This window comes from Eulemur rufifrons, chromosome 5, assembly GCF_041146395.1.
Source record: "Eulemur rufifrons isolate Redbay chromosome 5, OSU_ERuf_1, whole genome shotgun sequence".
Taxonomy (NCBI): Eukaryota; Metazoa; Chordata; class Mammalia; order Primates; family Lemuridae; genus Eulemur; species Eulemur rufifrons.
The window spans coordinates 43,180,112-43,252,200 of record NC_090987.1 but is presented as its reverse complement, the minus strand read 5'-3'; positions in this window follow the sequence as shown (position 1 = coordinate 43,252,200).

The window sequence follows — 72,089 nt, the reverse complement described above, 5'->3', positions numbered from 1 at the left end:
ACATATTTGAAGAATAGAGATATATTAAGATTAAAGTGAGTTATAAGAGACGGAATAACACTTCACATCCATTAGGATGTCTACTATCAAAAAGGAAAAACAAAAATAACAAGTGTTGATGAGAACATGAAGAAATTAGAACCCTTGTGCATTACTGCTTGAATAGAAAATGGTACAGCTGCTGTGGAAAACAGTATAGCAGTTCTACAAAAATTGAAAAATAGAATTACCATATAATTCAGCAATTCCAAATCTGAGTTTATACCCAAAAGAGTTAAAACAAAGACTCAAACAGATATTTGAACACCAATGTTCATAGCAGCATTATTTACAATAGCAAAAGGTAGAAGCAACCCATGTCCATTGATAAATGAATGGATAAATAAAATGTAGTATATACGTACAATGGAATACAGTATTATTCTGCCTTTAAAAAGTAGGAAATTCAGGCCAGGCGTAAGGGCTCATGCCTGTAATCCTAGCGCTCTGGGAGGCCGAGGAGAGGATCGCTTCAAGACCAGCCTGAGCAAGAGTGAGACCCCGTCTCTACTAAAAATAGAAAGAAATTAGCTGGACAACTAAAAATATATAGAAAAAATTAGCCTGGCATGGTGGCGCATGCCTGTAGTCCCAGCTACTTGGGAGGCTGAGGTAGTAGGATTGCTTGAGCCCAGGAGTTTGAGGTTGCTGTGAGCTAGCCTGACACCACGGCACTCACTCTAGCCCAGGCAACAGAGCAAGACTCTGTCTCAAAAAACATAAATAAATAAAATAAATAAATAAATAAATAAAAAGTAGGAAATTCTGACACATCCTAGAGGATGGATGAAGTTCGAAGACACTATGCTGAGTGAACTAAGACAGACACAAAAGGACAAATATTACAATATTCCACTTATATAAGGTACCTAGAGTACTCAAATTCATAGGGACAGGAAGTAGAATGGTGGTTACCAGGGCTTGGAGAGAGGAAAAAGGAGACTTACTGTTTTATGGGTACAGAGTTTCAGTTTTGCAAGATGAAGACATTCTGAAGATGGATGGTGGTGATGGTTGTACAATAGTGTAAAGGTACTTAATGCCACTGAACTGTACATTTAAAAATGGTTCAACTGGTTAATTTTGTCTTGTATATTTTACTACTATTTTTTAAAAAGTGATAGAATAGGAAGCTAATATGGCAATATTTCCAATGGAAAAAGACAAAAGCAAAACAGATGTCAGAGAACCAGGGGAAATTTCTACTAGAAAAAAAAAATAACTGGGAAGGAAACAGTATGTGGCAAACACTGTCAACGCCTGCTCATACCCACCAATACCTACCTCTACATGTTGAAGACTGTCTGTAGGAACACCAGTGTCTTCTTGTCTGAGAGTGTTTTTCTAGCCTCCCCTTGGCAGGGCAAACTGGAGGAGAGTTAATGCCCCAGGAAGTAGTGCTCAGCCACTGTCAGATGAGGACAAACACCCCAGCTTCCTTGCCTCTCCGTGAGGATAACTCTCAGGCACGTTCTACATGTGCCCAGACCCTCCCCGTGGGATTGAGCTGCCATCGCACACGACAGTGACTTGCTGGATAATATACTGTTGGATTCCTTCCCTTCTCTGTCTTCCTTCCTCATTCCCCTACCAGTGTTCCCTGGGATCACCACCCACATAAACTGCTTGTGCTCAAATCCTTGTCTTAGGGTCTCCTCCTGCATAATTTCAAACTAAGACACAATAAAAATTCAAGGCTCTCATCAAAATGCCCCCACAAACATTATAGATGGGGAACGTACCAGGAGGAAAAAATGTTCATTTTAATATCCAAAGGGTTGAGGTTTGGAGAAAAATTAAACAATAATGTGGCACCAAAGTGGACATACACAAGCTGAATCCTAATGGTTTGCCTACACTTTTAAGTAAACAACATATGAAACTTAGCAAGAGTGTTTTACCACATCCTTATTTAATAAATAGATAATTGGCTTATCCAAATGCTGAATTTCTAATTCTATTGATGGATCTTTAAAGAAAATCTCTTCTTTGTATGGATTCTTTTTAAATAGCTGTACAATGACATGACACCATTGCAGTTTGCTTTAAAAGTCTCCTTACTCTGTTTGCCAAAGGTAAAATCTATAGCTTGTTTAGAACTGAAAGCTTACTGAGTAATAGGAAGTACTAACAGTATGTTTATTGCTAGCCCTGTGTACCCTTTGTGTCAGAGGAAAAAAAAACCATACTGAGAAAATCTTCAGTTAAACGGTGTTTTAAAGGAAAACACCACACCACTATAATAAAAGCTCTAACAGGACTCCTATCTTCAGATTAGCAATCAATCCTTATTTCCTTTTTAGTCACTTCAGCATCAGTATTGGAGAAGGGGCTACACAGGTAATTATCTCCTCTGGTCTGCAATTGAAGTCCCAATATCCAACCACTTCTGATTTACCACTAAATCCATGAAGTCAGTGCCGATCCAGAGGAGAAGGTGAATACCAAACGTGTTGCTTTAAATGGAAGGCTGATGTTTTTTCACTTTTCCCCATCAACCTATTCTCTGCTCTCCCTTGCCCGATTCATCACTTCTGACAGTCCCTCTGTGTGGTATACGTAGAGAGGTTCCATATCCATTGGACAAGGGATTTAACCAACTATTGAAGAGCCAAAAGGGGAATGGAACCAGAACAACTGACTCACACATCACAGCTTGAACCACTAGACCAAGCTTCCGCCCTGGGAGGGAGATGAATCAGTCAACAGTGATTCATCTCACCAAAGAAAATGTGTTTTCCCTGGGATGGAGAAGTTCTTAAACATATCAATATAGAAATGTAAAAGTTAATGAGAAGAACAGGCTGTTTGAATTCAACAGCCACATAGACTTTTCAATTACGAAATATAAATATGTACTGTCACGTGGTAGGAAAAAGCAACAAAGTATGAACATTGTTCATGGAACTGTCTGAAAGAACTATGAAAGTTTTTCAAGATTTTAGTTGACAAATGAAACATTGTATATATTTATAGTATACAATGTGATATTTTGATATATACACATTACAGAATGATTAAATAAAGTTAAATAACATATCCATTACCCTACATTCTTTTTTATCTTACATTCTTTGACGATGTTAAAAACATCATCAAAAAAGTTTTAAAATGTGCAATTTAACATATTTAAATTGAATAAACCAAGCTCTAAAAACATTTAACATTAAAAATTTAAACTCATTTAAGTAGAAACTTTTAAAGAATAATGTTAACCTTTGACAAGTCACAAAAGAAGAGAGCTTTTATTATAAACAAATTTGCTACAAATAACTGGATGAATTGGTACATTAATAAATATGAATCTGTTGTTCATTGCATTCTTACTATGTGCCATCTCTAATTTTCATAACAATCCTCAAAACAAATATTATCTGCCATTTTATTGAAGAGGTATCCGGGGTTCAAGGAAGCTTAGTGACTTGTCCAAGATAAAGTAAGCTTCTGTTCTGAAATTCCAACGTAAGCTGTTCTGGTTCCAAAACAATACCGATAACACTCCACTACGTCATATTCCCTCTCTCTGCGATATCTGAAGCCTGCTGGCACCTTAAGCAATGGGGTGTATATTGTAGGCATTCAAAATAACATCAGTGAATTGTATGCTCTGTATTAGCAAGTAAAGAAAATTATTTCTCTCTCTCTCTCTCTCTCTCTCTCTCTCGTACATATATACACACACACACATACACACACACCCAGCTCCCACAGGCACACATAACTAGTGATTGGAATGTATGAGTTTTAATAGCAAACTTGTTACTAATCCTACCCAACTTATTCAAATACTGTATTACTGTACAGTAGACTCAAATAAGGTTGTTTCAGGTTATTTCCTTACATGATTAAGAAGCAACCAAGCACCATCAGATTGGTTTCACTGATCATCACCTAAGAGCACATTTATGAATAACATTAATCGGGTGTCAGGCAGATGTGGGGGGGGACGGGATATGGGTGTATACATACATAATGAGTGCGATGTGCACTGTCTGAGGGATGGACACGCTTGAAGCTCTGACTCGGGGAGGTGGGGGGGGCAAGGGCAATATACGTAACCTAAACTTATGTACCCCCATAATATGCTGAAATAATAAAAAAAAAAGAGAGAATAAAAAATAGAGAAATATCATTGAAATCATTTGTAGGAAGTGTCCAGAGTAGACAAATCTAAAGAGACAGAAAATAGATTGGAGGTTGCATAGAGTGATGGGGTTGATGGGTTGGTGATAGCTAAAATTACAAGTCTGTACAATTCAACAAGAAGACATAACAATTTTAAATATAAAAAAAAAGAAGCAACCAAGACTAAAAGAAGCGAACCTGAGATCACTACACACATCCCTAAATTGAAGCTGCCAATCTTATCTTTAGTCATGAAGGATCTAGGCACATTTATACCTCTAGGTGTGCAATGCTAAGTTTTAATTTGTATTATAAGGTATTTTTATGGTTACTGCTTTATTATAAAGGGTATCACAAAAGATACCAATGCAGAGATGCATACAAGGTATGGGGAAAGGGCAGAGAGCTTCCATATCCCCTGAAGGTGTGTCACCCTCCAGCAAATTCCACACGTTCAGCTGTCCAGAGCTCTCTGATTCTTGTCCTTTTGAGATTATATGGAGGCTTTATTACAAAGGCACAATTGGTTAAACCATTAGCCATTGGTGATCAAATTAACCTTTAGCCTCTCTCCCCATCGTAGAGGTTGTATTTTGGTTCCAACCTTCTAATCCCACCTTGATCTTGATCTTTCATGTGACCAGCCCCACCCTGAAGCTACCTAGGGGCTGCTGGCCATAAGTCAATCATTAGCGTACAAAAAGTATCACTTTCGAGATTCCAAGGATTTTAGGAGTTGTATGCTAGGAAACAGGGATGAAGACTAAATACATATTTCACAATATCACAGACCACCCTCTTGGTCTTTGTACCCAGATCCCTTACCTCAAAAGAATGTACAACTCAAAAGATACTGCCATATTACCAAAATCCCATGCAGTCATTAATAATTAGTCCAGCTCATCATATTGCATGAATATCTCCCAGGGTGAGGCTTCCATTCTATTTTGTCAGGTTCCTAAAGCAGGCATGGAGCTTTTATCACACTTCTGTGATGTAAGAAGTATTAGCCACTAACTTTTGTAAAGCCTTTTATATAAATAAGCCTGTCAGGCTTAAGATAGTCACCAAGATCCTCAGGACCATGTGATGGTGTGGCCAGTTTGAAAAGTTTGATGGAATAAATATGATTATATAATAAATCTCACATACTAGTATAGTAATAGTGATAAATATTAACATTTATTCCTCTCAACAACCCTATAGTGTCAGTACTATTATTACTACCCATGTGTTATAAATAGAGTATGTTTATGATATAGACACTGTGCCTTGGAAAGATTTAATAACTCAAATAACTAAGAAGTAGAGCTGATGATAGTCAAAGCTAGCAATGCCTGCACTTTTAACTCTCATGATTTACTGCCTCCCAATTTCCATAGACATCTACTAGATATTATCATACCATTCTAGCCCTCAAGGCCAAGCTTAATTTATTCAACATCAAAACTGCACATTAGGCACAAGTTATAGTGTACTGACTGCTGTACTTCTAAAGTACACGTAAAGAAGCATCAACTAGCTCTGACTCACTTCAAACCCACTTCAGAGTGTTGCACTGTGTTATGGCATGTTAGCAAATCACTGGGCCAGGAACTCCTACCACTGCCCATACCTGTGTTGCCAGAGGCAACTGTCAGGGCAAACACCTGCGCTCAGAGGTGTCTCTGGGAGTTGTCTGTGGTGCTAACTGAAAAAAACTGGCTCGAGTTTACTTTTCCTTATTTCCGCTCAGACTCTGACAGCTAACCAAACCCCAGTCTTCCCTGTTTGTCTATTCTGCTTACAAACAAGCCTTTATTTATCTTCATCCCCATTACAAGCTTAGTCTGTTCAGATCTCTGCCTACTGAACATGCGTCTTGCCTAAGCCCTAAGTCCTGTCTGTGCTGTCCCGATCCTTCCATAGCTTCCTTTTCGCTTGGATTCTCAACAAATCAGCCTACCACTGTCTGATCTAAGGTACTCTGCAAGAAGGGAAAAATACAAATGAGGTCTTTTAACAAATAGTAAGGATATTATGATTATCCTTGTCATATTCCTTAGGATGTGTATGTGGAAGGGGGTAGGAAGGGAGATTCCTCTGCTAACCACCAAGCCTGCAGGCAAGTGTTACTTGCAATTTGCTATAGGAAATGAAGCCAGGAGGTGAGAAGGAAGGAAGTGGCATGCAAGACACTGATGGAACTGACTTGGGTTGGGGTGGGGAGCAGGAGATACTAGGAAGGTTGCCAGAGAAGCTAAGCCTAAATCACACTACTTGTTTTCCAGTACATATTGGAAGCTGAGCTTTAGGCCCTAATGAAAATATATGAAAGGGGGAAAATAATAAGTGACTTTCACAAAAGAAAATAAAAATCTTTAATATTTTATCTTTGCTTACCATACCTATTTGTAGCTATATCACCTTTATAAATGTAAATTTCCAGGCCTAATTTATTAATAGAATGCTATCTCTCATTAACTCAAAGTGTGTGATATATAAATAACTTTCACAAACTAATTCAAACTAGCAAGTGTATGACACTAGTCTCAGCGATAGTGTGAAGTTTGCTTTAAAAATTGCTGCTGGCTGTCCAATAATTATACACTGTGACATTGCAGCAGCCTGGCCTCCATCTTAAATTAGAAAATGTTAAACCAGTAAAAAAAAAAAAAGTGATGTACTAGCATGATATCACCCTAGCAAATGCATAAATACATTTAAATTTATTTAACTAATTGCCCCCTTGATAGCCAGGTATTTATAGCTTTAAATTGTTTAATTTTTTTTTCTTACAGTATCACTGTGGGAGTCATCCTATGGTCATTCTTCTCACAACACAACAATTTATTGCAGTTACCAAGCTGGGTGTTTTGTTGCGGATGGGTTTACCCTAATGACTGCAGCTCTGCACCAATAATTAACATTTTAACAAAAGTTTGGTAGTACTAGTGAATAAATAATGAATAGCAATAACCCCTATTGCTAGCAGAAGCATAAAGATGCAAAAATTAGTGTAGGATATTTGAAGTTCTTAATATAAATTCCAGGAAGCTTGGGGAATTCTTTGAAGAAAATGAGAATTTAAGAGGAAAAGTATTTCATCTTCTGACTAAACCTCAAGGACAATAGGCAAACTCCTCAATGTTATATTATTTAGATGTCAAACCCAAGTCAGGAGACATATTGCCCTCATATTCTTTGTGTTTTCCTGAAGGAGGTCAAAGGTGTTGGTAGCGTCTCCCACCAACACCACCTCCCTTTCCATCTGGAATACATTTATGGAATTTTTCTGTGAAATTTCCATAATATCTAAAGTAATCTTTCATTTTTCAGATGAGGAGGGAAAGCCCAAACATACCAAATAACTTTTCCAAAGTACATAGGCAAAACTGGAGCCTAACATATCTGACTATAAATAGAATGTTTTCTCCATCATATCGAATTGTTTCATATAGAACTTATATTTTCAGACATCTTTTAGATAAGGATAAAGATTATTACATAGATCTGACAAAAAATATCTATCATAATTTTGGGTGAATCAATCACTAAATATTGCATTGAACTTGGACTAAGATACGTGGTTTTCTTTCTCATTTTCTACTGAAGAGGAACAGAAATTTTTATAATTCCATTCTTATTTGTATTATTTTTCACATATGCTCTACTCCTTAGAACCATCCAGAAACTGAAAGCCTGGAAAACTTTTACTTTTTCAGAAAACTAAATGATTTTTCAATTTCTATTATGTAAGTAAGAATAATCTATGATCCTTAGACCAATAACCCAATTCTGAGCACACAGACACCTATATCTCAGCAAATGAATTGTGTATGCATTAATATTCTATGACATCACAGCAAAAAAATTTTTCATCAATATTTGAGAGAAGGAAATTATTCAAATAAGAGTAGAAACTGGGGCAGAAATGAACATTGAGATGGTGTCCACTCAAGCAGATACCATGATCTGGCCAACACATCTTTGTAGTAAAACTGCATGATTCTCGGGCAATAAACTCTTATGATAAGGAAAGAATCCCCCTAGATGACAAGCAGGTAACTCTCTTACTTCCTGGAGAATTTCAGGATATCCATTCCAGACCCAGGAGCTACAGGCAGAAAAGAGACAGAACATACTAAGCTTCAGCAAGTTAGAGGCAAAGACAGAGAAGACCAACCATGGCCAAGAGAAGATAGTGTAGTCAAAGCAAGAAGAAATCCAAAGACCAAAAAAATTAGAGGCTACAATCAGGATTCCAGGGTAGGATAGCAGGGATCCAAGGATAATGACCCAGGCAGAAATCCTTTGCATAGCATACAAGACCCCTTGTAACCTGACCCTCATTTGTCTCTTCAACTGCATGCTTGAGTCATGTTGACACTGTCACAGTTCTGTGGCTCTGATGGGCATGCCCTTTGCCAACTGATCCACCAAGAAATGTTAACCCTCCTTCAGAATAGAGTTCAATATCACCTCTACAAAGAAAACTGCCAAGATTATTCCAAGACTTGGGCACTCCACCCTAATGTTCCCAATGCACTTTGCGCATACCACCATATAACACATCATATGTTTTAAATGCTGATATGCCATCTGCCCCATCAGCTAAAATCTTCATGACAGCAGACACTGCCTCTTAATTATTGATTTTCAAAACAGCTGAAACACAATGCCTGATATACTACAAACTGTCAAATATTTGAATAAGTGAACACCTCTATAAAAAAAACTTATGTTTTAAAATAGTCATTTCTATTCTCCCTTTTCCTTAAATATAGGAGCTATCATATTTATTCTTTTCCCCTAGCACTTAGCTCAAGTTCTGGCAAAGAACATGTGCTCAATAAATATTTAACAAATTAATAAATGAATGAAAACCTCTTCTCCTTCAACTGTTTATACAGACCAAAGAGTGACATAGACAGGAGTTCCAAAGTACGCTTTGAATATGGGAGTGACCATTGCCATGTAAGACATGGCAATTTACTATTAATAGCTGTGTCTTTTCAGTCAAGTGACAATCTCTCTATACCCTTGTTAGTATCATTAGCCTTAAACTGGGGATAATAGTACTTAGTATTCTTAACAGTAATAGTGCTGTTGAAGAATAGAAGAGTTTCTACCATCTAGGAAATAGTATCAGTATTTTTTGCTGCTTCTGCTGCTGCTGTTATGAGTGTTCTCAGCTGGCAAGGAAAATTTAAATATGAGAGAAAGTGAATGGTTGTACAGCAAGCAGAGTCAATGTTTCTTCTCTTTACAAAGCAAAACAAAGAATTGACCAAAAGAACAAGAGAAGCAATCAGAAGTTCCAGCCATAATACTTACTAGCCACCTTTGTTCAAGTCATTTACCATTCTGTACCTCAATATCATCTATTTATTTATTCAACAGATGTTTATTGAGCAGCTACTATGCAAAACACTAGAGGTACCATGGTGAACATTACAGACATAAAGCTTACAGAGTAGTGAACCCAATTCTCACTCTCAAATGAAAGTGTAAATTCAGACAGTAAAAATAAGAGTACCATTTCCTAAAGACTTTTGCAGATTACTTCCAAAAATCATGCCCACTTCTCTCTGATACTGGGACCTACTGCACTGAACCACAGTTGCTGATGTGAATACGGAATATTTTCCAAATGTGCTGCAACAGGAAGGGCAGAGAATTGCTAGACGAGATGTTCTGTGCAATTCATATCCCAGTTTTAGTAACACAACTAAATTCTACCATAAGTTGATTATTCTATCATTGCCCTGAAACCACAGCCTTCACATGCAACTACCAACTCATAAACACGTGTTATTGATCACAAGAAAGATAAAACTAAGAAAACAGATAGAATAATTAAAAAACCATCTTTTCTCCTGGCAAAACAATTCAAAGTATCTATCCTTTTCTGAGTGGATGAGTTTTCCCTTCTTCACAAATACATACGCAAAAAAAAAATTACAAAGAAAAGTAACCTAATGGTCCCTATCATAGAGGAGTCAGAGGTACAAAACACAGTGAAAATAACAAAAGCCTATGAAAACACAGTAATGGTTTAAGTGGAGCAAAAGATGTTTAGGAACTGGGAACCAATTATGTTAGTAAGTCGTATGCTAAGAAAAGCCAGAATTGTACTCAGTATAGTGGCTGGGGGGAAACCTATTCAGCTAAGTGATACTCATCAAAATAATCCCACGTGTATGAGAACTGGGCAGTAAGAACATTCACTTGAGAAAACAATAATGGCCGGGCGTGGTGGCTCACACCTGTAATCCTAGCACTCTGGGAGGCCGAGGAGCGAGGATTTCTCAAGGTCAGGAGTTCAAGACCAGCCTGAGCAAGAGCGAGACCCCATCTCTACTAAAAATAGAAAGAAATGATCTGGCCAACTAAAATATATATATAGAAAAAATTAGCCGGGCATGGTGGCACACGCCTGTAGTCCCAGCTACTCGGGAGGCTGAGGCAGGAGGATTGCTTAAGCCCAGGAGTTTGAGGTTGCTGTGAGCTAGGCTGACGCCACGGCACTCACTCTAGCCTGGGCAATAGAGTGAGACTCTGTCTCAAAAAAAAATAAATAAATAAATAAATAAATAAAGTAAATGCGTGTGTGTGTGTACGTGTATAGAGATAGATACACAGACATGGTTATGCTCTACTGTAAGTAAAGTAAGGAAGAGGCAAAATTATTCATATTATGTATTTACAATGTGTAACGACTCCAGCTGTGGAACACACTGGCTACTCTAAATTCTTAAACAGCTTATCAAGCTTCTGGAACTAACTAATCCCATAACATATCTCATCCCCATTCACTTTTGTCACCTTCAGAAACCAACTATTGTCAACCACCCAGTTGTCTCCATACGACTCTGTAGAGCCCAGTCTGAACCCACGTCCCACCTCCGCCTGCCGTTCCAGCCTTTCCCTTCACCTTCCTCCTCCATCCTGCTGCACTTGGAGGACACCTGCCTTCCTCACAGCCCTCTCCAGCAGCAGCTGCTCTTTGTCTCTCACCACTCATCCCTCAGAACTGAGTGACCATACTCCATGCTCTCCATTGCCACTCATGTCACACCCTCTGTCCCCTACAAACTGCCCCCCTATCACCAGCAACATCCCACATTAACACCTTATACTTCATGGGGAAAACAGGTGTAAGTAGACGAAATCTATACCTTTCCACCATCAATTCCACTAACTTACCTGTATTCCTACACAACCCACCTTCTCGACCAAGTGGAGCTCAATCCCTCCACTTGGACTCTGCATCCCACCTTGCCTTCTCAAGGACCCTGTTCATATAATTCTCTCCTGCATCAGTTTCCCCGCCTACTGCATCATTCCCGTTGGCGTACAAACATGCCTTCATATAAGCTGTTTAAGGATTTAGTGTGGCCAGTCTGTTCCACAGCTGGAGTTGTTACACATTGTGAATATATATTATGAATAATAGATATTATTCATATCAGGCTTTCATCTCCAACGTTGCACTGAAGTAGGAAGGTCATCAGTGACTTCTGTCCTGCCAAGACATCTCGGCAGCATTGGACGTTACTGGCTATCTCCTACTTTTTGAAACACTTTCTGCTCTAGGCTTCTGAACACCACACTTGCCCGTTTTCCCACTTTCCTCACTGGCCACTCCTTCTCCATCTCCTTTACAGGCCCCTCGCCTTCAAGCCACCTGCTAATTGTTGGAGTGCCCAGGGCCTGTGTGCACAGATTTCTCTACCTACAGCCTCTACCTGCGGGAGCCCATCCAATGCCATGGCTTTAAATGCCTCATCTGTAAATAGCATAACTCAAAATTTTTGTCCCTAGCCCTCACAATGGTGTTATCTCTATCTATATATTTAGCAGGAATCTCAACTGCAAATGGGTGAGAATAGAACTGCTGATTCCCACCTCTGTAACCAGCTCCCCACCCCCACCCCCAAACATTTTCCATCTCAGGATAGGGAATTGATGACCATCTAGGTGCTCAGGCCAAAAACCTAGACGTGATCTTGACTCTTCTTTCTACCCCAAATGCAATTCACCGATAAGCTCCCTCAATTTCTCATATCTCCTCTCTTTCTATCCTGGGCCTGGCCACCATTATTCCTTACCGGAGCCACTGAAACAGTCTCCCAACTGGTTTCTGTGTCTCTGTTCTTGCTCCCTGCAGCCCATTCACCATGTAACAGCCAGAGTGAACTTTCTAAAGCATATCTGTGATCCTATGATTCCCTACTGACTTCAGGTCACTTAAAGCAGGATAAAACCCAGCCTCTTTACAATGACCTACAAGGACCTTTATGATCTGGTCCTGCTTTCTTTACTTGTTTGTTTTTTTCTCCCCTTTTCTCGCTATGATTCAGACACACTTTTTCTTTCTGTTCCTCGAATCTGTCAAGTTCCTTCCAAGATCATGATCTTGGCATTTACTGTTCCTCCAGCTGGGATTGCTCTGCTCACACAAGTTAATAATAATGATGAGACCTCAAATTTATTGAGATCTAATATGTGCCAAGCCTTATTCTAAGAGCACTGCATGTATTAACTCATTCGTGCTAGTCTGGGTCCTTCAAGAAGTAGATGCCAAGATGGGATCAAACATGTGAGAAACTTACTGGGAGGAATATCTGTAAGAAAAAGTGGGAAGGGAGCAGGGGGAAGCTTGGAGAGCCAATCTGCTCCCAGATGAAGGGAAGAAGGGAGGAAGGGAACGATGAATACATCTTAAATTGTCACGCAATTCTTTAAAAAGTTCGCCAAGGCTCCTCAAGCCAAAGTAACCTTTGGGGAAGTCCAATGTCTCCCAGGAATCATTCTGCCTCAGTATCCCTGCCACGTTCAGTCATTGACTGGGAGCACCCCGTGGGAAGTGTTAGCTCAGTGAAAATGCAGTAATGGGCTTCAGAGCGCAGCAGCTGGGCCTGTCAATCAACGGCACTCCCGCAGTCAGAGATCTGAGAGGCGCGTTCTCTTGGGCAGTGCATCCTTCAGTTCTTCCCAAGAAGGATTTACGAGCCCCATTTATAGAGAAAATGAAGCACAGATTAGCTTCACCCATGTAGCAGGTAGCAGGATCCAGGTGGTCCGGCTCCAGAGACTTTATTTTTAATCATTACTCTCCTCATTACATACCAAAATGTCACCTCCTCAGGAAAAGAAGGTCCTCAAAAAAGCAGGCCTCGCCCTCCGCCAAATTATTGCTATATTTTATCTTCCTAGCACTTTTTAGTACCTAAACTTATCTCATTTATTTTGCTTATTAAATTATCTGTTTTCTCAGACGGAGGATAGAGAATCTACTGGTAGATTTGATTCAGTTGAGAGAAGCGGGTGGGGGTTAAGGGAGAGAGAGGAGCCAGGAATGAGTCCCAGGTTTCTAACTACCCTGAGTGGGTAACAGGAAGATTAACTGTCTTCATTCAACAGCCCAGACCAAAACATCATGGAAAATCGTGGGCACGTTCCTACTAAAATCAAGAACAGGTTTAAAACCCCACTCTTACCTCTATCATTTCAGATCCTTCTAGAGGCTACAATACAGTAAAGCCAAAAACTTTCACAAGTAGATCTATTAGAAAGGAGGGGAAAAAGGATCATGATTTGCTGGTGATCTATTATCTATGTAGCAAAATCCAAGAGAATTAAAAAAAAAAAGAAAAAATAGACAAAGAATTGAGATTTTTCCTAAATATCAACAATAACCATTTAGAAGTACAATGGAGAAAAGATTGCAGTCCCAATACAAACAAACAACAACAACAAATATATATATGTGTGAACAAAATAACCAGTAATAAAATTAACCAAAAACTCTAAAACCTCTATGAAGAAGGCTACTGAATTTTACAAAAAAAATTTTAAATGCTATAAAAATACACAGAGAAGCCATGTTCCTGAATAGATACTCTTAATACTATAAAAATGTAGTCTTTTTAAATCAGTTTAGTCTTACCACAATCGCAATATAAACACTAGCAGAAATTGTTTCACAACTTGATAAATGAATTATCAAGTTATTTGAAAGACTGAATAAGTAAAAATAACTAAGAAATCTTTTTAAAGAAGAGCACTGAGGATGAAGTTGTCCTACCAGATCTAAAAATGTGTTATAAAGCAATAGCAATTCAACCATTAGCAGCAGAGTTCTATAATGAGAACTGACAGTCAAATTAGTGAATCACATAAGATAATACAAAAATATCTAGTCTACTTTATAGCATACATAAAATTTTTTTGCGTGAAAATATGGCCACACAAATTGGCAGAAGAAATCAACAAATAGTATTTACTGGAAAGAGTAAAGGCAGATGGGTCTCTCAGGGCTAACACCCAATAACTTTCAGAAAGATCCAAGTTAAAGAAAAATTATAAAGCAAATAAAAGTAAAAATAATATCTGATCTCATTAAAGAGCAGTACATTTATATTACAGAATACTATAAAGGTATTAAAGTAATCTTTTTGAAAACTTTTAAAACTTTAGAGAACATTTAAGTGATAAAAATAAAATTACAAAATAATACAAGTAAAAGTCTTTATTGAATTAATCATTATCTGAGTCTTCATGATTGCAGAGGGAAGGAAAAATCATCAAAATATGAAAATATTCCTTCATTAATTGACCACTTACATAGTAATCAATATTCCTTTCTAGTTAACACTATGCCTGACCATTCTGAAGATAAATTTTTGACCAATCACAGCTACTAATCAGATGTTATGTATCAGTTGAAAAAATTAGCCACTAGGAAAATTAGTGAAGCCCTCAAATATTTTACAAGAATAATAATACAAGCATACCTTGGAGATATTGCAGGTTTGGTTCCAGAACACTGCAAGAAAGCAAATATCACAATAAAGTGAGTCACATGGATTTTTTTTGTTTCCTAGTGCATATAAAAGTGATGTTTACATTATATTGTAGTCTATTAAGTGTGCAATAGCATTATGTCTAAAAAAGTACATACCTTTATTTAAAAATACATTTTTTTTTTTGCTTGGCAAAGTTTTTATTCCATGCTTCACTTAATGTTTTGCTCATCTTTTATTAGATTTATTCTTAGATATTTTACTTTTTATACTTTTATATGTTATAAATTAAAACAAATTTTTACCTACATAATGAGTGCGATGCGCACTGTCTGGGGAATGGACACGCTTGAAGCTCTGACTCAGTGGGGGAGGGGAGACAGGGCAATATACACAACCTAAACCTCTGTATACCCCTAGTATACTGAAATAAAAAAATAAATAAAAATAAACTAAAAAAAACCACAAAGTTTTTCTGTTTCTGAAATATAGAAAAAATTCTTTTTGTATATTGATCTTTATCCTAACTACCTTGTTAACTCTAATAGCGTATGATACATTTGGGGGCAGAAGGGATTCTGGATGTACAGTTATGCCACATAAAAAATAATACCAGTTTTATTCATTTGATAACAGTCTTTTTATATAGCATTGTTTTCTTCTTCTTTTTTTTTTTTTTTTTTTTTTTGTCCACTGGTAGACCCTCCAGTACAATGTGGAATAGAAAGGTATAGTGTATAATTTTTTATATTCTATATGTAGGAGGGAGAACTCTCAATATTTCTTAGTTAAATATGATTCTGTCTGCTTTGCAGATTCTTTTCATCAGAGTATTATCTGAGCCTTCAGCTAGTTATAACCTCTTTGCTGGTAAAGGGTCTTGCCTCAGTGAAGATGGGTGCTGACTGACCCAGATGATGGTTGTTGAAGGTTAGAGTGCCTGTGGCAATTTCTTAAAATAAGACAACAATGAAGTTTGCTGCATCAATTGACTCTCCCTTTCAAGAAAAGAAGTTTTATAGCATTTTAATAGCATTTTACCCACAATACAACTTCTTTCAAAACTGGAGTCAATCCTCTCAAACACTGTCACTGGTTAATAAATTAAGTTTATGTAATATTCTAAATATTGTATTGTCATTTCAACAATGTTCATAGCATCTTCACCAAGAGTAGACTCCACCTCAAGAGACCACTTTCTGTTGTTGCTGTTGTTGTTGCATAAAGTTTCTTTTAATTTGAAAATATTAAGGAGGTACAAATGGTTTTGGTTACATGGATAGCTATTGTAACGCCTGAGTCATGGCTATAAGTGTGCCCATCACCTAAATAGTGTTCACTGTACCCTTTAGGTACGTTTTTGCCCCTCCCCTTCGCTTCCCTCCCCCTGTGCTTGATTTCCACTGAGTTTTACTTCCCTCTGTGCACATGTGTGCTCATTGGTTAGTTCCAATTTAATAATGAGTACATGTGATATTTGTTTTTCCACTGTGGAGATACTTCAGTTAGGAGAATGGTCTCCAGTTCCATCCAAATTGTTGCAAAAGGCATTAATTCATCTTTTTTTCATCCACGTATACATATACCACATTTTGTTAATCCACTCATGAATTGATGGGCACTTGGGTTGATTCCACATCTTTGCAATTGTGAATTGTGCTGTGATAAACATTCAAGGGCAGGTGTCTTTTTGATAAAATGACATCCATTTCTTTGGACAGACATCCAGCAGTGGGATTGCTGGATCGAATGGTAGTTCTACTTTTAGTTCTTTGAGGAATCTCCATACTGTTTTCCACAGAGGTTGTACTAATTCGCAGTCCCATCAGCAGTGTGTAAGTGTTCGTTTCTTTCTGCATCCATGCCAGCATCTGTTGTTTGTGGACTTTTTAATGAAAGCCATTCTAACAGGTGTAAGGTGATATTTCACTGTGATTTTAATTTGCATTTCCCTGATGATTAGTGACATTGAGCATTTTTTCGTATGTTTATTGGCCATTTGTGTATCTTCTTTTGAGAAGCTTCTGTTCATGTCTTTTGCCCACTTTTTAATGCTGTTTTTATTTCTGATTTGCTTGAGTTCTTTGTAGATTCTGGTTATTAGCCCTTTATTGGATATATAGTGTGCAAGTATTTTCTCCCATTCTGCAGGTTGTCTATTTGCTCTATTGATTGTATCCTTGGCTGTGCAGAAGCTTTCTAATTTAATCAAATCCCATTTATTTATTTTTATTGTTTCTGTGGTTGCCATTGGGTCTTATTCATAAATTTTTTGCCTAGGCTGATATCCAGAATAGTTTTTCCTACATTTTCCTCTAGAATTCTTATGGTTTCATGCCTTACATTTAAGTCTTTTATTCATCTTGAATTAATTTTTGTGAGTGGTGAGAGATGGGGGCCCTGTTTCATTCTTCTGCATGTGGCTATCCAATTTTCCCAGCACCATTTATTGAATAGGGCTTCTTTTCCCTTGTGTATGTTGTTGTCTGCTTTCTTAAAGATCCGTTGGCTGTAGGTAGGTGGTTTTATATCTGGGTTCTCTATTTTTGTTCCACTGGGCCATGTCTCTATTTTTGTACCAATACCATGCTGTTTGGGTTACTATAGCCTTGTAGTATAGTTTGAAGTCTGGTAATGTGATGCCTCCAGATTTTTTTCGTTTTGCTTAAGATTGCTTTGGCTATTCAGCCTCTTTTCTGGTTCCAAATGAAGCATAGAATTATTTTTTCTGGAACTGTGAAGTCTGAAGTTGATATTTTGATGGGGATTGCATTCAATCTGTAAATAACTTTGGGTAGTATGGACATTTTAACAATGTTGATTCTGCCAATCCATGAGCATGATATGTTTTTCCATTTGTTTGTGTCCTCTGTGATTTCTTTCATCAGTGTTTCATAGTTTTCTTTGTAGAAATATTTCACCTCTTTGGTTAAGTATATTCCTAGGTATTTTATTTTCTTTGTAGCTATTGTGAATGATATTTAGTCTTTTATTTGACTGTCAGCTTGAGTATTATTGGGGTATAGAAATGCTACTGATTTATGTACATTGATTTTGTATCCTAGCCAGGCACAATGGCTTATGCCTGTAATCCTAGCACTCTGGGAGGCTGAGGTGGGAAGACCACTTGAACTCAGGAGTTCAAGACCAGACGGAGCAAGAACAAGACCCCTATGTCTATAAAAAAAAAAAAATAGAAAAAATTAGCTGGGTGTGGTGGTGCATGCTACTCAGGAGGCTGGGGCAGGAGGATTGCTTGAGTCCAGGAGTTTGAGATTGCAGTGAGCTATGATGATGCCACTGCACTCTAGTCCCATCAACAAAGTGAGACTCTGTCAAAAAAAAAAAAAAGAGTTATTCATAAGAAACTGTGTTCTTTACTCATCCATAAAAGGCAACTCTTCATCCATTCAAGTTTTCTCATAAGATTGCAGCAATTCAGTCACATCTTCAGACTGCACTTCTATTCTATTTCTCTATTTCCACAACATCTGCAGTTACTTCCTCCACCAAAGTCTTGAACCCCTCAAATTCATCCATGAGGGTTGGAATCAACTTCTTCCAAACTCGTGTTAATTTTGGTATTTTGACCTTCCTCCATCAATCATGGTGAATCCTTCCCAGAAGGTTTTCAACTTACTTTTCTCAGATCAATTAGAGGAATCAATAGCTGTGGCAGCTGTAGCCTTACAAAATGTATTTCTTAAATAATAAAACTTGAAAGTTAAAATTACTCATTGATCATTGGGCTGCAGAATGAATATACTGTTATCTGGCATGAAAACAATATTAATCTCCCTGTACGTCTCCATCAGAGCTCTTGGGTAAGTAGGTACATTATCAGTAAGCAGTAATATTTTGAAAGAAATCTTTTTATCTGAGAAGTAGGTCTCAATCGTGAGCTTAAAATATTCAGTAAACCATGCTGTAAATAGATGTGCTGTCATCTAGGTTATGTTGCTTCATTTATAGAGCACAGACAGGGTGTATTTAGCATAAATCTTAAGAGCTTTATGATTTTTGGAATGGTAAATGAGCATTGACTTCAACGTAAAGTTGCCAGATGCATTAGCCCCTAGCAAAAGAGTCAGCCTGATCTTTAAAGCTTTGAAGCCAGATGTTGACTTCTCCTTTCTAACTATGAAAGTTCTAGATGGCACCTTCCTCCAATAGAAGACTGTTTTATTTACATTGAAAATCTGTAACAACTTCATCAATTATCATATCTATATCTTCTGGATAACTTGCTGCCGCTTCTGCATCTGTACTTGCTGCTTTGCCTTGCACTTTTACATTATAGAGATGGCTTCTTGCCTTAAACCTCATGAACCAACTTCTGCTAGTTTTCAACTTTTCTTCTGCAGCTTCTTCACCTCTTTAAGTCTTCATAGAGTTGAAGAGAGTTAGGGCCTTGCTCTGGATTAGGCTTTGGCTTGAGGGAAGGTTGTGGCTGGTTTGATCTTCTATCCAGACCACTCACACTTTCTGTATATCAGCAATAAGTCTGTTTCACTTTCTTATCATTTGTGTATTCACTGGAGTACTACTTTTAATTTCCTTCACTAACTTTTCTTTTGCATTCACAGCCTGGCTAACTGTCTGATGCAAGAGGCCTAGCTTTCAACCTATGTAGGCTTTTGACATGCCTTTCTTACTAAGCTTTTGATTTAAAGTGAGAGATGTGTGACTCTTCCTTTCACTTGGGCACTTAGAGGCCACTGTAGTGTTAATAATTGGCTAATCTCAATATTTCTGTGTCTCAGGGAAGAGGAAGGCCTGAAGAGAGTGAGAGAGATGAGGAAATGGCCAGTTGGTGGTGTAATCAAAACACACACATTTGTAATTAAGTTTGCAGTCTTATATAGGTGGAGTCTGTGGTACCCCAAAACAATTACAATACTAACATCAAAGATCACAAATCACCATAACAGATATAATAATAAAAAAGATGAAAATATTCCAATAATTGCCAAAAATGTGACACAGAGACACATAGTGAGCACATGCTGTTGGAAAACTGGTGCCAATAAACTTGCTTAATGCAGGGTTGCCACAAACCATCATTTTGTAAAAAATGCAACATCTGCAAGGTGCAGTAAAGCAAAGTGAAATCAAACGAGGTATGCTTATATTTAAGAAGTAGAAGATGTGATGACAATTGACAACTTTGCTGGAAAAATTAAGCTAACAAAACTAGTTAATGTCTTTTCTTTTTTTTAATTTAAAGGATACTAAGTAGTCTGTTAAATCTCTAGAAGGCATGGTAAACCAGATTGGAGTCCAGCAGCCAGAAACAATGCCCAAAAGCACACTGCAGAGGTAATCAAGAGAAGATAATTTTTTTTTATTATTATTATTTTTATTTTATTTTATTTTATTTTTGGCTGGAAGTCAGTATTTTTTTCAGATATTAAGGAATGGGAAGAAACTTAACAGGGTAAAATAGTCATTTTTTTCATGAGTAGAGAGAAGCAAAAGCCTGGGATCACATGAAAATTATAAATATTTTATAATAAAGTTTTTATTATAAAATAAAGGATTTAATGCAGGTATAACTTGAAAGGATTGAATGCAAGTTTTACATGTTCTTACAGTATCTTTCATATTGATGCAGCCATTCTACACTAGCTGCCACATTTGGTACCAAGCATAAAACTTAAACTGTACATTAGATACCACCTCTTATACCGCTGCCACCATGACCACACCAAAGAGGGCTTTTTTTTTTTTTTTTGAGAATTTACATTTTCTTTTTGTTTTTTATTTTTTGTATTTCAGCATAGTACAGGGGTACAAATGTTCAGGTTATATATATTGCCTTTGCCTCTACCGAGTCAGTGCTACAAGCATGTCCATCCCCCAGACAGTGTGCATCGCACCCATTAGGTGTGAATATATCCATCCCCTCCTCCCCCTCCCACCTGCCCGACACTGATGAATGTTTCTACTATATATGCACATAAGTGTTGATCAGTTAATACCAACCTGATGGTGAGCTCATGTGGTGCTTGTTTTCCATTCTTGTGATACTTCACTTAATAGAATGGACTCCAGCTCTACCCAGGATGATACAAGAGGTGCTAGATCACCATTGTTTTTATGGCTGAGTGGTACTCCATGGTATACATATACCACATTTTTTAAATGCCCTATTTTTCATTAAGAATGAGCTCATAAGTAGAGTTAACGTGAATTGTAAAATAAAGTTAATAAGTTTGTTTTCATTTTCATTTCAATTTTTAACATTAAGTCCCAATCAAACCTTTTTCCCACTGTGGTTGGCAGGATTCTAAGATGGCCCCAGGAATCCTGCCCCCATTGTACATACTGTACAGTCCCCTCCCTGTGAGTGTGAGAAGGACTTGTGAATATGACAGGACAGTTCTCCCATGATTACGTTACACCCCATGACGGAATAATTTTGTGGATGAATTAAGGTCCTAATCATTTGACAATGAGTTATGCAAAAAGGAAATTATCTTGGGGCGGGCCTGACTTACTTAATCAGGTGAGCCCTTAAAGAGGTTGGAGAGATTGGAATTGTGAAAGAGATTGTCTAGCTGCCTTGAAAGAGCAAACTGCCATTTTGTAAAGAGGGATCTGCGACAGGGAAGAGCAGACAGTTCCTGGAAGTTAAGAATGGCCCCCAGTGGACAGCCAGCATGAAAGTAAGAACCTTAGTCTTATAATTGCTAGGAATTAGATTTTACCAATAAGCAATGCGCAGGAAAGAGAACCTCAAGCTCCATGTGAAATCACAGCCACCATCTGACACTTCCATACCCTGGTGAGACCCTGAGCAGAGAATCCAGCAAAAATATGCCCAGACTCTAGACCCACAGAAACTGAAATGATACATATGTGTTGTTTTAAGTCACTAAGTTTGTGATAATTTGTTACACAGCAATAGAAAACTAATAGCCCCACAATTGACTATGACATTTTAATCCCCATTTCGGGAATATGTTCATATTAGATGTCATTTTTCTGGTACCAGTTACCATGGATAATAACTTATATATTTGAGTGATTATTTGATAATTGTCAGTCTCTCCGTGAGATTTCAAGCTCTGTAGGGGGCAGAAACTACATCTGTTTTGCTCACCATTATAGCCTCCGAGGCGGCACATGGTAATTACTCAATACATGTGTTAAATGAATGCTCTCATTATTTGCTTTCACGTCTCTCCTGAGCCCCTGGAAGTATCTGTCACTAGAAAAAAGGGGAGGGAAGGAAATATCCTTCCATCTCCTCTATAAAGAATATGTAGCATGTCTATGAAAATCTGGAGAATACGAGATGCAAGAGACTCATCCGGAACCCTGCAATCAGAGAAATGGTCTGGCCCTTGGGAAGGCATGGAGCCACCTTGGGTAAAGTGGCCAATAAGGCCAGGCTGCAAAAAGCAGCTTCAGCAGGTCACCAAAGTTTTTGCCTTTAGTCTCAGCTACTCAAGAGGCTGAGATGGGAGGATCGCTTGACCCCAGGAGTTCGAGTTCAACATAATGAGACCCCACCTCTAAAAAATAATAATAATAAATATTTTTAAAGCAGCATCAGCTATGAGCCTAAAGCCACGTGTTACAGACTCGACAGCCCTGCATCGATTCGGTACCTGCCTCTCCAGCTCCTCACAGCTGGATATTTGTTCTCAGGTCACAAAGACTCCACCCTGTGTCTCTCTGAGACAATTGGCCCACTTCCAGGCACAACGTCAATTGCGTGAGCCCATTGGTCTGGACAAAGCATGAGATGCTGCTCAGTAAGTGTCCTTTTTTGTCCATTCCTTGCTCCCACAGGGGCCTTTGAGCTGTTCTTGCCTCCCACCTCCACCATTTCCACAGCAGGACTTCTCCCCGCCTGCTACGCTGCAGCTCCCAGGCCGGGGTTTTTCCCTCGAGTCCCATGAAGCTGTCTGATGCTGCCATTGCCCCGGAGCCCCATCTGTGAGCTCTCATCCAGTTGCCTGTCCTCCTCCAGCCTGGGCTCCAGATCGAAACCCTGTGTCACAGCCAAACTGCCCACTAGACTCTGCATCTTGCCAGCTGTCGGGCAGGCCTGCACCCCAGCCATTTCCCACCACTGTGCCATGGAAATGGGTCTCCTTTTCCCTTCTCATCCACCTCTTTTTGCCAAGAAGAACCCGGAGACTTGCAGACTCCCCATCTCACGTCTAGTTCTGGTATCATAAGGCATCCCATAAAGAAAGGAATATTTTTACCTACGGACCTCCATAAAGAATTTGTTTGAGATGCATTTTAAATCTGTATTTATTTTACCTAAAATTACAGCAATACTTATTCCCGACCTGCTTTACCTGATTGCCCTATGTCAAACATTGCCTCATAAACACTTTATATTGGAATGATATTTAAATTTAATATAGATAAATAGGTAGATATATAGAGATAGATGCTTTCATTGTATGCATCTATTTATTATCTTTAAAAATAAAATTCCAGGCTTTATTAAATGTATTTTTAAACATTTTTTCTAAGCACATTTAACCAGCAGTAAGAATAAAAGAAAGTTTAAATAAATCTGTTAGCAAGCTTTTTCTGGACACACGTCATATTCTTTTACATAATAATGTCATCTAGACAAATTGGTTTGTGTATACATCACATTCACACAGTGAAATATCTAGTTTTATGGCAATTAGTTGCTTTCAATGCTGTTAATATTTAATGAATTCAACCTAAGGCATCTTTAGTTAATCAAAATATGAAACTGTTACTCCCTCTATAACTACTGTATATAAATCTCCTTATAAAATATTTATATGAAAGCTATATATGTAAGTTTTTCCTTCCACGGTCAATTAACCCCCAGTCATCTATTAATTTTCTTTAATGAAACTCACCACAATTTAAAAATAAATTTTAATGGTTTTAAACATAAAAATACCTTTCATATGCATTATTTCAAAATTTTAATGTACTTTTTCTCCTTTCAGTAAACAAAATATTATCCTTGAATATTACTAACTAGATTTGCCTGTGCCTACAGGAATTTTTAAAGACATATATGCACAATGATTTTCAGCCTTACTATACACTAGACTTCCCTGGGGAGCTTTTGAAAGACACGAAGTCCAGGCCCACCACCAGAAAGCCTGATCCAAGTGTTCCAAAGCATTGGCATTTCTGAAAACTCCTCTGGTTATTCTAACGTGCAGCCAGGAGGGAGACTGCTGTCACAGTACCGCTACAAGCGTCAAGGTGAAGGTTAGGTGGGAGATGGTGCAGGAAGAACACAGCAGCCGGAAAAGAGACTCCTTACGGCAGGCCGAGGACCAGCCTCCAGTTTCTGCACAGGACACCCTGGGGCTCCTCTGCAGACTTGGACACACCCATGGGGGAGATGAGAGACGTTTCCTACCCCTGGTATCACGCTGCTGTCTCCAGGTATAGATGAGGCACCAGGCTGCCCCTGCACAAGTTGGGGTGCAGGTTCAAAGATGGTGTTTTAGGTTCTTGAACAGCTTGTCCCACCTAACACGTCATACATCCTACATTTGCAACAGGGGGTATGATTTGTTCTGGAGAAGCATTGTCTTAATTTGTTTACACAGTGACATCCTACATCCTACATCCCCTCTTTCTCTCTCTCTCTCTCTCTCTCTCACACACACACACAGACACACTCCCATCACATCTACTTGGAGGAATTTTTTTCATTTATTTTCTGACCAGAGGATACTAGAAATTGCTATATTTGGATATGAATAAGTATATTTATGGAAATGCTCTCGGGGTATCTCACGCTCCTTTTTCGCACTTTCCCCACTATGGCTCCCTTAACTGGCCCCCTTCAAGAACTCGGGGTTCATGCTCTCAGTACCTAACACATTGACTGCCACACTAGAAAAAAAATTTTTTTGCCTTGGGGCCATAGTGGTTTAGTACGAAAATAGAATAAAACTTTGAAAACAAAATGATCCTTTCTAATTTAATGAAAAATTTGTTATTTTTTATTGTTTTCTGTGTTCTTTCAATATAAAAGTAATATAAAAACTTGAAATATTAGTAGTGTAAAAAAGTAACATGAAAACTTGAAAAATAGTTCATAATGGTAGTGTTTTCTTGACTTGTCAGGCTTAAGTGTAATTTAAAGGTAAACATAAATAGAAAAACAAAATTTACTGACTTTCATTCATTTAATCCATGTTTTTAGAATTAAATTGTCAATATTAATTGTAACAATAAGAACATCAACAAGTAATGTTTTCACGAACCAACTGCAGGGTTTTGCCCAGGTTTTACTTCCCGAGGCCCCAGGCTCAAAACTGGCGTGAGTTAAATACAACTCACATGGAGTTAACATGTTAAGTTAATGTGACTTGATAAGTCATTTACCTACTAATGTGCGCTGAGTTTGCTGTGTTGCCCCTTTAGACTCTAATTGTGGAACTAAGGATTTTGTCCCTCTTTTAAAATGATCTATGCAAGCAGAGATTTCTTTTGGATGGACAGTCTTTCCAGGCATGATTGCAACAGCACACAGTAGACAGCTGCTTGAAGGAAAAAAATTAACCTTTAATCTAGTTCAGTTGCTTCCGTCTAGAAAACTGAAGACTCTGTGGATGTTCTTGTGCCTTCACTTCATGCCACCGCTCCCAGAACCACCTTTCTTAAGTCACCCAGTTAAAAGTAAGTTACACAATGTAGAAAATCAGAGTGTGTGAAGAAAAGACCAAGAGATTATCAAACTTCATTTTCAAATATTTCCCTCCTACAAACATTAGGCTAAAGAAAATCACTTCAATTAGAAAAACACATGGGAAAACTCAAAATAAGCACTATGTGACATGGTTTGCAGAGAGATTTTTTCCAGGTGTGGAGCTTCCATGTCAATAAATCAAGACAAAGAGAACTTCTGGGATGCATTGCTACTGATGTCTTACCAAAAAATAGGGGATGGAGAACTTTAAAAGGGAAATAGGATCCACTTTACTAGAACAGCAACTTGGGCCAAATGTAATCATATTTAACTATTTGTCTCCCTTCAAATATTAGCTTATTTTGGTCAAGTAATGTCTTTTTTTCCCATATGCCATATTAGCCTTCCTTTTTCTTCTTTGCCTATTTATTAAAATTAGTTAATAAAGTTATTTAATAAAAAATAAATAAACTTATTTATTAAAGTTCTCCCTCTGTACTCCCTCTATGCTCTAGGATGAGCTAGCATCCTGGAAGAGGGTAGCCATGTGGACAGTCATTCACTGTCCAGAAGCAAATGCATTTCTAAGTGCTTTGTGCATCACCAAGCACTGACTACTGCTACGGCTGACGGGTGTCTCCATCCTTAACCTTTGACTTAGAACTTACAAAACTGCTGTCATAAAAGAGAATATTCTTTAAACTCTCATATGTACTTTGATGAACACATATTTCAAAAGGAAACTGCAAATTGAATTATCTGCCAATTTAGAAGAAATTCTCATCCAAAACTGTATATGTGTTAAAATATATATGTGTGTATATGTATATATATAAATAATATTCACACACACTTTTACACTTTTTCTAATTTCTTCTCATCAATTAATATTTATAAGCATATTAACTTGAAAGTCAATCTGAGACAGGGATACGATTTCCAGATAAGACAACACAGATGGTGGCATGCGTTCTCGCAGACTATTTTTATATTGACTCTCTTACAGGCAATCTGTTTTTTCAGCTTTCCAATGGGTCCGTAGTATAAAGAACTCCAAAAAAGAAAACTCCACAATTCTAAAAACACTTGGCTGTGAACAGACAGCGAGCATAGCTTCTCCCCTTGCCAAGTCCCTGGGATGTAAAAAACTAAGAATATAGCCCAACCTTTCCTTCCCCATCCTGTTTAAAAACCTTGTTACCGTATTGCTAGATGCTGATGTAGTCACTACCAGACTGACTCTGACAAAGCACATACATGAGCTTTGAGCTAAAAGGATAATGGAAGTTTGCTACAGGGTGTGATAAAAATTTACTAGGCATAAGAGCTGTGTAATCAAGGAATGAATTAACAAACAAGATGACACAAAACAAGCAGTATCACAGGGTCAGGGTTCAGGAACAATCTGGCTGCATATTGTTATCTGGAAATGATCACAAGTAGACCAGACACAAAGCCTATTTGTTAACAGTGCATGTAGTAAATGAATATGTAATCACTAGGGTAACATCAAGAGGACAGCCAACTTCATGTCTAACCATTAATGATCGGTAATAAAAGTGGCAGTGTTTGTTCAGTGGGACGGGGGAGCAGTTTTCTGTTGAGGAGAACACAGCACATTTAGTCAAAAGCCATTCATTTGTGCAGGGATGGTGCCAATCTTGCCTAATTCAAAATAAATGAGTCTGGGGCTAAGCTGTGATTTTGGTCATTAAAGATGACCTATGTCAACATGTCCAGGCTTTGAATTTTGGACTGAGGTAGCACAAAGGCAAAGAAAACACGTGAAATGCAAATATGAAAGCATTACTAGAGATTCTGGGTTACTGTCATTAACTAGAAATAATGCTGGCACTTAGGTTCATAAGCTAACTGTTTTAACGTCACTATTTTCTAGACAAGAAGATTGAGCTCTGTTAAATAGCTAAATAATTAAAGAAGTTATTAAGAAGCCATTTTGCCATTTCAATAAGTAACTCAATTAGTCGGCAAGCGGAGCTCAGTGTAATCGTGATATGCACAGGAAACAGAAATGAATTTTATTGGTTGAGGAAAATGTTCAAACTAAATATTAACTCTATGGCTCCTTGAATTTCAACAAATATCTGTAAAAGTGGGAACATAATACTGTGCTGTAGTATAACGAAAAAGTCAAATTTTTACAAAAAGTTTAGAAAGGAGTCTGTTCACATAAATTAGTATTTTATTTCAATTACGTAACTCAACCTAACGCTAATAACATTTGGAGGAAATCTTTTTAGTTCAAGAAAATTGCCATACACAGTCTAAAATTTCTCATATTAGTGGCAAATTCATGCCACTTGAATTAGATGATCAAGTGCCATTTGAACTAGATGATCTCGAAATATTCCACCCCAGCTTTCATGATTTAAAATAATATTTCAGTCTACTCAAATATTTACCTATCCCATTGAACAAATGATTTCAAGAATAAAAAATAAATCACGTAACAAATTTTTATTGAACTCTCAGTAAGGGCTGGGTGCTACTATGTTAATTGCTAGGAAAAACACACCAACTTATTTAGCATTATGCAACCCCAAAGGATGCTGGATTTTAATTTTAAAGAGAGAGAGAGAGTGTGTGTGTGTGTGTGTGTGTGTGAGTGAATGTGTTTGCACGTGTGTTGCAACACCTATAATTCTTACTTGTTTACAATCTGTAATAAACTGAAATAAGGTATCAGATAAGAGAATTTATCTTATTAATCAAATGTACTACAGTGGCACTCTATGCTGTTGGTTCTCACAAATTAGGAACATAATTTAAAAGTATTTCCTATTTTGTTAAAAATGTATCTTAAAATACAGTAAGATTTTATTCTGTAATTTTGAAAATCCAGTCACTTCAGCTTTCAAGTACAAAATTAAATGTGATGTTCCATAGCCAGTGGTTGAAGAAAATATATTGAAGTGTTTGTGTTGCTTAAAATAAAAAATGCTCAGATCAGCACATAAGAGAAAGTGTTATACTATCAAATATATTTTTCAAATAAAATTACAAATATAAAAAACCAATTCTCTGTTCCTTCTATAGTTAGAAGTATAAAAATGTATATGTTTTTGCTATTTTATTTTAGCTCTTAAATTTGTCCAAATCTACAAATCTAAGTTATGATTTAGTCTGAATTCTGGCCAAAGATTTAGAACAGTTCTGCTGTGGGTGGAATCTGTTGACCCATCTCTATTAATAATGTCACCAAACCTCAGTTTGTTTCCACCTGACTGGGCTCCAAAAGGTGAAGTTTGCATCTATGGTATAATGGAATGACACCTAAGTAGAGAGCACATCGCATAGAAAGAGGCACAGCATGAATTTACCTGTGCAGCAATTCATTTGTCTACCATCATGGAATGAAGTAACCCGCAAAAGTAGATTTCCAGGTTACACTAAAGTTTTATTTAATTTTTTCCCTATGTTTCAGCCTGATATATAAACTGTTATATCATAAGATAACATGAATATGTAAATAATATATATTGTGAAATAACGATATTTTCAAAGGACACTTACTTACACAGAATAGCCCAAATAGGTGGTTAAAATCTGATTACTAGCTACTATATTGCTACTGTATGTCATATATTTGTTCCTTTAATCAGTTTCTATCTTTTAAATCCCTTTTCACATTTGGGGCCTTTTCATTCTTGACAAGTATTGGCTTTTTAAAACAATTGATCCACAGAGTATAACTAAAAATTATTAAAGATTTCACAGAAGTATTTTTAGAGGAATAGGAGAACATTGTGGATACAGAGATGACTATTTACTATTGATTATAGTTTTTGTCACTTGGGAGAAAGTGCTCATAAAAATTACTGGCCAATGGTAGAGAAATACAGATATTTTCATCATTGTCTATTCTTAGATTATTTACTATAAGAAAAAATAGGTTATTCCATTCACTTTAAATCAAAAGCATTTTAAGGCTCAAAATACTCTAAGGAACTACTAAACAGTAATATAAAGTGATAATATTGCATTTTTATGAGCATTTATTTTTACATTCAGAACTATAGATACGGACAAAATCAACCAAACCAAACATCAGTGCAACTGTTAAACCAAGTGTCAACATACCTTGCCCTATAGGACACTGAGATACACTAAAAATAAGTAAATTAGGTGTTCATCACATAATCTTTTCCAATGTATTCATTATGATTTTAAAGATGCTTCAATTTCATTTCCAATGGATCATCAATTGTTTTCTAACATTTCAGCTCTATATTTTTCTGCTAAGCTGTTAAGTCAAGCAGCTAATGCTCTATAAAATACAGAAATACACAGGAAGGGGCATTACTAAAATAAAACATCCTTTTTCAGTGTAAATTATTGTGCCATGGAACTGTTTCATGAACTCTAATTTGAAATTTACTTCAGAATAATAAAACATGAATCAAAATTAATGACACAAAAATAAAGATGTTCTATCTAGAAAGTCATTCTCTTTTTAAGTTGACATCTATATTATTGCTTTGAACCATTCTGAGTATTTTGAAGCTTAACTCTCATTAGCCAATCTCATTTTCAAGTTCAGGCAACTTCTCATTATGACCCAAGTACAGGCAGAAATTTGCCTAAATATGATCAACAATCATACCAATATAAAAGTATGAATCTCAGGCCAAACAATAAACGCCAATAAATAAATAGTATACAGATGGTTGTTTTATTTTGATAGACAGATATGAGACATGAACTATTATGCACTAAATAACATAGCATTAAAATATATCAAACATAACCTAATATAAATACAAGGAGAAACTGGCAGAATTATAATGGGAGACATATTCCTATCATTCTATAGCATTATAATAAACGCATATGGAGGACAATTACTAAGATTTTAAACAGATGCACATTATATTTCCTACAAAGAATACAGTGTCCTTTCAAATGTCTCTAGAATGTTTATAAAAAGCAAACAGTATTTTGAAAACTTTGGAAAATTTGTAATTTTTCTAATTCCAGTGGCAGTTCAGAGAAAAACTGAATAAAGCTTTTAAAGAGTAAAGTACACACTCTGACAATAATGCCATAAAATAATGCCATAAAATTAGAAATTAATAATAAATACTTTTTTTGTTTTGTTTGTTCCACTGAATCCTTGAGGAATTAATAAATTTTTAAATAAAAGGCTCTGACTACTTTTTAAAAAGCAAAACTATGGTCTTATATAACAAACATTTGGTCCAAAAGGAGATAAAGCTAAGAACAATAAATTTATTCAACCAACATTTATTGGGCTCCTACTGTATACCAATTACTATTTTTTGAAATCACAAAGAATGAGAAATCATCAATGCCTTCATGGGAATTAAAGTCTAACAAATGAGAAGAAGCATAAAACAAGCAAGAATAAAGTGTGTCATGCATGCTCTGACAGAATGTATACAGATTATGGTGAGTATCCAAGGCAATGAAGGTTTAATTCCACATTGGCTAGGGGATAAATTTCATGAAGAAAGTAACCTTTGAAATAATTTGCCTTGAAATATGAAGAGTGTTAAGCAGACTGTAGGGCTTAGTGGCTTGAAATGGGAATCCTAAGCATTGAAAAAACATACAAATCATTCTGGCAAGTTCAAGAATGATGCAATGTTAAACTGAGTCTTAAAAGATGAGTAGGATATTCAGCAAGTAAACAAAAGAATAAAGATTGAGGGAAGGATATATGTAAAGTCAAAAATTGCATGGCTTATTTGAGAAATGCCAGTAAGTTATGATGAGTGAAGCAGCTTTGATGATCTTGTATAGTAAAATTAGAAGTTGAAGTGATAGGAATCAGATGATAAAAAACTCTGGGTATCATGTTTAGGAAACCAGACTTCCTCCTGTAGCATGGTAAACATCCCACAACCTGCACAAATCATCAATATCTGTTATTGAATCAATGTATTAGTTATCTGTTGCTGTGTAACTAATTGCCCCAAACCTTTGCAGATTAAAATACCAAACATTCATCATCTCACAGAGTTTGAGGGGCAAGAATGAGGGGATGGTTAGCTGGGCAGTTACAGCTCAGAGTTTCTCATGAGGCTGTAATTAGGTTGTCTTCCAGTGATGCCATCATCTCAAGGTTTGTGCCTGGAAATTAAGCTTTCGATCTCACTCATGTCGCTGTTAGCAGGAAGCTTCAGTTCCTCACAACGTGGGCCCCTCCACATGGCTGCTCACAATACAGCTTCCTCCAGAGTAGTGATATGGGAGGTGGAGGTGGGAAACACCCAAGATGGAAATTGCAGTCATTCTTAACCTCGGAAGAAAGATTACCATTCCTTCAGCCATCAGCCATATGCTGTATACCAAACACAATACAATACAGGAGAGGACTGCAAAAGACTTTGAGTATCAGAAGGCAGAGATCACTGGGGAGTATTTTGCAATAAATAGTCCCAAGGCAAAAACTTCTTCTGGATAGCAGGGATAGGGAGAATGCTGTTGGTGGGAACAAATTAGATCAAAAGTGATTATTGGTTTGCACTCTGGCCAAGATGGAAGAACCAAATTTATCTTCTCATACAAAAAAAAAAAAAAAAAAAAAAAAACTTTTAAAAAACAGGTAAAATAAATGAATAACAGTTTTCAAAAGATCAGGAAAAGGACAATGATTCCTGAAAGATAAGAAATAAATGATAGGAGTTTTAGGATTGCCCAGGTTACTGCCGAGAGAAAGTTTCTTGCGAATGTCACAAAAGGAGGAACCAAGGCAGAGTCCGGCAGTCATTCAGACTTGAGAAGATGGAGCTGGGATTTTGGTGAGGCCAAAGTGGCTAGAGTTTGCTGGTCAGAGTACTGAGAAGGAGAGAACTGCACAGAGATGCAGCTTCAGAGATCTGCAGAGGTTCCTTTCTAAAGGAGGTTCCTCTCTGAGTTTTCAGCTAAGTACTGGTCATGCATGTGAGGAGACTCTCTGAGACCGGGGAAAGAACCACCTGAAAGAATAAGAAGGAACAGTACCTGGACTTCACACAAAACCAGGAATAATTCTTGTTCCCACAAGCCAAAATAGAAAACCTAATCATTTACAAAACATTGAGTAGAATACTTGGAAAGATTTTGCCTCAAATAGAGGATAGAAATTAGGCCAAGACCACACACACTGCTCTGATGTCACCTAACCACACTTTAAAATAAACACTGTGTTACTGTCTTCAAGTAACTTAATGGCCTCCCAAAACAAAATGCAAGAATATTTATAGGAATCCAAAAACATCCAGCATCCGAGAAGGTAAAATTCATGATACTAAAATTCTAATCAAAAACCATGAGGCATGCCAAAAAGGAGAAAATGACCCATAATTATTAATAGGAAGGAAAAAAGTAACCAATCAAAACCAGCCCAGAAATTGCACAGATGATAGAATTAGTGGACAAGGAAAACAAAAACGAATCAGTAGACAAGGGCACTAAAACAGTTACTTTATGTTCAAAAAGCTTGAAAAACATTAAACATGTTAAGTAGAGACATAAAAGATATTTAAAAGATCCAAATCAAGCTTCTATAAATAAAAACTAAAGTGTCTGAGATGACATATATATACACAAAGTATATATTGGATGGAATTAATGGCATAACAGGCATTGCAAAAGAAACTACAGTTGGCCCTTGAACAACATGAATTTGAACTGCACGGGTCCACTTGTGCATGGATTTTTTTTCAATAAATGTATTAGAAAATTTTTTGGAGATTAACGACAATTTGAAAAAACTCACAGATGAACTCTGTAGCCTAGAAATATTGAAAAAAGTCAGAAAAATTTAGGTATGTCATAAATGCATAAAATATATGGAGATAATAGTCTGTCTTATCATTTACTATCATAAAATATACACAAATCCATTATAAAAAAATTAAAATTTATCAAAACTTGCACACAAACACAAACTACATAGTGCCACTCGAAGTCAAGAGAAGCATAAAGATGCAGTATTAAATCTTAACTGCATTAAATTAGCTGTAGTACATACTGTACTACTGTAACAATTTTGTAGCCACCTCCTGTTGCTAGTGCAGTGAGCTCAAGCTTTGCAAGTATCTGCTTAAAATGTTGTGTTACACTAATCATCTCCATGTGAGCAGTTCCTCTCTAGTAAATTGCATATTGCAGCGAAAAGTGATCTCTCTCATTTTTCCTATATTTTTCATCACGGTTAGTGCAATACCATAAACCTTGAATAACACCATGGGACCTACACAAAGTGCCATTAGTGATGCTGGAAGTGCTCCCAAGTAGTACAGAAAAACTATGACATTACAAGAAAAAGTTGAATTGCTATCACACTTTGCTGTGTTATTTTAATGGTTACTTGGTTATTTAACTTAACATAGTCAACCTTCAAGTGATATTATACTATTTCATATTCATATATAAGAATCTTTTAACAGTATACTTCCATTTCTTCACTCCTGGCCCTTGTGCTTTTGTGGTCATACATTTAACTTCTACCTATGTTATAAATTCTACAATTTTGCCTTCAATTTTCTGAAAGAGTTTGTGTAGAATTGGTAATATTTCTGTCTTAAATGCTAGCTATTTAATAGAATTCACCAGTGAAGTCACCTGGACCTGGAGTTTTCTTTGTGAGAGAGTTTTTAACTAAAAATTCATTGCTTTAATAGATATAGAGCTATTCAGGTTATCTATTTCTTCTTGAATGATATTCAGTAGTTTGTGTCTTTCGAGGAATTTGTATATTTTATTTAAGTTGTTGAATGTATGGGCATAAACTTGTACATATTTCCTTATTTCCTTTTAATAAAGGATGGATGTATGTACATGGAAATTGGCAAACGCTACAAATTAGGCTTTTATTTATTTACTTATTTTTGGTAAGCCAGTGTTAAACACTATTACTAGCACACGAGGATGAGGCTGTCAGAGGCAAGTCCTGACCTGCTGGGTAATGAGTACAGGAGCTCCTTACTATCAGCCCCAAGTTAACTTGTAGTTACAGTTCTGCAAATCTGTAACATTTACAAGATCTCTTAGTCACCAAAAAAAAAAAAAAATGGTAATCTGACATATTATTTTAAAAATAAACAATTTTATAATAACTATAATAAAATGATAAAATGTACCATGTAAGAATTCTAGCAATTAGATTGTAAATATGATTCAAGCTTTTACTTCAAATTTCTGAAATCCTCTTCCAAAAGTCATATTCCTTTAAAACTCTCCAAATCATCAGTCCTTAATTCTGACTTCCAAATTTAGACAAAGTCTAAGTTCTGCAGGTGCTGTTTATTGAGTGTTTTGGCTGCAGATTCACCACCCGTAAATATTTCAAGAGATTCTGAAAGCACAGTATGATTCAAAACAACCACCTGGACAAAACTGAACCTTTGCAGAGTCTAAAAGAAATTAGAGGGTAGATATAAAAGAAACACAACATTCTCTCTCTTTTCCTTTGGAAATCTATATTGGGGATTGGGAATATACTTACATTCTCTGAAGAATCTGAAGTGAAATGGAATTAATAAGAGTAGGAAACCTAATTAAAATTGTGATTTCACAAAATTTTCTGAATGATTTATAGTATTCACAATGTTTAAACCACCAAATTTGAAACACTAATGTTTAACAATTTAATGACATAATCAGTAATATTAGCCATATCATTATATTATTTTCAAAATTAAATGTGGAATATAAGATATCTTTTCTAAGACATAAAAGCCTATCTACATAATAAGGAGTAAATCTTTTTCATCAAAAAGAGGCAATGCATTTGTTTGAGGTTAAGATTCAACAAATAGCAAATAATGATCTGGTTGACAATAGAAAATCATAGTAATGAATCTAAAATATACCTCAAATTTTCAAATAATGGAGAATATAATCATAATACAAAGATAAATTTTCTTTTAATGTCAATGCAACCTGATGCAGACCAATTAATTTTGTGCCCAGAGATCCTTTATTTCTTTTCTGTTTGCAGTAAAAGCAGAGATTACTTTAAATCACATATGTCAATGTGCTATTATTGGATGGATCTGTTTCATCCAAGGAGAGATCAATTTGATTAAAAATTGATTAAATTTTTAACCATAACATTCTAAGGAACAAAAATAATGAAAAATTAAAAAGGAAAAATGTTTCTCAGAGCAGTCATGTTCTCCCAGGGACCCACCGGAAATAACACTGGTCTGCGACTTGCCAACCTCAGTCGCAAGCAGACCCTGAAACAGCCCTATAACTCAGCTCCAGCCCCTCTCAGCTGTAGCTTCAGAACAGGCTTACGCATCAAGCTGCTAGCAGTCACACCCATCCATGTCCCGGGAGGCAGGCTTGCCAACCTCGGTCCCACAGCAGATCCTGAAATGGACCTGTAACTTGACTCCAGCCCCTCTCAGCTGAAGTCTGACAGTACCTGTGCCCACACAGGGACCTGTTGGAAGTCACACGCATCTGAGTGCCAGTAGATAGGCTTGCCCACCTCAGTCCCACAGAAGATCCTGAAACAGCCCTGTAACTCAACTCCAACCCCATTCAGCTGTGGTCCAGTGGAGGTCCCATTTGCCCAGGAACTCACCAGGAGGCACATCCATCTGGAGGCCTCTGGAGGAAGGACTTTAGACCTCAGTCTTAGGTCTGGACCCTGAAGCAGCCCCATGTCTCAGTTGATCTTTCTCAGCTTCAGTCAAGGGCCAGTCCCATTTGCCCAAAGACCTACCCAGTGACCCAGTGGAAACTTTCCTAGGCACTCAGAAGGAGCCATATTTGTCTATACACCTAGTAACAGTCTTGCCATTAGCAGAACCAACTATAGACCCTGAAACAGACCCTGGTCTCAGTACCAGCCCTACTGGTCAAGATCCTGGAGGCAGTCCAATATTCTCAGGGACCAAACAGGACCACACCTGCTTGAGCCCCTGGTATCATGTCAGGCCTACCAAACATGGACACTACTGTGGAACCAGCAGCAGCTATGTGACCCAGCCCCAACCCAACTCAACTGTGATCCCAGAGGCAATCTCAACAGCCTGGGCACTTAACAGGAAAATGTCTTTGGCTGCCAAAATCAGGCTGTGACAACTGAAAGAGATGTTTGCTGCTTCAAGTGCACAGAAAACAACACAAGGCTACATGAGTAAGAAAAAGGACCAAGCAAATATAACACCACCAAAGGAAACTAATAAATCTCCAATAACTAACCACAAAGAAATGGAGATCTATGAATTTCATGAAAAAAAATTTAAATAATCATCTTAAAGAAGCTCAATGAGATCCAGGAGAACACAGACAGCCAAACAATATCAGGAAAGCAATGCATGAACAAAATGAAAAGTTTGATACAGTAATAAAAACCATAGAAAAGAACCAAACAGAAATCCAGAAGCTGGAGTATAAAATGACAGAACTAAAAACATACACTAGACAGCTTCAAAAGCAAACTCAATCATGCAGAAGAAAGAATCAGTGAACTCAAAGACAGGTCATTTAAAATTAGCCAATTAAAGAAACAAAAAGAAAAAGGAGCTCTTGTTATGACAGGGGGCTCATTCGTCATCTGTGGCAAATGTATCTTGCTCTTGCTCTATAAACCTATCTTGCTCTTCCTCAATAAATTTTGTTTCATGCTAAAAAGAAAAGGAATAAAAGTGAGTAAAGAAAGCATACAAGACCAATGGGATATCATCAAATGAACAAATATGTGAATTATGGGAATTTCCAAAGAAGAAAAGAGAAAGAAAGGGACAGAGAGCTTATTTAAAGAAATAATAGCTTAGAACTTCCCAAATCTGGAAAATCTATGAACATCTTGATTAATGAAGTGCAAAGGATCCCAAGTAGGATTAACCCAAAGAAAAATACACCAAAACACATTGTAATCAAATTTTCAAAAGTCAAAGACAAAGAGAGAATCTTGACAGCAATAAGAGAAAAGAGACTCATCACATATAAAGGAACCTCCATAAGGATACTGGCAGACTTCTCAAAAGAAACCTTGCATGCCAAGAAAGAATGGGTGATATATTCAAAATTCTGCAAGAAAAAAAAAGCCAACCAAAAATATCATATCCAGCAAAGCTATCATTCAGATATGAAGGAGAGATAAAGACATTCCCAGACAAACAAAAGCTGAGGGAAGTCATCACCATTAGACTTTCCTTACAAGAAATGCTGAAGGAAGGTCTTAACATTAAAATAAAAAAGATGCTAAGTAACAACATGGAAAGAATAAACAAATGGAAAGATAGAACTCAAAGGTAAAGTTAAATATTTAGGCAAATTCAGAATAATACTGTAATGCTGGTATGTAAATTACTTTTAACTCTAGATTAAAAGAAGACAAAAGTAATAAAGCTAACCATAGCTACAGTAATTTGTTAATGGATACTTGATATAAAAATATGTAAAGTGTGACATCAATATCATAAAATGTGAAGTAAGACTGTTGAGGTTTTTTATGGAGTTAAAATTAAGTTGTTATCAGCTAAAATATAACCTAAAATATGTTTTATGTAAATCCCATGGTAAAGATAAAAACCTCTAGTAGGTACACAAAAGAGAAAGAAAGAAATCAAAGCATATCACTACAAAAACCATCAACAACTCACAAGGAAAGAGAGGAAGAGAGGCAAAAAAAATCTACAAAACACCCAGAAAACAATTAACAAAATGGAAATAGTAATTCTCTACCTATCAATAATTACTATAAATGTATTAAATTCTTCAATCAAAAAACACAGAATGGTTGAATGGATTAAAAAACAAGATCTAACCATACACTGCCTACAAAAGAGTCACTTTAGCCTTAAGGACACACATAGGCCTAAATTGAAGGGATGGAAAAGATATTCCATGCAAATGGAAACCAAAAGAAAGCAGTGTTGGCTATACTTATATCATACAAAATAAACTTTTAGTCAAAATCAGTCACAAGAGACAAAGAGGTCAATATATAATGATAAAGGGGACAATGCATCAAGAGAATATGCCAATTGTAAATACATATGCACTCGACAATGGAGCAACTAAATATACAAAGCAAATATTAACAGAACTGAAGGGAGAGATAGAAGCAATGTAATAATAGATGATTTCAATACCCCACTTTCAAAATCAACCAGATAGAAAGTCTTTAAGGAAATAGAAGACTTGAATAACACCTCGGAACAAATGCACCTAACAAACACAGAACACTCCATCCAACAACAGCATAGTACACATTCTTTTCAAATATATACAGAATGTTCTCCAGGATAGATCATATATTGGACTGCAAAACAAGTCCTAACAAACTTAAGAAGATTGAAATCATATTCAGTATCTTTTCCAGCCACAATGGTATAAAACTAGAAATTAATAACAGGAGGGATTTTGGAAAATTCACAAATATGTGGAAATGAACACATATTAAACAATCAACAGGTCAAAGAAGAAATCAAAAGAGAAATCAAAAAGTATTTTGGGGACAGGAAAGATGGCGGAGTGGTGGTGACGGCCTGAATCTGCGCTCCCAGGAAGGAAGGCATCGATCCGGACCTGCCACAACGCTAGAAGACCGCTCCCACACAGGAACAGCGGTGTGAATCCACGGAGAATCAGCGTGGGACAAACAGAGCGAGTGAGGTCTGAGGTGAACGAAAATTGGGAACGCGGGACAGACACTAGCCAGCGGAGCACGGGTCGGATACACCCGCCCCCAGCCGGGGCGGGTGCAGCCCCTCGGGAGAGCGGCTTGCCCTCCGCTCCCAATTGAACAGAGCCCTGACCCAGGCCAGCACAGAATCACTGAGGGATACGTGGCGCATTGGAGACAGGAGGCTTTTTTTGAGAAATTACCTTAGAACCTGGGGGATCTCAGCTGAGACAGCGCTTGGCGAGGAGGGACGGATCTGCCCCAGGGCAGAAAAACACAAAAGACTCCCGGACAGCAAATAGCGTTGTACCCCGTGCTGCCTTTTTCGGCAGTTCTCCAGCCGGTCACCCCCGGTGCATGTCCTTGCTGGCCAGCCCCTGGGCAGTGGCGGTCTCTGCCTGCCGGGGAGCCGGTCCCCTCCAGCCCCGGAGCTCGGCAGGCGCCATCTTGAAAGCGAAGGCAAAACCGCTCGGGAGCCAAAAAGTGCCCAGCGGCTCTTTCTGCCCGTGCTGCCTTTTTCGGCGGTTCTCCAGCCGGTCACCCCCGGTGCGCGTCCTTGCTCGCCAGCCCCCGGGCAGTGGCGGTCTCTGCCTGCCGAGGAGCCGGTCTCCTCCAGCCCCGGAGCTCTGCAGGCACCATCTTGAAAGCCAGGGCGAAACCGCTCAGGAGCCATAAAGTGCCGAGCGGCTCTCCCTGCCCGGCGCCCTCCGCTGGTCTCTGAACCAACGCCAGGAGTGCGGGATATGCCGGGGCCGCGCTCGGGGTGAAGGGGCAGAGCTGCGCTAAGGCAAAAAAAAAAAAAAAAAAACCACAAACAAGAAGAATAGGCTCGCCGAACTGTATATTTTATTCTTGGTAAATTTCTTCTGGGTTTTGTTTGTTTGTGTTTGTGTTTGTTTTTGTTTTTTTGGGGTTTTTTCTTTTTTTTCTTTCCTTTTCTTTTCTTTTTCTTTTTTTTTCCGGCGGCGGACAGCCTCGGCGGGCACCTTTGCCCTCTGGGCCTCTGGCTGCCGCGCCTTTTTGAGCGGGGAGTTTGGATCCCCACCACCCTCGGAGCTGTGCGGGCGCGCAGACGCCATCTTGAAATCCACTGCGAAACCGCCCGGGACCCAGCCGGGCGGGCGTGAAGGGGCGGAGCTGTGCTAAGGCGTAAAAACAAAAACATCTAATGGCCGCTCCGGACCCAGCCGAGCGGAAGTGAAGGGGCAGAGCTGTGCTAAGGCGTAAAACAAACAAACAAACAAAAAACATTAAGTCGCTGAATTATATACTTCAGATTTGTGTATCTTTCTGCCTTGCGGTGTGGTGAAGTGCTATGTAGTTTGTTTTTGTTCATTTTTGTTGGCGTTTTTGGTGTTTTTTGGTTTGCCTTTTGCGTTTCTTTTCTTTTTTTTTTTTTTCTTTTTTTTTTTTTTCTCTTTCTCTTTCTTTCTTTTTCTTCTTTTTTTTCTTTTCTCTTTCGTTTTCTCCTCTTTCTTTTCTTTCTTTCCTTTTCTTTTTTCTTTTTTTTTTTTTTCTCTTCTCTTTCTCCTCTCTTTTCGCCTTCTAACTGGGGACCCACGGTGAGCTTCGGAACGGGCCAGGTCCCTGGCTCTGGTACATACCGGATCCTGAGTAGTCACCCCCAGGGCCGGAGATCTGCGGGCACGCAATTGCACTCTAGGGCCCACAGTCAAGTCACTGCGGAGCAATAGGGTACCAAGAGGCTCCCTGGACGGCCCTCTCCCCTGGTCCACGGACCTTATATAGGATCCCTGCCCAAGTGTAAACACTGAATACTTCTCCAGAAGCGAGAGTGTGGAACCTGATCCCTGGGGACATTGGGCCAAGACAGACTTTTGCCCGTGGGAGCTACAGCATCTGGGGTGCTGAGCAAGCAAAGTCACCGTCCTCTCCCCATAGCTAGTATCTTGCCGGCAGATAGAGTCAGAAACCTCCCCTATAGAGGAAGAACCAAAGGGAAACAAACAAACAAAGAGAATTTCGGTCTACTATTAATGTGGACCCTGCCTGCCTTCTGAAAGACCACAACACAGTGTCCTAACTCACCAAAGCGGTCCTGGATCACTCCAATCCTCTAGGATTGGACCCATCGGAAGCAGTCCCCCAACAGAAACAGAAAAATCTCTGAACAATACACAGCAGTCTCCCCCTCTTGCCAAAAGAAGCAACATACCTAGACTGTTTCACAGCCTAAGAATAGAGCACAAAGAGTCCTGTTAACCAGACTAAACCTATAAGTAAAGATCCAACAACAAATCTAGATGGGAAGGGCCCAGCGAAAAAACATGGAGAGCAAAAAGAATCAAATGGAAAGCTCATCCCCAAAGAGAAATACCAGCTCCCAACCATTTGACACAAACCAGACTCAAAACACCAACATGTCACAGGAAGAATTCCAATTATGGATTATAAACAAGCTGAATAATATACAAGAATCAATGGATAAACAACACAAGGAAAACACAAAAAAAATACAGGATTTGGAGGAAAAATTCACTAAAGAAATTGAAATATTGAAGAAAAACCAAACTGAACTCCTAGAAGTGAAGAATTCACTCAGAGAGCTACAAAACACTGTGGAAAGTCTCAAGAGCAGGGTAGATCAAACAGAGGAAAGAATCTCAGAAATTGAAGATAACTCCTTCCAACTAAATAAGTCAGTCACAGAGATAGATCGAAAAAGTAAGAGAAATGATCTGAGTCTTCAAGAAATGTGGGATTATGTGAAGAAACCTAACTTGAGAGTTATTGGCATTCCTGAGGGTGAAGAAGATAACAAGCAAGGGTTGGACAAGCTATTTGAAGACATAATCGAGGAAAATTTTCCAGGCCTTGCCAATACTCTAGACATACAGATTCAAGAAGCTCAAAGGACCCCTGGGAGATTCATAGCAAATAGGAAAACACCACGCCACGTAGTCATCAGGCTGACCAAAATATCCACTAAAGAGTCACTTCTCCGAGCTATAAGGAGAAAGAAACAAGTAACTTACAAAGGAAAACCCATCAGAATTACGCCAGATTTCTCAGCTGAAACCTTACAAGCAAGAAGAGGTTGGGGCCCCATTTTCACGCTTCTGAAACAGAATAATGCCCAGCCTAGAATCTTGTACCCAGCTAAGCTAAGTTTTCTATACGAAGGAGAAATCAAGACATTCTCAGATAAACAAAGGTTGAGGGAATTCACCAAGACAAGACCAGCCCTCCAAGAAGTACTCAAAAGAGAATTATACACGGATCAGCACAAGAAAGATCCACGAATGTAAAACTACTCAAGAGCTAAAGATGAAATTCCAGATACCACAATGGCCCAGGAGAGAAAACATCACAATGAAGTTCTACCCAACAAGCTGAACAAAAAACTGTCTCACCTATCAGTTTTCTCAATAAATGTGAATGGCTTGAACTCCCCACTCAAGAGACATAGACTGGCCCAATGGATAAAAAAATACAATCCAAGTATCTGCTGTCTTCAAGAAACTCACCTAACCTGCAAAGATGCATTTAGACTGAAAATAAAAGGATGGAAATCGATATTTCAAGCAAATGGTAACCAAAAGAAAGCTGGTGTGGCAATCTTAATTTCCAATAACTTAGCTTTCAAACCAACAAAAATAATAAAAGACAAAGATGGCTACTACATACTGATTAAAGGCACAATTCATCAAGAAGCCATGACTATACTCAATATATATGCACCCAACCTAGGTGCACCTAGATTCATAAAGCAAACCCTACTAGATCTCAACCAAATGATAGATAACAATACTGTAATAGCTGGAGACTTTAACACCCCACTGACAGTACAGGACAGATCCTCTAAACAGAAAATAAACAAAGACATAATGGACCTCAATAGAATGCTAGAACAAATGGGGATGGCTGACATCTATAGGACATTCTACCCAAAGTCCACAGAATATACATTCTTCTCATCAGCTCACGGGACATTCTCTAAGATTGACCATGTCCTAGGACATAAATCATGTCTTCAAAAATTCAAAAAAATAGAAATTATACCATGCATCTTCTCAGATCACAGCGGAATAAAAGTAACAATGATCACAAACAGAAACCCTCACTCTTACTCAAAGTCATGGAAGCTAAATAACCTTCTCCTGAATAATTATTCTATAAAAGAAGAAATCAAGATGGAAATGAAAAATTTCTTTGAATTAAATGACAATGGAGATACAACTTATCAAAATCTATGGGATGCAGCTAAAGCAGTCCTGAGAGGAAAATTCATATCCATAAATGCCTATATCAAAAAGACAGAAAACATGCAAATAGACAACCTAACGAATAGACTCAAAGAACTGGAGAAAGAAGAACAGAATGATCCCAAACCCAGCAGAAGGCGAGAAATTACTAAGATCAAATCAGAACTAAATGAAAAGGACAACAAAGAAACTATAAGGGAAATTAATAAAACAAAAAGTTGGTTCTTTGAAAAGATAAACAAAATAGACACACCTCTGGCTAGACTAACCAAGAGCACAAAAGTAAAATCTCTAATAACCTCCATTAGGAACATGAAAGGAGAAATCACAACCGATGCTACAGAGATACAAGATATCATCTATGAATTCTACAAAAATCTTTACGCACACAAACTGGAGAACGTGGAGGAAATGGACAAATTTTTAGAAACACATAGTCTTCCCAGGCTCAACCAGGAAGAAATAGAGTACCTGAACAGACCAATATCAAGAACTGAAATCGAAACAGCAATAAAAAACCTTCCCAAAAAGAAAAGCCCTGGTCCAGATGGGTTCACACCTGAATTTTACCATACATACAAAGAAGAACTGGTGCCCATCCTACATAAACTATTCTCCAATATTGAGAAGGATGGAGTTCTCCCTAACACGTTCTACCAAGCCAATATAACATTAATACCAAAACCTGGAAAGGACGCAACAAAAATAGAGAACTACAGACCAATTTCCCTCATGAATATAGATGCAAAAATTTTCAATAAAATACTAGCAAATCGAATCCAAGTACTTATCAAAAAAGTAATCCACCACGACCAAGTGGGCTTCATCCCCGAGATGCAGGGGTGGTTCAACATACGTAAATCTATAAATGTAATTCACCACATAAATAGAAGCAAAAACAAAAACCATATGATACTCTCATTAGATGCAGAAAAAGCATTTGACAAAATTCAACACCCTTTTATGATAAAAACGCTTAACAAAATAGGCATTGATGGAACCTACCTAAAAATGATACAAGCCATATATGACAAACCCACAGCCAACATCATACTGAATGGGGAAAAACTGAAAGCACTCCCACTTAGAACTGGAACCAGACAGGGCTGCCCATTGTCTCCATTACTTTTCAACATAGTATTGGAAGTCCTTGCGAGAGCTATCAGGCAAGAGAGCAGAATCAAGGGAGTCCAAATAGGGAAGGAAGAGATCAAACTCTCACTTTTTGCTGATGATATGATGTTATATCTGGAAAACCCCCAGGATTCAACCAAGAGACTCCTGGAATTGATTAACGAATACAGCAAAGTCTCAGGCTACAAAATTAATATACACAAATCAGAGGCATTTATATATGCCAATAACAGTCAATCGGAAAACCAAATTAAAGACTCAATACCCTTCAAAATAGCAACAAAGAAAATAAAATATCTAGGTATATATCTAACTAAAGAGGTAAAGGACCTCTATAAGGAAAACTATGAAACACTGAGAAAAGAAATAGCAGAACTTGCAAATAGATGGAAAAATATACCATGCTCGTGGATCGGAAGAATCAACATTGTTAAAATGTCTATACTACCCAAAGTGATCTACAAATTCAATGCAATCCCTATTAAATTACCAACATCATTCTTTACAGACATAGAGAAAATAATTATACACTTTGTATGGAATCAAAGAAGACCCCGTATAGCAAAAGCAATTTTAAGCAACAAAAACAAAATGGGAGGTATTAATTTGCCAGACCTCAAACTATACTACAAGGCCGTGGTTCTTAAAACAGCCTGGTATTGGCACAAGTGCAGGGACACAGACCAGTGGAACACAACAGAAAATCCAAATATAGAACCATCCTCATATAGTCACCTAATTTTCGACAAAGCGGGAAAGAATATACTCTGGGGACAAGAATCCCTATTCAACAAATGGTGCTGGGAGAATTGGTTAGCCACTTGTAGAAGACTGAAACAGGACCCACAGCTTTCACCTCTCACAAAAATCAAATCACGGTGGATAACAGACTTAAACCTTAGGCGTGATACAATCAGAATTCTAGAAGAAAATGTAGGAAAGACTCTTACAGACATTGGCCTAGGCAAAGAATTTATGAAGAAGACCCCCAAGGCAATCACAGCAGCAACAAAAATAAATGAATGGGACATGATTAAATTAAAAAGCTTCTGCACAGCCAAAGAAACAGTCCAGAGAATAAACAGACCACCTACAGAATGGGAAAAAATTTTTGCATACTACACATCAGATAAAGGACTGATAACAAGAATCTATTTAGAACTCAGGAAAATCAGCAAGAAAAAATCAAGCAACCCTATCAAAAAGTGGGCAAAGGACATGAATAGAAATTTTTCAAAAGAAGATATAAAAATGGCTAACAAACATATGAAAAAGTGTTCAACATCTCTAATCATCAGGGAAATGCAAATCAAAACCACAATGAGATATCACTTAACCCCAGTGAGAATGGCCTTTATCAAAAAAACCCAAAACAACACATGTTGGCGTGGGTGTGGAGAGACAGGAACACTAATACACTGCTGGTGGGACTGCAAACTAGTGCAACCTCTGTGGAAAGCATTATGGAGGTATCTTAAACAGATTCAAGTAGACCTGCCATTTGACCCAGCAATCCCATTACTGGGCATATACCCAAAGGAAAAAAGGTCATTCTGTAACAAAGGCACGTGTACCCAAATGTTTATAGCAGCACAATTCACAATAGCAAAGATGTGGAAACAACCCAAATGCCCATCAATACATGATTGGATTAGTAAACTGTGGTATATGTATACCATGGAATACTACTCAGCTATAAGGAATGATGAAGATACAACATCTCTATGGTTCTCCTGGAGAGAGTTGGAACCCATTATATTAAGTGAAGTATCCCAAGAATGGAAAAACAAGCATCACATGTACTCACCAGAAAATTGGTTTCCTTGATCATCACCTAAATACAAATCTGGAAACGACACCAATTGGACATCAGACTGAGGTGGGGGGTGGGGGAGGGGATGAGGTATGCCTACACAATGAGTGCATTGCGCACCGTTTGGGGAGTGGTAACACTTGAAGGTGCTGACTCGGGAAAGGGGGGGTGGGGAAAAAATATGAAACTATTGTTTTTAACTTGCACTGTTCACTTAATAATTTATCATGAATATTTCCCATATTATTTCATATCATTGTACAAAAAATAATGTATACATTATGAGGACATACTGTATCTAACAAGATATACTGTTAGACTCTTTGATTCTGTAAAATTAAATTAAAAAAAAAAAAAAAGAAAAAAAAAAAAAAAGAAAACATAGATTTTCTCCGAAAAAAAAAAAAATAAAAAATAAAAAAAAAATAAAAAAAAAAAAAAAAGTATTTTGATACAAACAGAAATGAAAGCACAACATACCAAAACTTATGGGATGCAACAAAAGCAGTTCTAAGATGGAAGTTTATAGCAATAAACGCATACATTAAGTTAAAGAAAATCTCAAATAAACAACTTAAAAATGAGCAGACCAAGTCCAGTGCCCCATACCTATAATCCCAACACTTTGGGAGGCCAAGGTAGCAGGATAGCTTGAGGCCAGGAGTTCAAGACCAGCCTGGGCAATGTAGTGAGACCTCATCTCTACAAAAAATTTTAAAAATCAGCTGGACGCAATGACACATGCCTATAATCAGTTACACAAGAGGCTGAAGTGGAGGTACATCAAAGAACTAAAAGTAGAACTACCTTTTGATCCAGCAATCCCACTACTATTTACCCAAAGGAAAAAAAACATTCTATAATAAAGACATCTGCACTCGAATGTTCATAGCAGCACAATTCACAATTGCAAATATGTGGAAACAACCCAAGTTCCCATAAATACGTGAGTGGATTAACAAAATGTGGTATATGTATACCATGGAGTTCTATTCAGCCACAAAAAACAATGGTGATCTAGCACCTCTCATATTATCCTGGATAGAGCTGGAGTCCATTCTACTAAATGAAGTATCACAAGAATGGAAAAACAAGCACCACATGTATTCACCATCAAATTGGTATTAACTGATCAACACTTATGTACACATATAGTAGTAACATTCATCGGATGACAGGTGGGAGCGGGGAGGAGGGGATGGGTATATACACACATAATGGGCACAGTGCGCACTGTCTGGGGGATGGACATGCTTGAAACTCTGACTCGGGTGGGGCAAAGGCAATATATGTAGCCTAAACATTTGTACCCCTGTAGTATGCTGAAATTTAAAAAAAAATAAAAATTTTTTTAAAAATGCAAATCTGAATTTCCTTCCAACTCACTAAGCTTGCCCCGTGATTTGGACTAAATGATATCTAAGACATCCTTACAAATATGTTTTATGAATTGGGCCTTTAATGTAAAGCTAGGATATAAATACATATTTACAAAATTTAAGCTACTAGATCAAGTAAATGAGAAATGTCCCCTGTAATAATTTGATAATAGTTCCTTCGATGAGCTCAGAGAATATTAAGCCAACACTGACCGGTCTTTGATTGATCACAACCACCTACCGGCTTCATATCATTTTCAGCATCTCCTTCCCCAGCCAGATGCTGCAGGCACAAAACATGGAACCAAGGAACTGTCCTGAGCTAAGGCAGTGTCCCCTTTTATTTTAAGAACAATTTCTTTCAAGTATTTTATTACCATCTAAAGGCAGGCCAGAAGAACACATTTTCGGGTGTCGCCAAACCTCACCAAGGATAGTACCAAATTTTCCATGGGCATCTTAATTGATCTTTGCATGGAATGTAAGGGCAAGGTGTCTTTTAGCTCCTTTCATTTCACTTGGCAGTAAAGTATTCGAGGGGCAAGAGAGAAGGATGAGAAGCAATAAGAGACAGCAAAGAAACACAATCAGGTTTTAATATGTGGAATTTGGATGACTTGTAGTTTTATATTGCTAGGCTTTAAGAGAATTACCATATAATGATTGATACTGTGGGGAAATCATCAGGATATGAAATTAATTTCTCAGCCTGGAACTTTAATTTGGCACATGAAGAATTAAGACACAACTAAAATCAAATATCTTTTATTAGCCATAATTCTCCTCAGGAAAAATTACCTTGTGCTCCCACTCTTGTCAGCCAACCCCCATCTCCACTCAGTGTTGATTCACAACATGGTGTCACCACTCGCCTTTATTTTTAAACTGAAAGAATGCCTTACTCAAACCCAATTTCATCTGTCACTCCTACCTACAGAGTCACGTCAAGAATTAAAAATAAGTCTGGGGGATCCCTGCCCTACTAGAGACTTAGTTAATCATATTTTCACTAGGAAGTATCTTATACTAGGATAAAGAAGAAAATATTTAAGGATACTATCACCAAATTATCAAAGTGTAATTTCAGTCTTCAAGGATAACTTTTCCTGCACAGGATATAGACTTTTATGCCTCCATGTTTTATAGCCAGCTGTCCCCTCAGCCCCAGGACCCCCCATTCTCACCCCCAGTGTCGTTAATCACACGTCTCATTCTTTAAAGCCCAGTCCAAAGGCCACCTCCTTCCTGGAAGTGTCCTGTCACCAGATTACAGTTCACTGTAGTTCCCACTCCTGTCCCTCCCTTCACTGGTCATGGCCTAAAGCTAGGGATTCAAGAGAAGTAATTTGAGTGTGATGCCATTCAATAAGAGCTTAGAGGAAGATACCTTATATTATAGTACAAGCCAGAGAAGAAAGACAGGTAAAGGCTGCTTTAGCATAATAAAGCCAAGTCATTCCTGAGAAATATTAGGAAGAAATATTTTAAATATTGTAATGTATATTAAAATAATGATTAATGAATATCAAAATATTAATTTTTTCATTTAAATGTGGAAGAAAATAATCAAATTTCTGATAAAGAAGCACTGATAATCAGGCAATGGAGAAAGCCAGCTGGCAAAGAGTAGAAACCCCTTATGATTTCTCTCCCTCCCCAGGGCTGCCCACATTCATGGGATCATTCTCACCCCCACCCTCTGCAAGGCCAACAGAGCTGAGCCGAAGACGGGGTCCAGCATCCGCTAGACAATGCAGGCAGTGAAATCAACAAAACACTGGGAGATAACATGTGGCATGAGGCTCATATATATGAGAGAATTGAAGGGAGACACATGGAACATTCCAAGATAGTGCCAGGACAACAAAAGGGTACTGAGGACACCTACAGGGAAGAAGTTAAAGAGAAAATAAAAGGGGGAAGGAAGAGTTAGGGAACAGCCCTCAAGGGCATGCAGCATCCAGGATGAGGAAGGTGAAAGACCCTCACTGGGGTCATCTAATTGGCCTCCTCCCTAAGGGTCACTGGGCAGCAGGAATATAAGCCCCAGAAAGGAACTCTACAAGACAACCAGCCAGACTAACTCCCCTACCCCTCCAAACCCCATGCCCCAAAAGGAAAGGGCTCCTCACGGTTTGCAATTCTATTTGACATCCATGACTTTTTGCTATACTTGTTTATTTTCTTGTCTCTCTCCCCAAACTTACAGAAAACATTTTGCCTTTTCCTCTTGATGTCATACCCAGTCCTTTGCCAATAGTAGTTGCCTGCAGTGGACACTGTTTGCTGCCCACCCACGTCCAGTGTCCTCTTCCTCCATCCAAGTGGAAGCCTGACTTTATTCAGGCAACATCCCTTCCCAACTCCAATGGGGCCATCCACTGGGAAAGGATGAACAGTGTGTAGGCAATGGAGGCATGTTCAGAGTTCATCCTTTGGGGCTGAGTTTATATTTAGTACTTTTAATGACTTATGAATTTATCAGTAGTGCTAACTCAGATAACTAAAGCCCTAAATTACAGGTTTGAAGGTATTTATCACCTCCTCTCCCCAGGAATAAAATTTGATTATGACAGTTGTAAGGATAATAGCTCCCAGACTGAAATGCTCGCCAGTGACGCAACTCAACAGTTACCAAATCATACATACGCCTACCTGCAAGCCTGACGTGTTCCTTCCATTTATTTCTCTCTTTCTTTCTTCTCTTTCTGTGCTCTGCTCTCTTCTACTTGAAGGACGTTCTCTTCTCCATCTCTGTCTTCTGCTGCTGTCTCTACTTTGTGATTCATTTTTCCTACTCAATTTTCATTTATTTCTTCTCATTCACCAGAATATCAGAGATAAGTACTTAAATATTTATTTTTGCTAATAAAGCTTTTGTTCTGGTTTTTTAAAGCAAGTGAATTGAACATTTTGTCTGTTTTTGAAAATCTGATATATTGCTTTCTTTTGTCTAAAAGCTTATCAATTGATTTTTTTTCCCAAGAATCAAGACTACTTTATGAAAAAAAATTCTTGAAAAGAAACATATCCTTTAGGCTAATATTCAGAATATACAGAAACTCAAACAACTAGATAGCAAAAAAAAAAAACAAATAATTCAATTAAAATGGGCAAAAGACCTTAACAGACATTTCTGTAAAAAAAAGGACACACAAATGGCCAATAGGTATATGAAAAAAGTGTTCAACATCACTAATCATCAGAGAAATGCAAATCAAAACCATAATGATATATCATCTCACTCCAGTTAGAATAGTTACTATCAAAAAGACAGAAGATAACAAGTGGTAGCAAGGATATGCAGAAAAGGGGTCCTTATACACTGTTGGCGGGAATGTAAATTGGTACAACCATTATGGAAAACAGTTCCTCAAAAAATTAAAAATTGAACTACTATATGATCCATCAGTCCCACTACTGGGGTGTCTGTGTGTGTGTGTGTGTGTGTGTGTACGTAAAATCTCCAAAGGAAATGAAATCAGTATGTCAGAGAGATATCTGCACTCCCATTTCTATTGCAGCAATAGTCACAATAGCCAAGATATGGAATCAACATAAGTAATCATCAATGGATGAAAGGATAAAGAAATTGCAGAGTGTGTGTGTGTGTGTACATACACACACACACACACACACACACACACACAATGGAATACTATTCAGCTATAAAAAAGAATGAAATCAATTATTTGCAACAAAATGGGTGAACCTGGAAGACATTATGTTAGGTGAAATAAGCCAGGCACAGAAAGACAAATACTGTATGATCTCTGGTTCCCAGAGGCCAGGGAGGGTAGGAAGAAGGAGAGAACAGGGAGATATTGGCCAAAGTTATAGTTAGATAGAAGGAAAACGTTCTCGTATCCTAGTGCACAATAGAGTGACTAGTTAAAATTAATGTATATTTCAAAATAGCTAAAAGAGAGGGCTTTGTTCTCACTAAAAAGAAATGATGTTTGAGTGATGAATATGCTAGTTACCCTGATTTGATCATTACACAGTGTATATACGTATCAAAACATCACATTGTACCCCAATATGTATAATTATTATGTATATTATTATATATCGGTTAAAATTCTTAAAGAAATGTATCACCCTTGCAGAAGTGCCAGCAATTCCACTGTTATTTTATATAGGCATAAGGTATCCAAGAAAAGTTATCTAATTTATCTAATCTTATTATTAAAAATTCATTTTGAAACTCAAAAAATACCTTGGTTTAAACTGTACCAATTATCCTTTAAAAAACTTCTTTTCCCTGGGATAATCAGGAAGCTCCTCATTTACAACTACAAAGTAGGAGGCCTGGCCCCTGTCCACGCACAGAAGACTTTAAAGAAGTTATCAGATGTTTAGAATCTAGTCTAAGGGATACATTAGATTTCTATTTTTCCTAAAGTGGCCAAAATAATGTGCATTTATAAACAAGCTTCCTAACTCAAAGGGCAATTTTAAGGCATGAAATCTGCAGATTAATGGGCTCCCTTTCTGAGAGGATAAGACCTCTAGTTACAGCTATATTCTCTCCTTGATAAAAATAAGGGCATCTTTCAAAGTAACTAGATTAATTTTTTTATCAGTTTTCCCAATCCAAAACAACCCTTCCTATTCATTTAGGAATAAGAGAACCTAACAAAACTTCACACATGGCTCAGTTTGGCCAAACGCCTAATTAAAAGTCATATTCTTTCTTCCTTACTCACCCTCCACCAAATCACAAAGGTCAGGCTGTGATGGTCATCCCTGACCACACGACGCATACCATGCCAAATTAGATTGAATAATAATGGCAACTATTTATTGAATGGCAAGCACTTTATATGACTTTTCTGTAATGTCCACAATAATGATGAAAGATTATTTTATAAATGGTGGCAAAGAAACCTGAAAAGGTACTAAGTTGCTCAAAGATAGAATGCCAGGGGTGAGAGAGCTGGGAGTTGACCCCAAGTCTGCTAACTCCAGAATCCATACTCTTTCCCACGTGAGGCTGCACTATCACCTTGACCTACCAGAGTCCCATCCTGGTGTATCTTTGGATCTTACAGTTCTAAGAGTTCTTAAAGTTTTAGTAGTGCCAGCTCCCACCTACTTGCAGTACAAGCTCCTAGTACAGGACAGAGAGGCTGCTAAATCTTGAGGCAGCCAACAAAATATGGCAGAAGGATTTTCTCTGGGAGGCAGCAGTGAAGAGCTCAAGTTCTGGAATCAGACTGCCTAAGTTTGAGTCTCGGCTCTATCAGTATATGATCTTAAGCAGATTTCTCTCAAAGCCTCAATCTTCCCCACTTATCTATAAAGTAAATTAGAGTATCTATTTCATATGGTTATTGTTAAAACTTAAGGAAATAAACTACATGAAATGTCTAGCACAGGGCTGGCACTAGCAAGTGCCAATAAATACCAGCTGTAATTATTACAAAGAGTCAAAATTACCTTCCCTCTAACTGGTACCCACTCATTCACCTTAGTTTGGCTTTCTGGGAAAAGACAGGATAATTTTCATATGAAAATGAAGCCCTTTGAAATCGTTCCATTTTATTATCTTTCTTCATATGACATTTTTTTTCTTGCTCCCAGGCATTCCCATTTGGTGAGGATAGAGCTAGAGGGATCACTATGCAGCTAGCTTCCATTAGCTACAGTCAACTCAGATCTTTTTCATATAAATAGATGTCAAGCCAACTCAGTTCATAGTACAGATTTACAACTGCTTTGGAAATTTAAATGCAAACATTTAAAAGCATGTTTGGGCCAGGCATAGTGCCTCATACCTCCAATCCCAGCACTTTGGGAAGCCAAGGTAGAAGGATCCCTGAGGCCAGGAATTTGAGACCAGGCTGGGCAACATAGGGAAATCCCATCTTTACAAAAAAAAAAAAAAAGAAGAAGAAAAAGAAAAATTAGCTGGGCATGGTGGTGCACAGCTATAGTCCCAGCTACTCGGGAGGCTGTGGCAGGAAGATGGCTCAAGCCTAGGAGTTTGTGGGTACAATGAGCTATGATCTCAGCACTGCACTCGAGCCTCAGTGACAGAGCAAGACACTGTCTCTAAAAATAAATAAATAAAAGCATACTTGTTAAATATCACCTTGCTACCCTGAATAGAGTAGATTCACAAGGGCTCTAAAATGATCCATGTGACTGACTGCATAAAAGTTTCTCTGGACCTAAAAGCTCTCAAAGCAGGTACTCAATGTCTATCAACTGTCCCCTCCACCGAGTTGATTTTGTCTAACACCACAATATCACAATGTCAGCATCTAATGCCACCACAGATGGCAGCTCATACAAACGGAAGAACATGGACTTCTTCAGCTATTATAGGATTCTGTATAATCCACCCTCATGGAGTCTATATACAATCATTTCAGTTCATGGAGAAACGAAGTTCCAAATTGTGTCTGTTTGCTGACATCAGAAAGACAAGCCGTTTATAGAAAGAATTCCTCAGAGAGTTTCCTCTTCAGGCGATAATTTGTGACTAACATTTTAACTTTGTGCTTCAACCTTAACTGTGCATTGCTTAGCCAAGAAATATGTATTAATATCAAATGTCACTTTATCTTCCTACATTTGAACTTTAGAAGTATCAGCAAAGTTTGAACTGTATCAGGAGTTCTCAAATTGGCTTCACCTTAGAATCCCCTGGGGCTATTGTTAAGAAACAATGATACCCAGGCCCCACTCCAGTTCAATCGATGAGAATCTCAGTGGGGGGTTTTATACGCTCCGCAAGTGGTTCTAATTTGAGTTGGGACTAGATAATCTCTAAATTCCCTTTCAGTCTTTCCTTTATTTTAGAAATATATTACAGATTCCCCTCCTCTGGAGATGTTGTTCATAGCCTTGACCACCCACCTTAAAAGTAAACATCAGCTAGTCGAAGTGGCTCACTCCCATAATCCTAACACTTTAGAAGGCTGAGGTGGAAGGATCGCTTGAGCTCAAAACGAGCCTAAGCAACATAGCAAGACCCTGTCTCTATTAAATACACACACACACACACACACACACACACACATATATGTGTATATATAAATTACCAGGGCATGGTGGCTCACACCTGTAGTCCCACTCACTCAGGAGGCTAAGGCAGGCAAATCACCTGACCCCAAGATGATTGAGGTTGCAGCGAGCTATGTTGACACCACTGCACTCTAGCCTGGGCAACAGAGCAAGATCCTGTCTCAAAAAAGTAAAAATCATACTCCAAAAGACTCATAGAATTGATAAATTTAGTAAAGTCTCAGGTTATAAAATTAATGTACACAAATCAGTAGTATTTCTATACACTAGTAACAGCCAAGCTGAGACTCAAATCAAGAACTCAATACCATTTGCAATAGCTGCAGAAAAAATAAAATACCTAGAAATATACTTAACCAAGGAGACGAAAGATCTCTACAAGGAGAACTACAAAACACTGATGAAAGAAATCAGTGATGACACCAACAAATGGAAAAACATCCCACAGTCATAGAATGGAAGAATGAATATTGTAAAAATGTTTATACTGCCCAAAGTTATTTACAGATTCAATGCAATCCCCATCAAAATATCAATATCATTTTTCACAGAATTAAAAAAAATCCTAAATTTCATATGGAATTTAGAAAAAAAAAAAAAAAGCCTGAATAGCCAAGGCAGTCCTAAGCAAAAAAAAAAAAAAAAAAAACAAATCTGGAGGCCTCATATTACCGACTTCAAATTATACTACAAAGCTATAGTAACCAAAACAGCATGGTACTGGTATAAAGGTAAACACATAGATCAATCAACAGGTTAGTGAACCAAGAAATAAAACCATACACTTACAACCAAATGAGCTTCAACCAAGCAGACAAAAACATACACTAAGGAAAGGATCCCCTGTTCAATAAATGGTGCTGAAAAAATTGGATAGCCACATGCAGAAGAATGAAATAAGACCCCCGTATCTCACCATGTACAAAAATTAATTCAAGATGGATTAAAGACTTAAAGTAAGGCATGAACACATAAAAATTCTAGGAAAAACTCTTCTAGCCATAGGGCTAGGCAAAGAATACCCCAAAGGCAATCACAGCAACAACAAAAATAAATAAATAGGACCTGATTAAATTAAAAAGTTTCTGCATAGCCAAGGAAACAATCAATAGAGCAAATAGACAGCCTACAGAGTGGGAAAAAATATTGTATGCTATACATCCAATAAAAAGCTAATATTCAGAATCTACAAAGAACTCAAATCAGCAAGAAAAAAAACAACTCCATCAAAAAGTGTGCAAAAGACATGAACAGAATTTTTTCAAAAGAAGATAGACAAATGGCCAATAAATATATGAAAAAAAGTTCAACATCACTAATCATCAGGGAAATGCAAATTAAAATCACAATGAGATACTACTTTACCCCTCTCAGAATGACCATTATTAAAAAGTCAAAAAACAGTAGATGCTGGCATGGATGCAGAGAAAAACGAATGCTGATACACCTTTGGTGGGACTACAAATTAGAACAACCTCTATGGAAAACAGTATGGAGATTCCTCAAAGAAATAAAAGTAGACCTTCCATTTAATCCAGCAATCCCACTACTGGGTATCTACCCACAAAAAAGAAAGTCATTTTATCAAAAAGACAGCTGCACTCAAATGTTTATTACAGCACAATTCACAATTGCAAAGATACGGAATCAACTGAAGTGCCCATTAATTCATGAATAGATAAAGAAAATCTGGTATATACTAACAGGTACAATGTACACTATCTGAGTGATGGGAACACTTATACATTGACTCAAAGTGTACAAAAGCTATACATGTAACCAAAACAGTTGTACCTCTGTAATATTCTGAAATTTAAAAGAATAATAAAAATTTTAAAATAAAATAAATAAAAAGGAAACAAAAGAAAATGTGGTATATATATACACACACCATGGAGTACTACTCAGCCATAAAAAGAAATGAAATAATGTCTTTTGCAGGAACTTGGATAGAACTGGAGACCCTTATCCTATGTGAAGCATCTCAGGAATGTAGAAACAAACACCGCATGTTCTCACTAATAAGCGGGAGCTAAACCATGGGCACACACAGGCACAAAGAGATGTAAAGGACATGGGAGACCAAGAAGGGGGGAGGGTAGGGGGAAGGATAAAAACATACCTACGGGGTACAATGAACACTATTCTGGTGACAGGCCCACCAAAAGCCCTGACTTCAACATTATACAATATATCCATGTAACAAAAAAAAATTTGAACACTCTAATATTTTGAAATTTTTTAAAAATAGGCAAAAGACATGAACAGAAATTTTGCAAAAGAAGATACACAAATGACTGACAAATATCTGAAAAAAATGTTTAATATCATTAATCATCAGGGAAATGCAAATTAAAACCACAATGAGATACCCTTTGTCAGAATGACCATTATTAAAAAGTCAAAAAACAATAGATATTGGTGTGGATGTGGTGAAAAGGGAATACTTATACACTGTTGGTGGGAATGTAAACGACTATAATCTCTATGGAAAATAGTATGGAGATTTCTCAAAGAACTAAAAGTAGATCTACCATTCAATCCAGCAATCCCACTACTGGAGATCTATCCAAAGGAAAAGAAGTCATTTTATCAAAAAGACACCTGCATCCATATGTTTATCTCAGCCCAATTCACAATTGTAAAGATATGGAACCAGCCTAAGCACCCACCAACAGATGAGTTAATAAAAGAAATTTGATATACATATACAATGGAATACTACTCAACCATTTAAAAAAAAAATGAAATAATGTCCTTCGCAGCAACTTGGCTGAAAGTGCAGGCCATTATTCTAAGTAAAGTAATCCAGGGACAAAAAACCAAATACCACATATTCCCACTTATAAGTGGGAGCTAAGCAATTGGTATGCATGGTCATACAGTGTGACTTAATGGACATTGGAGACTCCAAAGGGGAAAGGTGAGAGAAGGATATGGAATGAAAAATAACCTATTGGGTACAATGTACATTATTCAGGTGAGGCGTATATTCAGGTGACAAGTATATTAAAAGCCTAGACTTCTCCACTATACAATTCATCTATGTAACAAAGAAAACACACTTGTACCCCCTAAATCTATTTAAATAAAAAATGGGAAAAAAGTTAAAAATCAAGAAAAATTATTCTACTCTCAATAACCTTCTATATATACATTTGTTACACTTTGACTAAACAACTGCTATTTTCCACAGTTTCCGCTAAACAAAATGCACTTAGCCAGAGAAAACTAGGAATCAAGCTAAGTGCCCATCAACCAATGAGCAGATAAAGAAAATGTGATATATATAGACACACACACACACACACACACACACACCATGGAGTACTACTCGGCCATGAAAAAGAATGAAATAATGTCTTTTGCAGCAACTTAGATGGAACTGAAGGCCACAATCCTAAGTGAAGCAACGCAGGAATGGAAAGCCAATACCACATGTTCTCACTTACAAGTGGGAGCTAAGCCATGGGTGTGCATGGTCACACAGAGTGACTTAATGGACATTGGAGACTCAGAAGGGGAAGCATGGGAGGGCAGTGAGGGATGAAAAATTACCTATCAGGTACAATGTACGCTACTTGGGTGACAGATACACAAAAAGCCCAGACTTCACCATTATACAATTCATCAATGTAACAAAAAACCGCTTGTACCCCCTCAATCTATTGAAATTATTTTTTAAAAATGTAAAGGTTAAATGAAAGAAGCAGCTCCCTACTTTTTCCTTTTTGAAACTGGAAAATTCCTCTTTCCCTGCATTGCAACATCTCATTCTCCTTCGGTCTGAATTCTGAAACCTTCCCACTTCTTCCCTGTGGGACCTACAGGATTCCCACTACTCTTTCAACCCCAAAGGAGAAACAAGCTACAAATCAGGACTGCTTCCTCCCTTATCTCCTCCCCCTGCAGACAAAATGTTGAAAACCAAACTATGAAATGTTAGAACAGAAAATACTAAATTCAAGCACTATGTTCCAATGACTTTGACCTTGTCTCTCAGAAATACACACAGATTTCGCTAACACAGTCATCCACTAAACTTTTCAGGAATCAAGTATATACTAAAGAAAAGACATGCATATTGAGGTGGACTGGGATGAAGCATACTGATGCCTGCAACTTACTTTGAAATGCGTTGAAAATTAGACTGATGAACGTAAGATGATGCAGTAAAACGACAGCAATGTGGAATCGGGGTGGTTGGTAAATATGTGTGTTCACTGCACAATTCTTTCAATGTCTCGATATATTTTAAATTTCATCAATTAAATATTGAGGGAGACAAGACAACTTGGATTAATCTCATAAACATAATGATAAATGAAAAAGCCAAACAGCAAAAGAGTACATATTTTATGATTCCAATTACATAAAGGTCAAGAATAATGAAATACTCTATGGGGATAGAAATCCAAATAATGGAAACCTTAGGGTAGGAAAATATCGATTGGGAAAGAGCAAGAGTAAGGCTTCTACAGTGCTGGAAATGTTCTATATCCTGATTTCTTTCTTATTCCATTTCTTGATACCTGGAGATTAGATAGACAGACAGATAAAAATTTATTGAGCTATACTCTTAAAATCTGTGCAGTTTAGTATGTTATATCTCAATTTAAAAAAGAAAATCTTTAATAACTCACTAAGGAAAAGTAGTCATACAAGTTTGCCACATTACTTTCAAGAACTCATTCATGTATATTATTATTCATACACATGAATTACTGTGACTAATACCACATTATTCATGTGGTATTAACTTGTACTCGAGATTAAAGAGCCACTTAACCATACACACCATCGTAACTCCTACCATTTCTGCCCAGAATTCACATCTCTTTCTAACACGATGGTCTGGGCTGGAAAGTCACAAGCAAACCAACAGGGCTGCCAATCAGTCCCTCTTAAGACCTGAAAACTTTTCTAGAGCAACAGTCCTCCTAAAGATAACCCCAAAGCTAAAGGTAACCCCAATTTAGAAAGACTAAATGCAGGAGGCAAAGAAGGAGAAGATGAAAGGAGAAAAATAGCAGCCACAACCACAATTCCAGCCTGCGGTATTCACTCCATCGTGCTGCTCCTCATTCATCCTTTGTGGGGAGTGTTGTTATTTCCCCCAGTGGTTCCCTTCCTCCTCCAGTTGGCAAAGAGGAACACCATTTCCCATCAGTATTTTTCATGTAAAAATCACAGTGCTACAATGTAAAATCCTGAATAGGCAAATCAGATCATTTTTAGTGGCATATCATTCTGAGATTTTTGTAATGATAAAAAAAACAAAGCTAGAAACAAAACAAATGTTGGCAGAAAAGCATACATGACATTAATAATAGCCAGCTTAGAGATATACATCTTGAAAATCTAAAAAAAATGGTTAAACCTGTGGTTCCCAACCCCTGGGCTGCAGGCCAGTACTGGTCCATGGCCTGTTAGGAACTGGGTGGCATAGCAGCAGGTGAGCAGCAGGTGAGCCAGCAAAGCTTCACCTGCATTTACAGCCGGTCCTCATCACTCACATCACCACATAAGCTCTGCCTGCTGTCAGATCAGCGGTGGCATAAGATTCTCATAGGAGCACAAACCCAACTGTAAACTGCACGGGCGAGGGATCTAGGTTGCAGCTCCTTATGACAATCTAATGCCTGATGATCTCAGGTGGAGCTGAGGCGGTGATGCTAGTGCTGGGGAGCAGCTGCAAATACAGATTATCATTAGCAAAGAGGTTTCACTGCACAATAAATGTAATGTGCTTGAATCATCCCGAAACCTTCTCTCCCAGCCACCACCCCACAGTCTGTGGAAAAATTGTCTTCCATGAAACTGGTCCCTGGTGCCAAAAAGATTGGGGATGGCTGGGTTATACTGCACTGTGTAAATGCCCAAACACTATAAAGGAGATTAGTACCAGGAGGAGCAGTCAAATATTTCTCTTTTTAGTATCTGATATCCTTCAGAACTCTGTGTAACCTCAAACTACTTTCACCTAAATCTTAAGCAATTTGAGAATCAGGACATTTTTCCATTTAAAGCAAAAAACTTCAAATCAATATGCAGGCAAAAAAATTTTAACTTTTCCATTCCTTAGGGGAAGAGAGAAGTTAATGAAAATTCTTAATTCTTTGCGTGGATGTGAAAGGATTTTGAAGATATTTTGATTTGAAGGGGAAAATTCTCTGGAGAGAAATTTGATATTTACACCAAAGGAACAAGATGAATATTGTCAATCTCGACCAAATTGTGCTTTATTCAACTCCTTACTTTTCAGCACGCGAAGTGTGCTCTCAAATTGTCTGCTGTGAAAAGTTCTAAAACATCCCAAGATGATCAGAGTAGTTGTTAGGAGCTGACCTGGGCTGGAGAGAGCTGAGCCCGTCAGGTGTCAGGACAGCTGATCAAGACAAGTCCAAATGAAAGTCACAAATTGCGACAGTCTAAGCCAGAGGCTAAACCAGAGAAAGTGTCGACTCTCCCTGCTCCATTTTCCCCTGTGGAACAGCACCAGTCCAAGGTCAAGTAGATCAGTGCAGACACAAGAATCACTCCACTGCCAAGGGAGCCCCAAACAAAGAGGCCCTGAAGTCTCGCAGACCCAAGCAGTAGGGTAAGGCCAGGGGCTGGGCGGAGGTAGAGGTTGAAAAGTACTATGTAATGAGTCAGAGGGGAGGAAATTGTCTTTAAGGTCTCCTCCTCCCTTTCCCCAATAAAGTAGTCTTTGCTGAACACCCCAGATAAAGAGGCTTCAGAATGGAGGCACCTGGGCTAGGGATGGAGCCATGTTTAAGAGCATGGTTGGCTGGGGGGCCTGAGTCCTTGGTTACTGACTCCTTTCACAGACTGCAATGCCCTGACTGTGCACCACGTCTAGGGTGGGGAAGGCAGCTCTCTCCCATGAGGCCTGCCAGGTAAGGCCTTTGTAATTGTCTAAGATTGGGCCTGAAACATCACACAGAGGTTTTTGGCCGAGAGCTGGAATGCTTAGTAACAACTTTTGGAAATATTCCATTTTGTTCATCTCCCACATTTACATTTGGGTTATAAAAGAAATTTACTGTCACCAAGTTTAGAAAGAGAAATACATATGGAATATATATAAAATATATTGTAAATGTTTTCATGGGGATGTAAAAGATGCATCAAAAACACATAATCTTACAGTATACCAAACCTAAGTTCAAGTGAAGAAATAATGAAGAGCAGAAATTAATTTGAATAAAATTTAAAACAAACATGAAAGGTAGACATTGTTAAAGCCAAAAGTTAGTTCTTTGAAAACATTAATAATATTGAAAAGCCCCTAAGACTAATCAAAAAAGAAAACTCTAAAAATACAAATTACTAACATAAGGAATAAAAAAGTAGCAGCATACAGATCCTACACACATTGAAAAGACAAAAAAAATGACAATATTAAAACCTTCAGGCCAAAAAATTTGACAGTTTGAAAGAAAGAAAAATTTCTCAAAAAATACAATTTATCAAAGTTGTCTGAAGAAGAAAAAGAAACATCTGAATAGTGTAATATACATTAACAAAACTAAATCCATTATTTTAACTTTTTATACACACACAATACCTAGACCCAAATAGTTTTACCAGTGAATTTTTCCATTTAAGGAGGAAAATACCAATTTAGCAAAAGTTCTTCCAAAGAATAGAAAAATAGGGAACACTTTATAATCATTTTTATGAAGTCAACAAAACTTTGATTAAAAATTTTAAAAGAATAAAAATAGCAGATCTAAATACAAAAGGTTAAAAAAATAAGTTTTTAGAGGAAACATAGGTATTTGTTACCTTAGAGGAAAAGACTTCTTAAAGAAGAAACAAAACACTAAAATATAAAAGAAAAAATTTATACATTGGAGTATGTAAAAATTGAGGATTTCTATTCATGAAAAAACACCATTAAGAACAAAAAAACCAACCCACAGTCTGAGATATTCACAATACATAAAACTGATGACACAACCCTCATATTCAGAATATAATATAAAGAACTATTACAAGTTAATAAATGAAAAGCAGACAATCCAACAGATAAAGTTGGCAGAACACTTGAATAGCCACTTCACAAATGAGGGTATTCAACATGGCCTGTGAGCAGATTGACAAGGTTCCCGATATCATTAGTCATAAAGGAAATGCAAACTTAAATCACAATGAGAAAACACTCACAAGAATCAGAATCTAAAATGATAGAATGAGCTAGCAGTCACAAAAAAATTAAAAAGGAAAAATGTATTGGGATTGTAGAAGATGTAGAGAAATAAGAACTCTGTGGGTGGGAGTTGGTGCAACATCTGTGGAAAACTGGCAATATCCAATAAAGGTGAGCATACACGTTACACATGCAATATTCACCAAGAGGTACGCAATAGAATATGTGTACAGACATCTTTAGTATTAATAGTATGTAAATGTCTACCAGCAATAGAACTAATAAATAAGTAATGGTACATCCTTACATTGTAATACAAAATGGCAATAGGAATGAACAATCACAAATATACACAACAATGTGGATGAGTCACACAAGCAACAAATTGGGTGGAAGAAGCCAGACACCAAGAGTATATACAGTGACTCTATCTATAAGCATAAAAATATGTGACACTAATCTAAACTGTTAAAATCAAGGTGGTAGTTTGGTGGGAATGTAAATTAGTGCAACCACTATGGAGAACAGTATGGAGGCTCCTCAAAAACTGAAAATAGAACTACCATACGACCCAGCAATCCCACTGCTGGGTACATATCCAACGGAAGGGAATTCAGAACTCCTCATCCAAATTGACTGGATAACCATCCAGCACAAATCCATACATTTTGCTAAAACTCAAGGCACAAGTCATCATTGAACTTCATTAGACTTTACCATGAAAACAATTTTGGATCAAGTCAATAACTACTGACAATCATTTCTTGCGGTTAAGAGGGTGGCAGGTGGTGCCAGGCTGTTGCTCTGCCACCCTCCTTCCTGATTGTGTCGCAGGCTCCTGTGGAACAGCAGACATGTACACTCAGTATACGCAAACCAGTCAAAGTGGATAAAGGATGTAATCCACCATCCTCCAATTCAATTCTTTTCAAACACAGAATGCACTCATCTCGAATCAGCGGTCCTCTATTCAGAGGACATAAGTGATCACTGGGAAACCAGCATGACTTAGTGAGAGCAACAAGCACTCAGATTCATGAAAAGCAAACTGTGTCCGTTCGCTCCTTCTCTACAGAAAAGATAGGAACAATTAAGGAAAAAATCGTGTCAACTATCATGGGTATAACATTCTGAGAGCTCTAAATTTGGGGAATATAATGTATATTTCATATACCTTCTAAATTTACCCGTTACTCATTTGCTTATCTGGTAAGGCACATGTGTATTAGGTAGGATGTGCTATATTATTAATCCAGGTTAAGAAATTAACTTGAGCACTCATAAGCTAAAAGTATCCCTTTGAAGCAAATTGCTTGTTCTGACCATTCAAATGTCTTAACCACAAGATGAAATTAGTGGAGAAAAGGAGACATTTACCCAATATTATGTACTTTTGGTGAAATGGAGAGTCAGAGTCAAATTAAAGGCCTAATTGATGTGGAACAAGAAGCTTCCGAACAAAGAAACGGAACGTAGATTTTAAAATAAAACTGCTGCTCCAACAAGTCGTTGGCATAGAATTTTAATAATGTGTCTTCAGTCTTGTGAATGATGCACAGAACACAACATTCTGAAGTACACACGGCACACAGCTGTCCGTGCATAAGCTCCCGACCTGGTGGATGGATCTGTCCTAGACACGGCAATCAGCATGCTGACGCCTAGAGAGCCTCCTCCATCAGACTGGGAGCATTTTGAGGCAAAGATCCTGTTCATTGTGGAATTCCAGTGCCTACTACGGAGTAAGCATTCATATACCTGTGTTGCTGAATCATGATTACATGCATGGAATAAAATCAGTGAGTAACAGACTCTTCCAGCCCTAACTTGAAAAAGGCTTTGGTGTGAGGCTTTATGTAATCTTATCCTAATGCAGATCTGCTTTCAGTAGTTAGTTCTGTTTAGCGGAATGGTCCTATTTACCATTCCCCGATTAGGTTGACAGTGCTGAACATAGCGGGTCAGTTGATTGTGCTAAGTTCTACAGTCAAAGATTGCAACCTCAATTGACCAGAGCAACACAGATGCACATTTTAGAATCATTAAAATTTCTTTAAGTTATCAAAAGAAGTTAGACATTTGTTGTGAAAATTCACAATTGAGTATGGATATTAAAAGTGTTTCTCTTTTAATTCATGAGTCATTTATGTCCAAGACAGGCTCATCACTAACATTCAGAGTGTTCAGGACATGCATACAAATGCAGGCCACAGACCATGCATAAAATACATACATGTCATGAATTGAGCTAGCAAACAAATAAAATACATTCTGTCCTCATACTTTGAGCAAACCCAGTTTCACAATGCCTTTGAAGGCAAGATCAGAAAATAGAATTCTCCAGTTCCTTGGAGTTCCTCAACAGGAAGTGGTAGCATAGCGAGAGCCAGGCCCCGGCCCCAAGACAAGCCATTGCCAGGCCTTCCCCTGTTCCCATCTCACTCCTGGCTCTGTCCTCCAGGGACCATGAACACAGGCCTGTGGACTTCTCAACCTCCAAGCTCCGTCTACAATGCCAACCCCAGGGAAACAGCTGCTGCTTGTCCACTCATTGCGCCTGGGAGCGCACAGACCAGTGACAGTCTGAGTACAGGAGGACTGAGGAGAGCTGTGAGGGCTCAGGAAGCACAGCCCTGAATTCCCCAGTCCCTCTTACCTGGAACAGGGTTCTAGAAAAAGAAACCACAGGTTCCTTAGGCCCATGGATTCCTTATCCTCTAGATAGAGATGTGGCCAGAGCTGAACCAGAACAGGACCCAGAACAAGGACCTCTCTTGCCAAGAACTGACTACGGGTCTAAGGACAAAGAACCTCTCCTGTAAGACCATGGTTTGAAGTCCATGTTCATACCACTGTGTTAATCTGGCGTCCTGGGAAGGCTGCTGGTGATTGTTATTGGGTCAAGGTTTTAAGAAACTGCTGTAGGTCAGTGACCAAGGAAATGTGTGCTTAAAAAAAAAAAAAAAAAAAAAAAAAAAAAAAAAAAAAAATCACTGCATTTGTTTTGAAAAGCTGTCTTCAATGTCTGGAATTTCCTAATTTTACATGAACCTTTTAAATATCCCATCCCCTGAAAATGTGAAAGTACAACAAATTTAGAGTTAAAAATGTAGTTGTTATGTTAAAAGTGTATTCATTCTCCAGTGTCACATTTTACAGGATTTTCAAGGAATAACCAGCAATTTTCTGGAGGAATACTAACGCGGTGGCTAACCTGTCATTTTTTAAGAGTAATTGACATAATAAAAGTGAAATATTTCATATTTAAAATTATCAGATCCATGTTAAAAGAAAAATAACAAGAGCAAAACAGAGAAATAGATTCCAAGTCAGCTCATTTCAAGAGTTCTGCAATTACTGGGACGAGTATTGTCATCCGTGGAACATCAGTTCAAAGACGCCCCCCACTAGCCTGATGATTGCTTTTCAAAGCAAGTGCCAATTTGAAATGTGTAACAGGACAGCTCCTTTCCTAGATGGTAATTTCCCATATTTTACTCCTGTAACCCAAGCTGCTTTTAGAAGCAATAAGAAGAAAAAAATTGAACCAACTCTTTCTAAACTTTATATTGAAATACGAACTCACATACAACTAAGTGCCCAAGGAACAAATGTAAAGCTTGATGAATTTTCACGAACGAGCCCCAAATTGAGAAACAGATCATTATCAGCACCCCAGGAGTCCCAGCCTGTGCTCTCCTCCAGTAACTAGTCCCAAGAAGGGTAGTCACTATCCTGCCCTCTAACACCTGGCTTTGTTTTGCCTAGTCTTGTATTTTACGCAAGTGACAGTCCTCCACACTGTTCATTCTCATTGCTATACAGTATTCCAGTGTCTGAATACAACACAGTCTACCAAGTCTACTGTTGATGGGCATTTGGGTAGTTCCCTGCTTTGGGGCTATAAGGAACGGTACTGCTATGAATATTCTAGCACACGTCTTTTGGTGAGCATATGGACACGTTTCTGTTGCGTATATAACTAAGTATGGAAATGAAAAGTCATAGACATGCATACCTTCAGCTTTAGTAGGTAACGCCAGTTTTCAAAAATGGTTGTGTCAATTTATACTCCCACTGCATTTCGTATCGCTTACCTCATCTAGCTAAGTGATCAATGTGCACGTGCATCTCCTTGTGTGGTTGATACAAGGATGAAGAGGTGATGGAAAGACACCATCAGATACAGGCAAAGGATAAAAGTTCATCTATTCTCGGGAAGGGGGGGTGGGGAAGGGAGGGATATATACCTACATGATGGGTGCAACGCGCACTACCTGGGGAACAGACACGCCTGGAGCTCTGACTTGGGGGGAAAGGCGGTACAGGGGCAATGTATGTAACCTGCAATTCTGTATCCCCCATAACAATAAGATGAAATAAAAAAAAAAAAAGTTCATCTATTTATGTGAAAAAAAAAAAGTATCTGCACACAGAAGGCTATGCAGAACAGGGAACACAGTGCAGTCCCAGGTGGGAGGAGGGAGAGGTAGGCAGGTTTCTATGGCCATGCGTCCCCCGTGAAGCTCCCAGTGGCTAATGATATAACTTGAGATTCTTCCAAGAATTCCATCCACCTACCCATCCTCAGAGAATCTCGATGCATTCCTGGGTCACAACTATTCTGGAAGTTCTAGGTAAACATCTATCTGCTCACCTTTGGCTAATAAGAAAATCTTCTGAATCCCAACACATTCCTGAGTGTTTATTACTACTATGAGAAGGGGGGAAATTGAGTCAATTTCTTGGAAAGAGCCCGCCTGAGATATGTTCTTAGACTTCTCCAACAGGCTGTCAACTCCTCAAGTACAGCGTATGTGTTATTCATCTTTTATCCCAAATATTAAGGTATATATGGAACACAATAGGTGCTCAAAAAATTGGTTTTTTGTTTTTTTGTTTTTTTTTTTTAATTTCAGCTCATTATGGGGGTACAAAAGTTCAGGTTATATACATTGCCCATGCCTCCCCATCCCTCCGAATCTGAGCTTCAAGTGTGTCCATTCCCTAGACAGTGCACATCTCACTCATCAAGTAGGTATACACCCATCCCCTCCCCCCACCCCCATCCCCCTCCCAGTCAGAACTTCAAGCGTGTCCATTCCCCAGACAGTATGCATTCGCACTCATCATGTAGCTGAACTGGATAAAGCAATTATTATTATTCTCTCTTTACAGATGAGCAGAGTGCCAGACACAGAATAAGCCCCCAATTATGATAGCTGCAACTATTATAGATTTCACTCCAAAGCAATGCTCTTTCTACTACACCACACTCTATTTGACAATATGCTGGAAATCCAATTATGCATATGACCCCAGGAATAGAAGTAGGAAAAGAGATTTTTTTTCTTCAATATAAAGAAGAAGAAATATTTCTAATATTTAAAGATGTCTAAATATCATCTGCTTAAGGAGTTACTACTAGTAAAAGGGCCACTTATAAAATATTTTCTATGCTTACTCCACATAATATACTTACTGAATAAATATGTTTATTTATTCAGTTGTTGAGGGTACAAGGAAAAGCAGAAACACTTACAGTCCATAACTCCATCAAAGTGACATCCAATGTATAGTCACACCAAAAAAATGTAAAATTGTAAGTGAGATAGAGATGCATGGTCTATGATATACCAGAAGGGTGAGAAGGAATGGAAGTTTAATCTCAAACCACTCCCTCTAAGAAGTGATATTTAGGTTGACATCCAATGACTGGTTAAGAGTTAACCAGGAGAAGATAAAGGAAAGATTGTTTTAAGCAAAGCTCCTGAGCAAGGGGAAAAGTGATGTGTTTGAGAAACGAAAAGAAGGCCAGTGTGGCCGGAACAAGAAGCTAAGAGGATAGAGGAACACTGAGCCACTAAGCACTCAAGGACAGACCTTATGAAGGACTTTGGTCCACCCTACCAGGAATAAGTATGAGGTTACTTGGCATAGCATCCTGACTTTCTCTAGCAATTTTTGGTAAGCAGCAAGCCAAAGCAAGGACAAAAACAAGGTTGGTAAAGTAAGCTGAGGAATTTTAGGATTCTGGCGAGGACATTGTTACCAGGGCTAACCACAGGATCAGGGCTTGACAGGAAAACAAACTCAGTCTGAAAGGGCAAGTGATGAGGGGCAGACAAAAACATCAGACTGTCACCGTGAGCAGAAATGATTCCATCAATAAGAATAAGCAAAGGCAGTTATAGCAGTAAGGAAATGATTACAATAAAAGAAACTTTCAGACTTTAAGGCTCAAGCTTCAGAATATTTTTTATAGAGAAGCTCAAAGTGGTCATGAAGGTGACTAGAGATAAGAGCATCAAGAAGATAATATGAAGCCGTGGTTTTAGAAGAGCTGGCCCTGTAGAAATCAGGGCCACGGGAGAAGACTGAGGAATGAAAGGAGAGGACAACTTCAGACAGATGCTACAGTTACTGAGAAACGTGGCAAGAGTATCTTCAAGATCAGGAGGTTTACTCGATAAGGATGAGACGGGAAAAGAGCATTTGAGAATTAACACAAAGTGTTTGAGACATCGATTAGACCTGCTCAAATCAAGTGTTAGCCAATCAATTCACAATGGCAAATAAACAGCTTCTCCTGGAAGAATAATTTTTAAACATTGAGACTGTGATTGTAGTTGGGGGAGCTTTATTTTATTTATTCAATTTTTTCTTTAAGGTCAAAGAAATCCAAGATCAGCAAGTTGTTTATTTGTTTTTGGTCACATGTAGGACATAAAATATACTTTAAATAAGTATAGGGATTAAATTCCACGACCATCATGTCATCTAAAGAAATTCCAGTAAGCATACTTCACGAACAGCGCGCGTGCTCTCTCTCTCTCTCTCTTCTCTCTCTCTCCCTCTTGTGCATTACAGGCTGCAACAATTTTGACATTAGAGGAATCTTAACATTTTTTCTAAAATGTATTGCAACTTTACTAAGAGCAAGGAAAGAGATGGAGGCGAAAAACCCATCTGAAATGAGACCATTTTAAGATCATCTGACAGTTTGAGAAGTGAAAATTCACAAAATTCTTTTAAAATTAGAAATGGTAGGCCAGGTCCCTACCATTCCATGCCTGTAGTCCCAGCTACTCAGGAATCTGAGGCAGGAGGCTTGCTTGAGCCCAGGAGTTTGAGGTTGCTGTGAGCTATGATCACGCCACTGCACACTAACTGGGGCAACAGAGAGAAATTCTGTCTTAGAAAAAAAAAATTCGAAATGGTAAGGAAGGAGATTTCTAGAAAATGATCGTCCGTTTACATCCTTTCTTGACCAGATAGAAAGTGTAGGGGGTATTTGGTGGTGGGGGGTGAGTGGAGAAAGCATAGTATGGAAACCCAAAACATAAGCCTTTAATAGAATATAGACATCATACCCGGGCTGCCAAATAAGTGATTATTTGCCACATGACTTAAAAATCGTAAACTGACACATTCTGAAGCACGTCCTGGGAACTGCTCAAAATGCAGGAAGTGTCTACGTCCAGCCAGGCACATTTGTTCCTTGGCTCCAACTCCTAGCATTCCACATTTCCTCTGAGGCCACAGCTTATAAATCAGATGAGATTGGTCATCTTGCAACAAAATAGATTTTTTAAATGTGATTTTGAAGAGACTGGAAAGTGTAATACAACAGGTTTTTCAGTCTTCGCTGCTGAGAAATGATTGTTTTATTGATGGCTCTATTGAGAATGTGATATTTCCCCAGAAAGATGTGGGCCTCTAACAATTCCAAGAGGCAGACCATCAGATTTATGATTCCAGGGCCTAAATGTTCAGATATCAATTAGGTGTTTTCCTTCAAAAGACGGAATAATGATGACTTAAGAGCTCTAGTCATTGCTTTGATTTCTGAATTAATCAGGATATTTTTTACAAATCCACAAAGGAAAGCCTTAGTTATGAGTTCCAGTGAAATTTGAATATTCCAATATAGGAATCTGGTTAATTGCAATACGGACAAGTGGTTGACACTTTAAATGTCACTGTTATTAAGGAGAAAAATATCCAAAATGTTTCTATATTCACCATTCATAGAAACAATGTATTTCCGGCCTTCACTTCAACATACGCAAAATAAGGAACAGTTTTAAGGTCAAAATCTTGCTTAATTAATCCATTACTGACTTTCCAGATGCCCAAGCTCTATAGGGCCTTTCACTCTTTACCCTCCATAGCAATCCAGGGCCTATCCACTGTCCCCATCACCCCTCGCTCCCTGGCTTGCATTAATGATGAAAATTCATGCAAACTGGCTGCTTTTACAGACTCATAAGGAGATGGCTAAATCTGGAACCAGGTGGATGACAGCCAGTTAATTGGATCTTTCTTTTCCAAACACCAGGGGACAGCTGGTTTGCATTGTTGTTCTAATGAGCAACGCTGAAATTGAAGCTGGGCACATTAGTTGGAGCTCTTCTGGTGCTATGTACAGTCTTGGAAATCATGCTTATCACTGTCAGAGGCTTTGGTGGTGAAAAGAATATAGTTTCTATACTTAAAAAAAAAAAGGCCATTCAATATTGGGGGAAGACAGCAGTATTTCTTGGTTTCCCCATTTCAGTCCTCACATTTCTAAGAAGTCATTTCTTTTGCCCATATTCCCTCATATGGGCATGTATGTCTGATGTGAGCATGTGTGTTGCATGCCTCGTGCATACACACCTGGCTGGGTAATCCCCTGGGAGAAGGGGTGGGATGAGTTCACAGTAGGAGAGGCAATATGAGTTTCAGCTTGCAGGCTGGGTAGCAGAGCCAAAGGCCAAAAGCCATTTTAAAAAATAGGAGTAAGAATAAAGCACAACTATGGAGTAGCTTTTTAAATCACACTCTTTAAGAGACAGGCCCATGCAGTGTTAACACCTTTCTTAATTATTTCAGAATGAAAGAAGAAGAAGTTACTTGGAATATTCCCATTTTAAGTGTAGGATCTACTAAGTGTTGGTAAATTCACAAAAATCAAGATTCATTACAACACTAGAATCATAGCACTGTCTTCCCTTCCGATAACCAGGTCTCTGAGGCCACTGGCTGGTTACGTGGATAAAGCCATGTGTCGTGAGGCTGTCAGATGTTCAGCCTTTGGCCAACACTGCTGAAACCACTGTAATTG